The sequence below is a fragment of the Centroberyx gerrardi genome, chromosome 3 (assembly GCF_048128805.1).
Source record: "Centroberyx gerrardi isolate f3 chromosome 3, fCenGer3.hap1.cur.20231027, whole genome shotgun sequence".
NCBI lineage: Eukaryota > Metazoa > Chordata > Actinopteri > Beryciformes > Berycidae > Centroberyx > Centroberyx gerrardi.
The window spans coordinates 7653189-7723732 of NC_135999.1; the positions used below are offsets into that span (position 1 = coordinate 7653189).

The 70544-nt window shown below is 42.0% G+C and overlaps 7 protein-coding genes across 8 annotated transcripts in view; 4 read left to right on the top strand and 3 right to left on the bottom strand.

Moving 5' to 3' along the window:
• The first annotated feature begins 8405 nt into the window (after positions 1-8405).
• erp27 (endoplasmic reticulum protein 27) lies at positions 8406-12570 on the top strand. The gene is made up of 7 exons (XM_071901857.2): positions 8406-8463; positions 8703-8788; positions 10033-10170; positions 10267-10383; positions 10532-10657; positions 10912-11109; positions 12529-12570. Exons 1-7 carry the CDS (start codon positions 8406-8408, stop codon positions 12568-12570), a joined length of 765 nt encoding a protein of 254 aa, XP_071757958.1.
• Positions 12571-19409: 6839 nt separating this feature from the next.
• bglapl (bone gamma-carboxyglutamate (gla) protein, like) lies at positions 19410-21407 on the top strand. Its single transcript, XM_071901854.2, has 4 exons — positions 19410-19550; positions 19654-20043; positions 20191-20287; positions 20695-21407. Exons 1-4 carry the CDS (start codon positions 19490-19492, stop codon positions 20795-20797), a joined length of 651 nt encoding a protein of 216 aa, XP_071757955.1. The 5' UTR covers positions 19410-19489; the 3' UTR covers positions 20798-21407.
• A 6190-nt stretch (positions 21408-27597) lies between these two features.
• slc34a2a (solute carrier family 34 member 2a) lies at positions 27598-37616 on the bottom strand. Its single transcript, XM_071901824.2, has 11 exons — positions 37514-37616; positions 36270-36398; positions 35837-35980; positions 35447-35558; positions 34789-34981; positions 29755-29850; positions 29542-29662; positions 29254-29421; positions 29038-29154; positions 28267-28391; positions 27598-28167 (listed from the first exon to the last, which is right to left on the bottom strand). The coding sequence occupies exons 1-11, from the start codon at positions 37614-37616 to the stop codon at positions 27598-27600; spliced, it is 1878 nt and encodes a 625-aa protein (XP_071757925.2).
• A 9568-nt stretch (positions 37617-47184) lies between these two features.
• Positions 47185-49945, top strand: LOC139913726 (OCIA domain-containing protein 1). The gene is made up of 8 exons (XM_071901848.2): positions 47185-47353; positions 47619-47703; positions 47824-47877; positions 48016-48063; positions 48161-48290; positions 48469-48641; positions 48914-49081; positions 49200-49945. Exons 1-8 carry the CDS (start codon positions 47303-47305, stop codon positions 49235-49237), a joined length of 747 nt encoding a protein of 248 aa, XP_071757949.2. The 5' UTR covers positions 47185-47302; the 3' UTR covers positions 49238-49945.
• A 291-nt stretch (positions 49946-50236) lies between these two features.
• LOC139913727 (rhomboid domain-containing protein 2) lies at positions 50237-51892 on the bottom strand. The gene has a single exon (XM_071901849.2). It carries the CDS (start codon positions 51667-51669, stop codon positions 50596-50598), a length of 1074 nt encoding a protein of 357 aa, XP_071757950.2. The 5' UTR covers positions 51670-51892; the 3' UTR covers positions 50237-50595.
• Positions 51547-57732, top strand: chic2 (cysteine-rich hydrophobic domain 2). Of its 2 annotated transcripts, XM_071901852.2 has the most exons (7): positions 51547-51675; positions 52476-52678; positions 53352-53406; positions 54106-54261; positions 54429-54485; positions 54606-54665; positions 55131-57732. In XM_071901852.2, the coding sequence occupies exons 2-7, from the start codon at positions 52545-52547 to the stop codon at positions 55179-55181; spliced, it is 513 nt and encodes a 170-aa protein (XP_071757953.1). In that variant the 5' UTR covers positions 51547-51675; positions 52476-52544; the 3' UTR covers positions 55182-57732. The 2 variants fall into 2 exon arrangements, with proteins under 2 accessions (XP_071757953.1, XP_071757952.1); XM_071901851.2 differs by lacking the exon at positions 51547-51675 and having other exon boundaries at positions 52391-52678.
• Positions 57733-67846: 10114 nt separating this feature from the next.
• The window catches only part of fip1l1b (FIP1 like 1b (S. cerevisiae)), an 8878-nt gene continuing 6180 nt past the window's right edge, over positions 67847-70544 (bottom strand). The window contains exons 13-16 of the mRNA XM_071901791.2: positions 70373-70428; positions 69815-70004; positions 68653-68799; positions 67847-68548 (exon numbers count right to left, since the gene is read on the bottom strand). Of these exons, the coding sequence (XP_071757892.1) occupies positions 68407-68548; positions 68653-68799; positions 69815-70004; positions 70373-70428 (535 nt within the window). The 3' untranslated portion in view covers positions 67847-68406. The remainder of the gene's footprint in view (positions 68549-68652; positions 68800-69814; positions 70005-70372; positions 70429-70544) is intronic.

Consider the following 70544-nt stretch of genomic DNA (forward strand, 5'->3'; position numbering starts at 1 on the left):
ATGTACAGTATTTTAAGGCATAATTCTGAGAACCAAAATAAAAATGCCTGTTGTCTTTATTTATCAGAAGTGCATATGTAAAGCAGTGTAGTGTCATATTATTACCGACCATGAAACATGCTCAATATTACTCTACAACAGCATATAAATATGTGAATCACACAAAATTTCCATTGTATGTCTGTGTCTGTGGTTGCAAATACAGTCTCTAGGAGGAAAGACTGCCCAAGTGTTTTGAGTATGCAAGACTAGACTCTGAATATTTCTATGATTTTCTTTTTTTCTCCCACTCTCAAATCAATTATTAATGTTCTCACTTCACAAAAATAGAAGCATTCTCTCTCAAATTTCTGTAGGCCTGCATTAGAGAGAAACACAGATATGAAGGCCAAGAGGTCACAGAAACCTCACTGCAGAGCCTGGATGATGGATCATAGGTGATGGAGCATAATGACGAGGTGTTACTGGATATTGACCAGTCATCTCCTCGATATCAGTCTTCTCTTTGTTCTGACATGAAGGTAAGATCGCAGGACCACAGTCAGAGGCCGGAAGGTTTGGCAGATTAGTTGCTGTAATACGATTGGCTGTCAGAGATGGCACTCGGCCCTACAGGTCTGTGTAGGCTGCTACAGCGTGTGTGTGTGTTTAGTCATGTGTGGGTGTTTTGCCAGTGAAGGTTACCCTGGTAACCCTGATCTAAAGGTGGCCAGGATTACTATTTACAAGCTGTACAGGGAGACTTTTAAAGAGTGTTTTTTTTATAGTGGGTACTGACTAATTGTAGAAAATGTGCAATTGTGTCACATGAACTCAGATCCCCTAAAAGGATATTAAAGGACAGGGCAAACTTTCAAGTGCTGAAATCTATGACTAAGCATTTTGTTTTATATTGTATCTCAGCAGAGATTCATTTTAATTGAACACTTTTTGCACAAAACTGGAGGAATGACTTCACTTTTCTTTCCTCAACATTCCTCCCAGTCAAAACTACAAGTCTCTATTATAAAATCTATATATTTTGGAGGGAGGTGTCAGAGGGCTTCCCTATCCTCTGTGCACCCTGGCACCCTCAGACCGTTCCTAAGCACCTTCCAGCCCACCTAAGAAATCCATAATGCAAACACTCCCACTCAGCTGACACAGTGACCCTGACCCACATCATATTGGGCAAGCATGAGCAAAACAACAACACTCCAGACCAAAAACTGCGGTTTGCAGTAACTGTCATGGATGTTCCTCATTGAAAAGCGGACAGACCAAGGGCATAGATACACTCTCATGTCCATTTATAACAATTCATTCTAAAAAGAAGTAATATCTTGAATTTTTTAATATTGGTTTGGATTGACAAATTTGTTGCATGTCTGTTTATATGGTTTGTTTTCTGTCTTCAGTCTTTGTTGACTTGTTTATCATGCAGTCACTCGTGTGCAAATCAGTCTCTAAAGTCTTCCCCGGTCATCTCAGTCATTCCTGCAACAATCCTCTTTCATGGTTTTAATAATTTTTATCTCCATTACAACCTTGACATTTCTTGCTCAACATTGCATGCGGGGTGCACATTGCATAAGACAGCCATCGACGGTGTGAGATGAAGCTCAGGAGCGGCCTGCAGGGATTAATGCCACATGGTAAGAAGCAAGACGTTCAAACTCCAATGGTGCTCCGAGGCCTAACAGGGTTAAACGTTGTATAACTGCTGATTATTGAGAAAACAGTGACACGTTAACTCATACCCCGACCTGGCTGTAATCCAAATTCCAGTAATCCATCGGCCTGAGATTTACCTTCAAACCCACCCACACACACACACACACACACACACACACACACACACACACACATACACACACACACACACACACACACACACACCACCTCATCACCCCAACTGCTCTCACCACTAAAAACTCCACTCTGTCTGGCTGTAATCTTACAAGAAGCAATAACCCTAGCTGATCTATTGGGACTTCTCAGGCCCTGGAAACTGAATAGAATATGATTTCACATTGGAGTATTTGTTTTTACCCTACAAGATACAACAATAACCTCCTGAATGTTCATCAGTACTGAACAAAAAATTGTTTTTCTTTAGAATTGACAACAGAAAATTACCCAACCTCACAATGCCACACTGTAAATGCCACCCATCAGCTGTAAATGCTCATATTTTTATTTATATTATTATATTTTTGAATCTATGTGTCACCACTCAGTCAGAAAGCAAGCAAACTGAACAGAAATTAGACGGATCATGTAGTCCGTTACAGATTATGCTGATTTAGAGGATTTAGCTTCTGAATAACACCTACTGTACGTCATTAAGCTTCATTTTCCTCATATCATTACACATCACAGTCGTCAGGTGTCTCCTGTTACTCCTGATGGTCGAGCATTTGCCCACATTCACCTTTAAGACTTTTTGTTCCCTGCAGGCGTTTACTGGAACTTGGCCTCAGCTCTGAGGATCAGATAGCTGCCAGATATACTCTCACATGTCTCCCTCTTCATCACCTATTCATTCATCTACCTATCCATCCAGTCATCCGTCCATCCGTCCATCCGTCTATCCATCCTCTCGATCCGATTAGGCGGTGAGAGATATTTCTAGTTGAATCCGTTCCTCTGTGATTCTGAGGAATACTGAACACCGGAGTTGAAAGATGACAGAGCTAATCCTTTTCTTTTCTTTTTTTTTATTGCATTATTTCTCTTTTTCTCTGTCTCTCTTTCTCTTTCTTTCTTTCTTTCTTTTCTAAGCAGGGATGCTGCAGCTGAACTCACTTTACCCACTTTTTTATGTGAGGAATAGAGTTAACCTTCCATTTTAGGCTGACATAAATCTTTATATAGATTCCTAGTATATATATCATAGTATGTAGTATCAAACTGATGTAAATTATATGAGGATTGGGCCTTTTAAGGGGGCGAAAGTATAAATGAATGAATTTTTTCACCAACTGGAGGTCATAGTTTACCCACCTTTTAATTTACCACTAGTTACAAGAAACATTGGAGATGGAGTGAAGCTGAAAATTGAAACGCACACACTTCCAGGCTGCCATAATTACAGAAAACAGAATGAGGAATGTCCATAAGTATAGTCATTGTGTAGTAAGTGTTGGTGTTTCCTTATGCTGCTTTCTAGTGTCCTTCTAGGTAAATAGATACATATGCATACAGACCGATACAGACACATGCAAAAATATCAGATTTTAAAAGTTAAAAATCAGTTAAAAATCTGATATTTTTGCAAAACCAGCCAAAGTTTGCACTGCTGTTTTAATTTACTTTTATGTATTTAATATGAAATATTATTTGAGTGACCTGACTGTACTCAGACAGTAGTCATCAAGATGTGTGAAGGGTAGAAGCAGCTTCACAACCAATAATATCCGTGTTTAGCATGTTGTGAACAGGGTCACAGCACCGAACTCTAAACAATCCTTATATTGTTATTGTGTTATTTTTAGTGTGTGTGTGTGTGTGTGTGTGTGAGCAGAGTCCCACAGCGCTGATGTAAATGTATCTATGTGTGTCTGACGAGTATCTACGTCAGAAAAGTCGTCACTCCTCAATACATTGCTCTAGTTTGTGATGTTAGTATTGACCTGCAGGTTATTCCCATCATCATGACACCCACTTACCCTTTATAGCTTCAGGCAGCTTAGGACCAGACCAGTTTCATGCTGCCCAGAAGAGCCTTGTTGGTGTTTGTTGTGATCATAATCCAGTTTCTCTGAAAAGCTCCGCCCCTACTTAAAACCCACACTTTCAGAACAAAGTGTTTTCCACAGGAGTTAAGATGATTTACTGGGAAGACGAGAAACAACAGTATCAGTGATATAATTGTCCAAGCTTTAATAGTTTGTGAAATTAAAAACATGTTTTGGTAAAACAAAACAAACAAACAAAAACAACACTTACACAAAAGAGAAAATATAGGATATATATATATATTCCCTTTGCATATATAAATATATGCAAAGGGAAAGAGAAAATGGGGATGGGGATGGGTGGGGGGATAACTAATGATAACACTTTGAAATGACATAATCACATGGAAGTAATGTATGGATGTGGATAGTGTAAGATAGTGGGATCTTGTGTAGGTATTCATGTAAAACTAACAACCCCACTACTCCCATGTAATTCCTCAAAATAAATTTGTTAAAAAATTGCAGATGATTTGCACATCTGCTTGGCATGGATGAACTCTTGATTACCTGTAATATAAATGGGTCTTTTGGTGCTATATGTAAATATATTGATGAAATTATGAATTATACACTGGCTTATGGAATGTGCAGTATATATTATATTAGATATACTGTTATTGGAATGCTGATTTTAACCTTATCATTAGTTAACCCTTTTCTAATCAGTGGTACCTGTACTCATGAGCCCTGCACAACCCCTTTTTCCTGTTGTATTTGTATCTAATTTGCATCCATTTGCACCAAACTTATGTTTTTAATATGATGAACTTTTAAAGCTTGGAGAGTTTTTTTCACTGAGGGAGTGTTGCACCTTGTCTTCCCTCATTGATGTTTGCACTTCTCCCTGTAGTTGCTTGAGTATTAATTTTTCCACATCTTCACCTACTATAATTGAATCATTATGAAATATTTGAATTGTTGATCGAGTGTTTTTCCAGTGTGAAACTGCTATGATCGTTCAACACGGTCACAATAACACAGGCTTCAGTTTGGTGTGATATACAATATGTTTGGTCGTATCATCAGGTGATCAATCGACTTTGTCGTTTCATTAGCAGACCTCAAAGGACTGGTGACAGACTGAGGACAGCAGAACAAGCCAAGTGTCGTGAGAACGAAGGGTCTTTAAGCTGTTTATGAGTTTATCTACAGTAACTCTATTTAACCTGGTTGACACTGTGCTGAACAGTATTTGCAAACTCAGCTGCTGCTTCCATCATGACCTGCTCAGCAGTTCATCAATCAAAAGGTCAAAGGTCGCCGCATTCTACAGAGGCAGAAAAAATCAATAAGCCTGTGTTGCAAATCACATGTTTTCATTTCTGGCACTAGCATATTTTCGTATTTTGCTGTGTGAATTGTATTAATTAATTTCTTCACTTTGCTTCTTCATAGCACCAGTTACATTAGTGAATGAGACATATTGTGAATCTGAACTGACTCCACCCTCCTTTGTGAGTCTGAATTCTCAACACTTGTCCACAAGGAGTCAGAAATTGCCAGAACAGATCTTTTTCATTTCACAACTGTTATATTTTCCTTCTTTCTATATTTTCTGCCTTTCTTTCTCCATCTTTCTCTATTTTTTTCCGCTCTCTAACATTCTCTGGCGGGCTTTCGTATCAGGAATGTCACAAACACCCAGTTTGCAGCAAAGCATGAGCATGTGTTGGCACTCTTGTAACTTAAAGATGGCAAAATGCTGCTCCCTTTGAGAATGTGGCTGGAGTGTTAAAACAGCAGACTGTGAAATAACATCTCAAAGGAGACGTTTATATGGAGAGTGGCAAAATCAAGAAGTGTATAGTGCTGTAAGAAGCTTTTTTGATTGGATTCAACTGAGAGTGAAATAGCCTAGAGAGTTTTACTCTGACTTAATGAGAGAAACCCAGTGGAGACAGTGAATAGGCTGGAAAAATTAAAAGCTTCATGATTGCGCAGGAACCATCCCAGCTTGAAGTCATTAAATGTATTAATGCAATTTATAATTCATTAGATTTGAATTTATATATTAGTTTATATTAATTCCGCCTGACAAGTGAGTTTCTTTCAAGACTGTTAAATCTCCAAAGTTAAATCTTTACTTTATTTCATTGTGCTGTGCAGGGTTATAGCTGCAGGTATTTACATGAAGTCTCAAGAGTTGCTCATGCATCATTGTTGTGACGTCTATGAATTTCGTAGAAGTCATCAGTCTATGACGTTAAGCATCGCTCTAATTTGCAGCATTAGTGTTGCCCTTTAAAGCCCCGCACCACTGTGAACCAGGGGCGGGTCTCATCATCATGATACACAGCAAGTTCAGACAAGTTCACAGCTTGGGACCACGCTACTTTTACCCAGAAGAGTGTGTGTTGTTATCATAATCCAGTTATGATTCTCTGAGGAGTCTCTCACCACATGGAAACAGCTGAGAACAGAAAATGAACGCAACAATGTATTTCAATCAGAATTGCAAAATACAATGTATGATGTGTGAATAATTATATCTTAACTTAACTTAATTTAACTTAACTTAACTTAACTTAACTTAACTTAACTTAACTCATTTATTGAAATTGGTCGTTGCATTGAATGACAGTTCAGTTGATGTTTTTTCCTGTCCTCCACTGGCCAAACTTGTAACTTGCCTGTTGCAATCTCTACAAAATAACCACTGTGTCTAGATTCAGACTTCATGCAAAACATCCTCTTTATTTTGAGTGGAGCAGTGGTCATGGTGCAATTAACTAAAATCTGTCTGCAGCTTTAGGCTTTTGTTTTAACATCAACACACAAGACAGCATGTGTGTGGTGGTTATGGGAACTGTTGCTACTTTGGGCAGAGACATCTGTATTCTTTCTCCCTCCCTCTAAGCTAATTAGTTATCTAATTAAATGTTTTGTATCTTGTGTCTTGACTCATACTTTATAATTTGAATGATTGGTTGATAGATTTTTTTTATCAGTGTAATAAGCACATCTCTGGCATCATGGCAGTTTTCATTAATAAGCACACTTTAATAAACACTAACTTTAAAGATGTCATTTTTGCATGAATGCATTCATTAGTAGAGGGATTGTAATGTGACAAGAGCAATTTGTTGAGCTAAAGCTGAGGCAAAAAAAAAAAAAAAAAAAAAAGAATTATGAACTTACTGTACTCATAAAAAATCTAAGTAAACAGTACTCTGGCTGTATTACAGTAACTTAAATGGTGATCATATGACTTTGCTAATCAATTGATCACTGCACCACAAAGGACTGGTGGCCAGCTGAGGGCAGCAGAACCTGGCTGAGGGTCATTAAGTGTCATGAAGACAGTATAAGCTGTTTATGAGCTATCTCAGTCTCTGTACCTGTACATGTGACGCACCTTACTGTGCCAAACAAGCTATTTCAACATGGGAACTAGTGTCATGATAAGCTGCTGACAAGTGTATCTGTAAACAACAAGACAGAGACCCATTCAGGTCATAGAGGCTGGATCATCAGCTTTTCCATCTATCAATATCATTTCACATCAGATGCTCTCATTTCTGACATTGGGTTAACTCTACAGTGCTGTGTGAATTTTACAAATGTAGTATTAATGCATTATTGTAACTGTTCAGAGTTGCAGTCTTCATCAGTCTTTAATGAACACTAAATTGTAAGAGGTAATTTTGCACTCTGAACTTTAATTGTAATGAATTCAGTTGATTTAGTTAAATCTTGTTCTCATGAAATAGTTTGGTTTTACTTTATCAAGGGGAAGTTTACTAAGAATGCATCCGGTAATCCGGTTTACACTCATTCAGTTTAGCAAAGAAATACCTGTGATCTGGCCTGTAAAACAACCTTAATAGTTTTGCACAGAAAAAAAAGTGATTCCAATGATTCTCCTAATACACGGCAAACATTTTTCCTACTCTAATGCAAAATCTATTTAACTGAGCGTCTGCATGACACAGAACGGAGGGTTGGATTTGATGCGGAGTTGTGTCCCTCATGTGGTGAATTAGCAGAACTACATCCCAGTTAATCTCTGGTCCCATCACTTGCTCACACAAGTTTCCTCACCAGATATATCCAGCCTGCCTGGGGATCAAGGAGAGTCTTGACCAACCTGCTATTTCAGTAGGTTGCAGACACGCAAGCCTCCAACCCACAACACATTTATGTAACATATTGCATTACAAGACATTGAGTCCAAAATTGTTAAGAGGATTCTTTAAAATAACCATTGACGAGACGTGTCGATGTTGAAAGACACCATGAGTCACGAAGGTGTGGGATGTTGTGTGGACAGAGGAGGCACAGAAACAAAGGTCAAGGAAATTCATTGCATCATTTCTTGACTGTCTAGACCTCAGATCGCATTCAAAGGGTCCCATAGGGCAGGCACACACACACACACACACACACACACACACACACACATGCCTGTCCACTGTCACCCTGAGCGAACACAGTGACACGTAGCCCAACATCCCAGCACCCCGCCTTATCAAGAACACCTGGCTGGTTCCCATGAAGCCTCCAATCACAATCTAGAGAAGTTTCGGCGAACCGCTGCCATGTGCCGTGCGGCGGCCATTGAGGGGCCGAGACAGAACAGAGGGACACGACTCCTTGTACAGAGTCAAACAGCTACCAAGTCTTGTGGGCATTCCTCGGCTCGCCTTTGTTTACCTGTCTGCCTGTCAGTCGAATTCGCCAAACATGCTGATCTCTCTGTTCTTGTCCCTCCTGGTCTCTTCTGCCATCGCCAGTGAGAAAGGTGAGACCGCCTGCTGCATATGGTTTGTCTTCTGAGTTAAATACACGTTGACCTCTGGTAGTCTACATCTGCAGCCCTTCTCTATGCTCTATAGCTATGGTCAAACTTGTTCATACGATTTTTAATGTGCACCGTGTTTTAATGACTGTCTTGTGTGCCGTCTCCGTGAAAATATGACTGTGCCTGTAATGTCCAGAGCATGCAGAACTGTGCTGACTGTATCTCCATGTCTCTATCAGACGGTGCCCTCCCCAGGCTGACCGACACCAAAGCTGCCGAGGCCTTCATCGACTCTGCTGAAGTGGTGGTGATCGGGTTCTTCGAGGTCAGCCGGGAAAATGAACGCGATGACAAGGAATGAGCGAGGGAGAGAGAAAAAGTCAGAGCCACACTGCAAAAAAAACCTCCAGCTTAACAAGTCATTTGGTCTCATATTCAGCCTTCAAATCTTATTTTTCTTCAAACGAGAAAAATTCAGGTGAGATAACTCCACTTGCTTCCAATGCAGTTTTAGGAATTTTCTAGAAATGAGTGTCAGTATCTTGAAAGAAGTCAGATTAAGGCAAATCACTGCACTACTATCAAGAAAATGACACTTGATTCTACAAAACGCATTGATTTGCATTGGAAACAAGTGAAATTATCCAACCCCCATTCACTTGTTTTAAGAAAATTATGATTTTAGGTCTCAATAATAGACTAAATGACTTGTTAAGATAGTAAGATTTTTGCAGTGCATGTGCAATGGGTTCAAGTAAGCTTTGAGACAAGTTAAGAAGAAACCCACAGGGACTGTGTCAGGGGTTCAGTGTATTACGCTAACATGCCTATGTGGCAAACCAGACACGACCAGGGCAAATTAGGCAAGAGTGAAGCTGTAAAGGTCTCAAAAAAAAAAAAAAAATGCAGCATTCCTTTGCACCCTTTTCACTTGGCGAGACTAGACTTGGTGATGCTGTCACGAATAGATTTAGAGGGGGAAGGATATATTTCCTGTGGCCACACCTTTGGCATCGCGAGTGCCTTCCTGTCCTCTGGTGCTGTGTACACAGGGAGAGAGCGGGTGGATGGCTGTCCCACATCGCCGAGCCCTTTGGCCAAACTCCGTGTGCGGGGGAAGGCGGCGGGCCGTTGCGCAGGAAACTCAGACGCATCTGAGAGTTTGTGGGATTGGCTCGATTGACGCTCTTGTAAACAAGTGTAAACACAGGGAGAGGTTCATGAGAGGAGAGAGAGAGAGGAGAGAGAGAAGGAGATGAGAGCAGAGAGAGCATATGAGGATAACAAATAGCTGAACCGTGATGCTGAGGGCAATAAGCGACCAAAATATTGTTCCAGTGAGTCACTGGGAACGAACGCATATTATAGGCTGTAAGATGATAAAGCGGATTTCCAGAGCACATGCTGCAGTGTGTTTTCATCTAAACCTCAAAAATAGACCGTATGATTCACCCTCCTTTGAGTCATTCTCTTCTCCTTTCCTTGTTCCCTTATTTCTCCATCTCTCTCTCTCTCTCCTTCTCCCCCTCTCTCTCTCTCTCTCCCTCTCTCTCCCTCTCTGTGTCTCAGGGAGAGGAGAGTCATGGCTATAAGGAACTTGTGGCTGCTGCTAAGCGGGTAGAGACTGTGCCTGCAGCTATGTGCGCTGAGAAGGAAGTGTGGGCTGACCTCAGCATCACCTCAGACACCATCGCCATTTTCAGAAAGGTATTCCACATCACCACGCAATCTGCTGCAGGCCATTTCTATAAATCAGGCAGGTTTTGCAAAGAGTTTTATGATGATGATGATGTGTGTGTCCAGGCAGATAACCACCAGGAGAACCTTCTCCTCTCTGAGGCCAAGAAGGTGGAAGCCGAAGGTCTTGTAAACTTCATCACCATCAACGAGCTCCGCTACATCACAGAATACAACCAAGTGGTACGTCTTCATCACCGGCACAAACTCCTCACCTCCGTCTGTCTGTCTCTCTCTCACACTCTATTTCTTTCCGTCTCTCATTCAAGCCACAACGCCTCACTTCTCCCATCTTTTACCCTCTGTCTTTCCTCTCTCTCTCCCTCCGCAGACAGCAGTGGGCCTGTTCAATTCAGAAGTGAAGTCACACCTCCTGCTGTTTGCCAACAGGGGGAGTAAGGACTACGCCGAGCTCACGGCCCGACTGGGAGCTCTGGCTCCAGAGTTCACAGGCAAGGTGAGAATAGTGAAGAACCTGATTCACCTACAAGGCAACTGCTTTAATTTGGTTTGTTTGGTTTGTGTCACACAGTTCTGGTTGGGTAAATCAACTAAATGAGGGGTCATGAAGTCCTACATTCCCATTCTTGATTTTTTTTTTTATTTCACAGAGGTTAAATATTCTATTTGCTGCGGTTAGTTCATTGAATCCTTTGTAGGCCGAATGGAGTCATGAAGTCAGATGAACTGAGTGTTGAGTCTCTGTTCCAGTTCCTGTTTGTACTGGTAAACGGGGCGCTGAAGTCCAACTCCCGCTCACTGGAGTACTTCGGCCTCAAGTCGCGGGACCTCCCACGGGTCGGCCTCTACGACGGAGCCTCCGACATGAAGTGGCTCCTGCCCGAGGGGGAGATCTCTACTGAGCGTGTGCGGGAATTCTGCCAGTCCTTCTTACGAGGGGATCTGAAGGTGAGCAGGCAGTAGGCAGACACTGCTGGTTGGATGTTTTTCTATCAATGTGATTAGTCCAGGTAAAACTTCTGTGTGCTGAAAGTGGTCTGAAACTCATTGTTGTAGATTTGAATCTTGTTTACTCTCTCATAGCAGGTACATTCACTATCAAATGAATCCAGCAGTCTGTTGGCAGCTCAGGTGTTGTTACAAGGAGTTTTACGGATTGAAAAACAATAGAGCGAAAAAGGAATGAAAAGAAAAGAACAATCTGCTCCGCTGGTCCTGCTTGGTGGGAGAGAGGCTGAAGGACAGACAGAAATGCCAGTTAGAGATTAACTCACCACTACAACCCTTCACTGCAAAGTACATGTGCCACACAAAGACAGGAAACCTCACTCCACTTGCCTTACCACATCAAGCAAAGCACCCACTGGGTGTCATAGGGAGAGGACCTACAAGGAGACAGAGGGACCAGCGGTAGTGTCAGGAGTAACACTAAAACAGTATCACTGAAAGACTGAGATCAAATTATATGGAAACAATTAGATCGGCAAATTCCTTGATGTCCCTCGGAAAAGGATTTCATAACAACAGGATAGATATTTCCATACTTCTTTAAAATGCATCCTTTATTCCAGGCTCACCGTCAGCTGCTCTCTCCAGTTATACAATGTTTTTTTTGTTTTTTTTTCATATCACAGCTTCCCTACAATAACCAACAGTCAAGATGACCAATGCACTGTTACCAAAACCATTTTATAAGCTTGAAAGTTTACCTGGGGCTGTTTTCTCTCCCTCTATGGACGTACGCCTCAGGTTACTGTGTGAGCACAGTTTCCCACATATTTTGTGCAAGCTTTCAAGAGGAGCAGTGCCTGAAAATGAATGGCTCTGCCTGTAATTAACTGTTTTATATTCTCTGGATAGCATGTGCCAGGTGCATATGTGGGTATCAATCCTGTGTATTTTTTCCTGTGTCTCTCCTTTGTAGACTATTGAAAAAAGCAAAATGCCATGAAAATGATTCTAAAATGAAATAATACCAAACTTCTGTAGACAGTAGTCTGACATGAAGCAAGAATAAATCCAGCAAATAAATACGAAAAGAAATAAAACAACTTCATGTTAGGAGATTGTTCTAGACATGGATAAATCCAAATCTGAAACGAAGACTTTTCTTTCTTCAGGTTTTCCACTGAAAGAGGTTTCAGTCTTGCACTAGGCTTAATCCACGTCTGTGAAAATGGAAAATGAACAAACAAACAAACAAACCCTTAAACTATAACCATTGTGACCAGCCTGCAGGTAGATGAATGTACACAGCTCCAGGACAGATTCTGATACAAAAACAAAAGCAGAAATTAAGGCATTGTTCATTCGAACCTCTACCATATCTGCTTTACTTCACATATCACTTCCTTTTTCTTTTTTCAGGGGGTGAAGGAGGCAGGAGCAGAAGCCAAAACAGAGCTCTAATTGTTCGAATGTGAATGAATTAATATATATTGACTAAATAAATGGAAAAGACTTTTTGGCTTTTTGTGTGAATTATTTCTGAGAAAGAGAATAGCTTTGTGTTGGACTGTCTGTGTTTGTCTTACATTTTTTCCAACACAAAGGAAATGCAATTTCTTTGCTATGCAAAGTGCATGTTTGCATATGTGCGTGTGTGTGACTGTGCCCTCACTTATGTCCCTGTGTATGTTGTGTTTTGTCTGTTTGTGAGTGTGAGCCTGTCTGCGGTCCGGACGGCCGACCGCAGGTCACTGGCCACGAGTCGCTGTGATCCTGGCGGAGTTTGTTAGTCTGTGCACTGATGCTATCATCAGACCCACAACAGACCAACCGCAGAGCAGAGAGAGTGACAGAGAGCAGAGAGGGGAGAGACGGGCACGGACTGAGCCGGGCTGAGGGCACAAGATGCAGCAGTTGGTAATAGATTTTCACCTACATTTGGATAGAAAAGTGTGTAAATAAGTAAAAGATTACAATCATTATAGGAAAAACTAACCCTAAGCAACCCCTATGCAGTATGTAAGTTAACTACAGAGGTAGCAATCACACACATTTGAAAGTTGTAGGCCAATAACTCCAAAACAAAGTTAATGAGATTTGACTTTAAGACATATAGCGCTCTAAACGAGGGCTACAAGAGAGGAAATGGAGCAATAAGGGCCATAAAAGCGCTATATAAGGACAACAGATGGGCTGCAGACATCAAGAGTGAAAAATATCGGGCTTATCCCAAAAAAAAATTCCTTCAGAAGAGAAGGGAATTTCAAGGCCCAGACTGGGATCGGTGTAATTAGTGGTGTTGCGTTGCCAAGCGGATACAACCGCCGGAACAGGGAAAGCACTGGCTGGCAGGTGGGAGTTTCTCAGAGGCTGGATGGAAATATACAGTATGTGTAGCTCGCCATGTAAAGCGCTCCATGTGAGCATGTATGTTTGTGGCTGTGGAATGCATGTAAACATGTATGGGTGATGAGGTGATGTAGCATAGACAAACTGTAAGATAATACACATTTATAAAATGGATAGTTCCAGTTCTCATTGTTGACGGGTTGAGTAAGTAAATAAGTAAACTTTATTTATATAACTTTATATGCCCAAATAACAGTTAAATTTAAATATTACTGTGTCACTCATACCAGTTCTAGAACTATATTGTTTGGTGGAAGAATTACATTTAGTTATTCATTATTTATTATTGATTAAAAATAAAAGATTTGCTGAACATTTGTGTTATTTATTATCACAATGGTATGTTATTGTCATTTTATGAAAGTAATAAGCCCCGTCAGGCTTCACATCACACCTAACAATAATCTCTTAGCTCTAAAATCACTGAAAAGCCTCCCATGGCTTACAGCTTAAATCTGAATACAAATACAATAAAAGTGGATTCTACACTATTTTCAGTCTACTGAATTTGAAAATTACTAGGCTAGTATTGTGAACAAGTTACTTTCTCCATATTTGAATGAGCAGACATCATAAAAACACTTTCTATAAAGAGTAAAAAGCTAAGTGATAATAAAACATTTTTTAACAAGTGATGCTAACTTCCTGTCTTTGGGCTTAGTCAGACGTGTGTGGTTTGAAATCACCATTTATGTTTTTAAGACAGTATGGATGTTTCAAGCTAAATATACTGATGCTCAAAGAAAAACAGAGCAAAAATCCCCATGAAAGTTCCTGTAGAACTGGTGCTGAACTGGAGAAACTCTGAACAAAGAGAAAAAGAAACGTCTGCACACAGTGTATTACTGTCCCGTGCTTTACAGTCATTTCACCCACTCCAACTAGAACGTTTCGCCCAAACGAGGCTTCATCAGGTTACAGGATTTGACATTTGCAACACTTATACAGACCCATCCATCAGAGTGTCAAGTAGGAGCCATGATCACTTTATTCACTTATCCAAAACACACAACAATATGCAAAAAAATTTTTTTTTAAATGCATACAAAATACAGGCATACATATTGATGCAAAAATAAATACAAAAGCTAATTCCTTAAAGCCCGTGATCTTTTTAACTAGCCTTTATTCTCAGTAGTTTTGCCCAACTCTCAGCTAGTGCCTCTTACACATTTAAAGCTGAAACGTGCAGATTCAACAACCCAGAGTAGTTTAGTACTGCATGCACCAGTTACACATGCTGCAGCAGAGTGTGTTTTATCAGAAACTTCCTAAAATGCTAAAAGGGCGTTTTGGTGTGTTGTCCCAGTTTACACAAGACAATGAACCAGATGCGAAAGCTCTAATTTATTGTTCTTTTATTGTTGATGCTGGTGCACAGGACAGCAGCGCTGTAGATTGACAGTGGCTTTGCTAGTTCAGGATGGGAACTGTGGTCGTTCTGGGGTAAAACTTTTGACAATGGCTGCGCTGGCTCCCAGGACAGCGGCTACGGCAGCTCTGAATACACTGAGCATGGCATTTCCTAGGCTGGGTTTGAGGTTAGAGGCTGCGATGGTTCTCAGGATAGTGAATATGAGGAGCGTGACACGAGTGCGCTAGCTGACAGCTATAATAGCAGCTACGATGGCTCAAATCCTTAGCTGTGATGTGTTAGAGTTCAGGATGGTGACAGTGGGTGCACTAATGAAGAAAGCTCTGAAGTCTCCAGCTCAGCCGCTGGTATTATGTAACTGCAGGTGCTAGTGAGGTTGGAGGATACACTAGTGAGGCTGATGGTGACCTCAAATGGCCTGAAAATAAAACGACTAACTAAAATTCTAAATGTCAATTATCCTTAAAGAACAAGGTAAAACTGGAAGATTTTGTTCTGTATTGCACATCAGCAAAATTATTACCACATCTAATGTGAAATGAGTGGAACACTTGTAGGTCCAATGACCTTCAACACCTCTGCCCTGTGCCTGTGTCTAAAACATTATGGCTGCTGTATGTCTCCCATTCAAATATTAGCCAATTTTGAATTTTGCTGACCTTTGCATACCAGAGTACAAAATCATGCATTTCACCTGTTTTTTGGAACAACAAGTAACTAAGAATCATTTGGGCAAATAGGGATTCAGCTAATGTATTACAGCAGTTTGCCCATGAATGCCTCGCACCTTGCTGTGATTGCATTTCAACACAAATATTTTAAACTTCAGGTTCCATTTAACAGATTAACCCTAATGGGAATCTGACTCAAAAAGAAAAGAATGTCGGCAACACAGTTGCTCCCAAAGACAGTGATTTATTTTGAGAACAAAAGGTCACACAGATCTTCATCAGGCTCTACAGCCCATGGAGACACACCTCCTTCACTCCCTTATTTTCTGATCTCAGTGGAGATTAACAAATGGGTATGTGAATAATCATCGAGGTGGACATGATGTAGATTAGAAGCATCAACAATTAAGTGTAGGCTGTATAGAAATAAACCCATTATAAGGAAAAGTAACAAAAATGAAAAATTTGCAAAAATACAACAACAAGGGTGACAAAGACAATCATAGTCAATTAAATTAAATCAAAATTAAATCAAGTTTAATATCATTACACATTAAATATACAGTACATCAGTCATTATACACAAAAAGTAATCCTCAGTCCTCAGTAGACATTATTACAAATATTTAAGTTCTCAATTTAAAGTCAGAATTCTGAGAATAAAGATCTGAGACTTTAATCTCAGAACTCAAATACATTTTTCACATGTGGCTCTAATCCTAAAAATATATGAAATATATATGAAATATATGAAAAAATCTTAATGTTCATTTTAACCTCTGTTTAAATAAAAGATTACCCTCTCTTTCTGAATGTAAAGGATCCATTTGTGGATAAAATATTGGAACCGCATCGTGAAAAACAGGAAATGTAGGTCATGAACTTCCACAAGGACCCAGACGAGGTAATGGCTTACCGTGCAAATCCTGAATGCATTTCTGTAACTGGTCATTTAGCAGTTGTTTGTTCCCATAAAGATGCATGTGATTCATGGAGGTGGAGGGAAGCTGCGGGGGGAAAGGAGGGAAATTTGCATTTAAGAACTGTTTATACCATTACAATAAAAAACATCTTCAGTTATACACCATACAGACTCTGTATATGTTACATAGCACCTTGAGTGTTAACAGCACTATTAACACTCCCTGAACCTATAGATAGCCTGCTGCCTCTGTTAATGTGGGGCTTCAGTGCTTGATGGTGGGTTTTGTTTGGGGCGTTTTAAAGCTTGAGGCCAGATGTAGCTGAGCTCTGCTCTGTTCCTGCTTTAGGTCTCCTTGTCTGAAGCCCAGTTTAGTCTCCAGATGTGTCAACTCAAGGTCATTTCATAAACAGGTCTGTTTCTATCATGTAGTAATCCTGTAGTAATCTCCACAAAGATGCTGTTGTCAGGTGGTAAAGATGCTGCAGAGGGACGGGGGGAAGAGAAGAAATCTGTGATTAAAAATGAAAAGCCTCTGAAATTCCTCTGCTGACGCTATATAAAGTGGGGAAAAGAATTAGTTAAGCAATGATTAAGCAGTGCATGTAGATTTAACCAGTTTTCAACAACTGAAATATACAGAATCATATTAATACATAATTGCATTAACACATGAATGATACATGTTGGGATGCTCTATAGAGTGATTATTAACAGCAGGTACGCACAATAGTGAATGCATTTACATAAATGTCTAATGCCCCCCCCCCCCCCCCCCCCCCCCCCACACACACACACACACACACACACACATGCACACACACACACACACACACACACACACACACACCAGTGATTCAGCTGAACATCACCGCTGCTTTTATATTAGATGCCATGCTCTGTAACCATCACAGGTCAAATATGGTACAAAGTTCATCTACTGTAGTAAAAAAGATGTTAGAAAAATGTTCAGTATGTCCTGTGGATTTGTGCATCAAGTGTGTGATTTCAATTTTTAAGATCAATTTTGTGCTTATTAGCTCTTTTGACATTATCACTTTGTTTGACAGTAAAGAGGACAGAGTGATAGTAATATTAGCGACGGTGTGTGTGTGTGTGTGTGTGTGTGTGTGTGTGTGCATGTGTGCGTGTGTGCGTGAGTTTACCCATGTATGCTTGACAGACAGAGAACGTGTAAAACCTTGGAACGCTAAACCAGGAGCATCCGTAAAAAACAGTAAGCACTCCTCATTTGTCTAGATTACCGTGCGGTTTGCACTGCCATTGATCTCAGTGCCAAGATGCAACAACAAAACAGGAACGGATCCAAAGCAGAAAGGGCCTAGACACTGTACTTCCTGCCCAACTGGGGACTTTGTGGCAAGTGTTTTCTCCAACTGTGTCCCCCCGCATTGAAACGCATCCACAAAAATGGACACTGGACGAGACATTGAAATTACATGCCACACGGTCCAAGACAAATCCCTGACACCAGGAATAAAACCAGACTATGAAGCAAGACAGGCAGCAAGGTCAATCTGCAGCAGCCTGGGCCCACTTGCATTTCTCATTGTGTGACAGAAGTGGCTATCGGGGGCCCTCTGAGATATATATGTTATATGATAAATGTGTGCAGATGTATTGGGTATTTAGACAGTATTTAACTTGCAATATGGTTTAGGTCCGTATCCACATCTCCACAAACCATTTTCAATCTTAGACCGCAGCTTCAATCCACACTTGGACTGCATAGCACAAACAGATTGCTGCATCCAAACCCGCATGCATATCGCTGTGTATTCAACATACAAGCGTTGCCTATTTATAGCTGTGCATACGCTGAAATACATCGAGCAAGGCTATGTGTTTGGCCGCTGGATGCTGCAGAGTTAGTAAACGGTGGATCTGGCCAAGACCTGGACCGGGCTGGAGCTGAATATAGTGACTGACTGCGGTTCTGGTGGGACACTGCAACACTCTAATTAAGCTCTGTCGCATAATGAGACTCAGTGCTGTTCCGCGTCACTCGATTAGTAGCGTGTGGTCGACCCAGGCTGTAGTTTGGGGTTTGTGGGGGTGGGAGATCAGATTTGGGGCAAGGAGTAGAGTAACATAACAGCAACAGCTGAACTGGCAACCCTGATGTTGAAGAGGCAACCCTGCCGTGGGTCTCCCTGATTAAAATCCAATCACATAGAAAGAGCAATAATGACTCCGACCCCCTCCGGCTGTTAGGGGTACACATGTTATTTATAGTCCAGTGATGGAGGGTGAGGACAGGATGGAATTTCAGGATTGGTAAACAAGAGTGGTATGAAAAAGATTGGTTTGACCTCAGAAAATGATTGACATGGAAATGATGGCATTTTTGTTGGATTCAGAATATATGACAGAAATAGTGCTCCGTATGCCCAAAGCTCACAGAGAGAAACTATTTTAAAATTCAGTCATTTAGTTTTACAATTATGGAAGGTTCATCTGAATTATTCAAATGATTAGGTTGATTATTTCTAATCAGTCATTTCTGTGTGGATGTGTGTGTGAGTGCATGTGCATTGTGGGGACGGTGGTGTACCATTTCCGAATGTGGGATCACTTTCCTTCCTTCCTTCCTGATACCTTTACATACCAACTTGTTTGTCTTCCACTGCCTATAAGGTCTAGACAGGCTGCATACAGCTGGATGCCAAGTATGTTTGTGGCTGTGTAAGTTTGTGTGTGGGTGAGCAAGACTTTTGGGATTCTGTGCCAGGGGTTGCGTGGGTGTTTGTGCGAGCGTTCATGACAAGTGGATCCGGAACCGTTGACATTCGATTCCCCGACCAATCAGAGGGTCACCTCGCTGTGTGGCTCTGGGTGGGAAAGGGAGGTGGACTACAGTATATATTGACCCTGAATGGAGGGAAAGAAGCAGAAGCAGCCTTCGAGAGAAAGCGAAGAGAAACCCTCGAGAAACCAAACGGTCAAGCAAAGTCCACAGCGAGGCACCGACTCCAAAGCATCATGAAGACTCTGACTCTCCTCTCCGTCTGCGCTGTTCTGTCAGTGTGCTGGTCCATGGGAGGTGAGGAAGGGAGCCATTCATTGCTTATTGCATTCAAATATATCACCATACTCACTGTTATTCTCAGTGTTGAACGTAAAGTAACTGTTTCTCTGATTTTTAGTTGTGGAACCAGAGGTTGTCGTGGACACCGACGCTGATGCAGCTGCAGCTGCTGAGGTTGCACCCGTTGACGCTGCACCTGCTGCCGCTGACACCGCTGACACCTCATCTGACTCTTCCTCATCCTCGGCCTCGGACTCTGACTCCTCCTCCTCGTCCGATTCCTCTTCGTCATCCGAGTCCAACTCCGACTCAAGCTCCGACTCCTCGGCGTCCGACTCCTCTTCATCCTCTTCCTCCGAATCCTCTTCCTCCTCCTCCTCCTCTGAGTCCTCTTCCTCTGAGTCAGACTCCTCAGCCTCCGACTCCTCCGCATCAGACTCTTCTGCGTCCGATTCTTCCTCTTCCTCCTCTTCTTCCTCCTCTTCATCAGAGTCAGCCAGCACTGAAGGTATGTCCGTGTTTGTTTTCGGACAGTATCCTCGCGTGATTTCAGAAAAACTTTTTAAAGTTTTAGAATAAGTAAAATAGGAGAATAGGAGAATTTGTCTGAGTTTCTGATCTGTCTGTACTGATGAGTTGATGTTCATCCCCTCAGCTGCTGCAGTGGTTGTGAAGAGAGACCTGGCCGCTGTTATCCTGAGGAGAAGAAGAGCCGCCCCAGCAGGAGACCTCAGCCCTCTCCAGCTGGAAAGGTACTGTTTCTTTACTGTCTAACTCCTACTTCTCCATGGCCAAACACTGAGCGATACTGTTACTTCGGAGCCACTGTTAATCAACCCAGACTCACTAAGCTTCTAACATACTTTATGTTGCACACACCATCTGCAAGTGTGTGGCTTGTAATAAATTTGGGCACTTGGCTTTTGCTGGATTTTATATGCTGATTAGTTGTGCCGATTTAGCTCAATACACATTTCCTGCCGGAAAGCGTGGAATTACAGTAATACTAAGCGGTTGAGGAAGTTGAAATTACTACCTGAGGTCAAATAATCATTTTACATGGCATTTTTTCGGGTGTGAAAAACACACCACAGGACTAGGATGCTGAAAACTCTGTGTGAGTAGACCTTCTAACCTGTTCTTCCCTTCTGCCCTCCAGCCTGAGAGAGGTGTGTGAGCTGAACGTCGCCTGTGACGAGATGGCCGAAACTGCAGGCATCGTCGCAGCATACATCGCTTACTACGGACCCGTGCCCTTCTAAACTAAAGACTCTTCTTTCGTTCGAACTGTTTTTAAAAGAAAATCCTGTCATATTGTCATAGTGAGGCTACAAATTGAAGAACGGCGCAACCACTCCCCCCCGAGTCCAGACAAGGAGCAGAAAAACTAAACGTGGGTTTGACCCGTGTTGTGATGCTAGATGGAGGTTTTGAAGCACAAGTGTAACTTGCCCTCCAAGTGCTGGTTAATACTAGCTATCGGGCCCTGTATGAAAAGGCCATTCCTGTTCCAGGCTTTTGACTCACTCAAGAGAGAGGCACATGGATACGAGAGCCTGTGAAGTACGCAGTAGCCCACTCAAGTTTAAATTATTCTGCACACTTGTACTACAATGAATGGTGCTAAAAATGCAGATGTTTTGTATAATAATGTATCATTGTTTTTTATACAGTGGTTTAGTGTTACTACTAGTAGTGGTTGTAGTAACTAGCGGACATAGTAAGTAGTTAGTAAAGGTAGTTTTAGTGGTAGTGGTAATGATAGTGGTAGTATTGAGTATTGAAGTGTATGTGATACGCACATCAATTATCTGTAATGACTGTAACCACAAATTCCCTTTGGATTTGAAAAAAATAAATTATTTTGTGTTGGTGAAACTGTCTTTATTATTGAAGAGTACACACATAATGTGTTTTCTGTGGTAACCCATGCTATATTGAAGATATTCAATATAATTGACTGAACAAATATAACATTGCACCTTTAATGCTGGCTGAGCCATATTCCTCACTGGATCAATAACATAATTTCTGAGCAATATTCATACATGCACCAAGCTTCCCGATATAAAAGGGTGAGCTGCTACAAAATATCATCATCATCATCATCATCATCATCATCATCATCATCATCATCATCATGAGTCTCTTCTTCTTCTTCCTCCTCCTCTTCCTCTCCCTCATTGAGCATTGAGCTGTCATGTAGTTTTTCCTACAGTGAGACACACCATAAAGTCCATATAAATGTGTCTTGACACATAAAGTAGTCAAGATAGAGAGCCAGTAGCCGACAATTCTCCTCACATGGCTCTGATTGACTGTGTGCTGTTGTCATGTTTGCCACCAGATGGCAGTGTTGCTCAATCAGACATATTTGTTCAGAACAGTTCTAATTTTTTCAGTCCGGGCCTCATTTATAAAACATTGCGTGCGCACAAAACCGGCCTGAAAATTGCGTGCGCCACTTTTCACGCAGATTTCAGATTTATTAAAACAAACTTGGCGTGAAAATATGCGCACCGCCACGGAAACTTTGACCCATGCGTGCGCACATTTTGGAGACAGTGGGAAACGGCGACTGACATGGCAAAGCAGTAAAATAAAGCAAAAAGTGGCATTTTACACTCAGGTAACTTCCAGGCCGACTCCACATCAACTTCGAAACCCATCTAATAATAATATTGCTTCTCGGAAGAACGTCTAGGCTACAACTAAATAGCGTCTTTGCTGCTTTAGTTTCAAAGCCGATCATTTGTCCAAAAAGCATCTACATGTCATTATAGGCTGACATGGTGTGAATTAGTCTCAAGTGCATCACAGTCTTTTAGCAGAGACCCAGTTTGTCACAATTAAATATGACAAATTCAAGGTGTTAGGTAATTGGACTGGATGTCTCAAGGTAATAAATAATGATGCGTTATGACGCACGGGGCGCATTGGAGACGCCGGTGCCAGGCGCAGCGTCCTCTACAGCCAGCTGTTCACCCCGGCCGCACACTGTCTGATCCCCTGAGTCAGAAAACGAGAATACAGAACTTGTCTATGCGTTTTTTATTCATATCAAATGAATGTGAAATGTTGAGGGCGTGGTTATGTTCACTCTTTCCAAAAACAAAAGGCACATTTACGATACCTGGGTCAGTCGCAGCTCTCTCATCTTCCTCTCTAACGTTATGTCAGTGTCACGCTGTGTTTCTGGCACAGTGCCACTAAAAAAGGTTTCCCTCGTCATCGAGGTGTAACGTTCATCAAGAGGAGAGAGCTCCGGTGTCTCCTCGCCCCGCCGGTGGCGCTGACACACTGTCACTGCGCAGCAATGCGCTTCTTGGCGTCAACCTTTATATCGGACAATTTCTTTTTTATTTTTATTTTTATAAAGGGTTCGGCTCTCTGAGCTACAGCATTAAATACTGCTGTGACATGTTGCCACTCAACAAACTGTTTCTGGTTGGTGACGCCCGAACTGAGGCCACCGGGGACATTTCTGTTTTCCGTCTGGTCCGGCTTTGCCAATTTCTCACACAGAGAATGGAATGACAAGTACATTTACATACACATCAGTATTCATTCAGGGCGTTTCATTGACCATATAGCCTATGGTTAATTGTGGGAGTGAAGGGGCGGAGTATGAGGCTCGTGCACGTGCGCAACATTTCAAGTTGGATTGTGATTTATAAAGGGGAAATTGCGTGCAGGTGTGCGTACGCACAGTTTTATAAATCCGATTATTTTTGTACGTAAGTACTTTTCCTCTTTTGTGCGCACGTAACCTTTTAGTGTGGAATCCACGCACAGTTTTATAAATGAGGCCCAGGAAAAAAGTCTAAATTCAGTCTTGCACTGGGGCCCAGGCTAATGAAAACATATTAGCACTCTTGTCATATGGAAACCCATCTGATACAGGCGCCTGGCTCCTTTTAGACTGCAGCCCATAATTTAACATGTAAGGTCAGACGAGGCAGATGTGTGGATGAACGTAATTGTAGGCTAAATACCATAATTTACCTAATTTACCTAACTTTTGTATTATGAATATGTTCAGGACTTTCAAGATTAAACTATATTTAATTTTACAGTGTTTTTTGTTTGTTTGTTTGTTTTTTAAAAATTCCTCATCTCCATGATATTTTTCTAAATATGCTAAAATAATATAAAGGAAAATGAAATACCAATGTACTTTTCAAGTTTAATCAATGATTTACTTTTATTTTGACTTTTTATCTAATATGCTGTGATAAGACCTCTAATTGCTGATTATAATTTGGAGTGTCAGCGTTGAATAGCTAATAGAGATACTGGGAGGTTGTGACATGAGGGCAACCTTCCCCCTCTGTGTTGGATAAAATTCATTCTATGAAACAAATAAAATGAATAATAGAACAGCAGAATAACACTGAACACCCTAAAATGACATAGCATTACCTAAATATTGGCTCATATCCCTCAACTGATATTTGCATAATTTTATAGGCTCAGCTATATACAGTATATTAACCAGCAGCGCCCAAATGCCCAGCCCTTTCTGTATCATTAGAACAAAGGACAATTGCCACAGACCAATAACTGACTGTGATCCACACCCTGCTGAACCCTGTTCAACCCTATCAGTGTGACATCCATTTTTTTCAGTGATTACTCAGCATTCAGCGCTACAGTCAGACCCCCCTTTGACCCCCTACTTACTACATCCTTGATACACCCCTTTTGATTTGTGGAATACAGTTTAGCTGACATAAATCTCAGTGATGTAAATTGATAGTGTATATTAAAGAAAGTAATATCAAACTGATGAAAGTTACATGAATATATAGGGTATTTAAAACCCCAAAATTAGAATTGATTTTTTTTTTTTCATATTGGTGGTCATTTGATGATCAAAGAGGAAGCCATAGTTTTTACACATTTTTATTTCACTGGCTACACTTTACTGAAATGTGAGGGAAGGTAGTTTAGTTTAGTTTAGTTTAGTTTAGTTTAGTTCAAGAACTGAATGAGGGGCACATACAGCATGTCAGGTATAATTAACTATAACATTCTACTAGTCTTGATTCCAGTGCACATGAGATTTTATTTATCTTATTTTGTTTTGATTAGTCAGAATGAATCAAAAGCAGTTTTGAAATTTCACTGTTCATGTTCATGTCTTTACGCAGCTAAAGCTTATTTTTAGGGCCCTAAAAAGCTTAAATTTATAAAAGCGACAATTTTGCGTCTTTAACAGCTAGATTCTTCCAGGTTTTTTGAATCTGGAAACACCATGTGTTCCATATGAGATGTTTTCTTTACAGGTGTAGTAAACTAGATGTTAATCCAAAAAATGTGTAATCCTTAAGGGGTTCAAGTGTGAGCACGGCACATAGAAATCAGTCTTTCCCTTTCAGATTTCAGCAGGTGCGGTTTTCAGCCCTCTTAGTCATGTTCTTCCCGTCCTAAACGACAGATAAGATAAAAATGTGCATTAGACAGCCATATAGAGTAAGCAGAAAAGCCCATGCGCTGACTGATAGCACCCTGTCCCATCTCCCTCTCCTCTGTGCAAACCCAGAGAGTCTGGATAGTGGGAGGGAGATAAGGCCGGTCGTAAAGATACCGATGGCAGTGTTAATGTACGGGTTCTGTCTTCTGTTTTCCTGTGTGTGAATGAGTGTGGAAAACCTTCTCTCCCACTCTATTAGAGATGAGCGAGTGTCACCAGTAGACCGTGTGGGTGGCGAATCGTGGTCGTGACACCAGCGTTGGGAGAGCTATGTGTCCTTGATGTTGACATATTGATCATCGGTCTCATGTTCTTTGCACATGGCTTGCTGCTACGTCATGTGACTGTATGGCGGTCAGAGCGACAGTGGAAGTTTACTGGACACTGGCTGCACTGTCACAGACACTTAAATTGAGGAATGTGTGTGTGTGTGGTGGTGGGAGTGGTGGTTTTGGGGGGGGGGGGGGGGGGGGGGGGGGGGGGGGCTGCAATGTACGTGCGTGTTTTGTGGACAGTCTCAGGCTTGTTTTGTTCCAAAGATGATGAGGATGATTATATACTTCTGACTTGAAATGGACAACAAATCTGTTTGTTACTCTTTTGCTTTGTCTCTCTGTCTGTTTCCCAGCTGTTCACTGTTCACATATAGCGCTTAACTATATGGCAAGAGAAAATGAGAGAGAGAGAGAGAGAGAGAGAGAGAGAGAGAGAGACAGAAAGCAAGTAAGAAATGTTGGCAAATGAGGGATAAATGTAAATGATTAACAAGAGATGAATCTAGTGATCTCTGAAGGGTGAGAGGAAAACAAGTGAAGGTGGACAATGTTGACATTTGTGTTCAATTAAGTTTAATGTTTATGTACAAAACCTCTTTTTTCCATATATTATAGAAACACAATGTCTATAAATGTCACAACTCAGCAATCGTTCAACAACTTAAAATCATAGAATAAATTAAGTTAGATGCACATTCATCTGTAATTTCAAACTACATATTCCTTGAATACAATTATCCTTTTCAAGTACAAAATAATCTTCTCCAAAGTTACACCTTAAAACGATGTGTTGAGGATGTCAATGTGTCTTTGATACACAGTAATAAACTTTTTGGTATCATTACAAAAGGTGAAAGATGTTACGAAATGTTGCAACATGACGAGCATTTCACTGACTGAGTCTGTGCATTGTTACAAAGGCAACCTGTGACCCTGCGTGGTTGGCTTTGTGCAGATCTGATATTTATAAATGAGTTATTGACTCTGTGTTCATCATAAGAGGCATCTTACTGTATTCACACCGGTGCCATACAGTAGGGCCGTGGCATCTTAAGGGACTACAGGCCCTTTTCACAAATATGGCTGCCGTACTTCCGCAGGGTACAGATCGGTTCTCGTGAACTTTCTGTCGCTCATAACTCTGTCTGTGATAACTTATTTTGTGTTTCAACATAATGTAAAACACAATGCAGGTGTTGTCACTGACATATCTTTCTGTTTCTGTTGTCAGGCGACTGCACAACTATAAAAAAAGTGATTTGCTCGAGGGTCACAAAATGCTAACAGCACAGAAATAACCGATAGCCTTGGTTAGCCAGTTAGCATTTTGCTACCCTCAGTCACAGTTACTTGCGCAGTCGTCTAACAACAGAAACAGAAAGACATGTCAGTGACAACACCTGTTTTGTGTTAGACACTATGTTGAAACACAAAATAACTGCTCACAGACAGAATGGGTGACAGAAAGTTCGCTTCTTCACATTACTGGCAATGAGAACCAAGCTACACCCTGCGAAGTATGGCAGCCATGTTTGTGAAAAGGGCCTGTTACATTTTACCAGCTTATAAGACACACAAGCTAACAGCACATGCAACATGACCACTTCGCTTTGTGTCGCTTCACTGTATCAAGTCATGGCTTGTGGGTGTTTTATTGGGTGTGTCCGTGGGTAAAACATTGGGTTTGTTTAACATTATTTTTTTATGTAGACCTAGTTTGAATTTTATTCAGTTCATTAGGCCCAAACAAAATAAAAACCATACGTCTGGAAGATGTAATTTTGTAATTCTGATTTACACTAGCAAGCTAGCTCTTCGGATGTGATCTGGTGGGCAGGCTAGCCAGCTCCCATACTTGTTTAGCCTACTAGAGCTATAGTTAGCAGACAGAATATTTGAAGCTACTTCAGGTAACATTACACACCAGGAATCTGTCACTTTCCTCCATACATTATTTTGTTTGTCAGGAGCTTTATAAACTGACAGAGACGGGTCATATAATCTGGGAAATCTCGACACAGCTGTAGTAATTCTGTCTTCCATCTTCCATTCAAAAATTAAGTGGAACTAGGAAAAAAAATGTAATGAGTGGAGAATTTGAGAGCCGGATATTTGTCCAAATGTGTTTGGTTCTTGCACCACGACTGTTCATTTGCATAATATTAGTTTTTCCCAACTTTTCTTGTCGCATCATGGGCCCGGTTCGCATTGCAGCCTATCCCATCATGCCGTGCGCACACATTTACTTTCTCATAGACTGAATGAATGTTCGCCTCATGAAATCGCATCTGGTGTGCAACTACTGTGAATCTCAAAGCTGGGTGGATTTCAAAATCATGAGGTCTATCTTTTTCTCATTTTCCACCTCTTGCTCTGCGTTCATCGCGGGGTTATCGTACATCTCCACCACATGCTCTCTCTCCTTCTTCCCCACAGAATCTTTGTCTGTGTGCTCTTGTGCGTCGGTGGCAACCTGGCAGCATTTGCAGCAGCAGCAGCACTTGGCGGTAATCACAGCGACCACTCCGTCCCAGGGAGCCAGGGAGTGGGCCCAGAGAGGGAGGAAGTCCCAGGAGCGCAGACAGGAGGGCAGACACCCGGGCCGCCGCCTCTGCAACAAGTTGATCGCCACGATGACGATCAGCACGACGAGCAGAGGCACGCCCACGCCCACCAGCACCTGCCAGCCGGCCAGCGACAGGCTGAAGACAAAGAGAGGGAAGACGAAGAAGCAGCAGACGATGTAGACGGCGGCGAACCAGCGGTAGGAGGCGGTGATGTTGCCCAGGCCTTTAGCCAGCCGGATGGGGATGCGGGTGAAGGGGATCGGATACCACAGAATGATGCCAGAGATGTTGAACAGAAAGTGCACCAGGGCGATCTGGAATGAGAGTAGGGCGGGATGTAATATATGTCACATGTGTGTATGGTAAGCGTGTGTGTGTGTGTGTGTGTGTGTGTGTTTGTGTGGATAACTGACCTGTAAAGCGTTAGCCAGTGTGTCTCCAGGACTAGCCATGGCTGCCAGTATGGCGGTGGTGGTTGTGCCAATATTTGCACCCAGTGACAATGGGTACGCTCTCTCTATGCTGATCACACCAATTCCTATACAGAGAAATGGAACGGTCATTAAAATACACACACACACACACACACACTCACACACACACACTCACACACATTCTCTCTCTCCTACTCCTATCATTTCCTATTTCCTTCCTATTTTCTATGTCTTATTTTTAGCATATACTGTATATTCTATAGACTTTGGTTACACAGAAAATACATTATTTATATTCACTTCAAGTCATGAGATCTCAAATACAGATTGCACTCAACAAGAAAAATACTGAACCACTAAAGACACACAGAGAGAGAGGTGGAGGGGATGGTAATGTTAATGATAAATGGTAGATGGATGGATGGATGGATGGAGGAATGGATGGATAGATGATTGAGGGCTGGATGGAGGGATGGATGGATGGATGGATGATATAAGGATTGAGGGATGGATGGATGATGGACAGAGGGATGGTTGGATGGATGGAGGGATGGATGATGGATGGATGGATGGATAAAGGGATGGATGGATGGAGGGATGGATGGATAGATGATTGAGGGATACATGGAGGGAGGGATGGATGGACGGATGGATGGATAGAGTTATGGAGGGATGGATGTAGGGATGGACGGATGGAATGGATGGATGGATGGATGGATGATGGATGGATGGATGGATGGATGGCCTCACCAACAAGTGGAGTGATAGCGGAAGTGAACACCGAACTGCTCTGGACAATGAAGGTCATTCCAGCTCCGACTACGATGGCGATGTAACCAGTGACCCAACCGAATGGAAATGGGAAATCTGCAAGTACACACACACACACACACACACACATCTCACACAAATACCTCCACTTCATTGCATTTCAAAACATAAATAGGTACAACCAGCGCTGCTCACCAGTGTTAAGGATCTTCTTGATGACCACGGCCACCTGTCCCTTCAGCATGGAGTTGAGCAGCTTGACGATGAGGACCAGGCAGGAGCAGAGCACCAACAGGGAGAGAGCCAGCAGGATCAGACCCACCGCTAGGTCAGGCAGAGTCACATTCACAAACAGGTGCTTACCTGAGGACACACAGACGCAGACAGCACCGCATGAACGTTCTGCGTTAAAACAGAAGTGATCAAATATGGATACATGCAGGAGGCGACTTGTATCTACATCTCTAAATGTGTTGGTCGTACATTTCTGGATGTAGTACGTCTCCGAAACGTTCTTCAGTGTGATGGTGTGGTTGCCTTCGACCCAGCAGAGAGACGGAGAGGTGCAGTTCTCAGGTCCAGGAACTGTCACGTTCATTAAGGTCTGAAACAGAGTGGCAGTTTGTAAAGATTTTCATGTTCATGCTCTTCATGATATTGAATATTTGTTATATAGTGAGGATGTTCTGGGCTTACAGCGTTGGTGAAGGTTTGGCACCATTTCTTGATGAGGCTCTTATTCCTGGCTGCCGGGTCTCCAGTGGCAATCCCACTAATGACAGATTCATCCAACTGAACGAGAGAGAGAGATATGACAAAGTTAGTAATGTCATATAATGGTATCTTATCTCTGTGATGGGTTAATGGGAGTCAAACAAATTGTTTGTACAGTGCTGCTGCTCATTATTATTATCTAGTCCAAGAAAGACAAAAAGAAAGCATGCAAAAAGAATGCTAGACACATTTTTAATGGTTGCAGGGTCGAGGTCAAGGCAAACATCCGGAGGAGCAGCAAAAACAGCAAACACTTTTTGATTCAGCCTGCCGTTATTGTGACGAGAGAGGACATTGGAGAAATGAATGTCCTAAAATACAGAACCGTGGGAGTTACCAGGAGGAACCTAAACAAGCCTATTGCCCAACACAGCATCCCACTCAAGGCTGTGTCCCAGCTATGACTATAAGGCACAAGCTGCAAAGAAACATTATTATGGGTGACCCTGAGGGAGACACTAATCTGTGTGTTTTCTGCCTCCACTTATAATAAGGACTGTAGTCTGTATTGTTTAGAGACAGTGGAAGAGCAGAATACTCCTGTTGATTTCCTTATCGATACCCAGCGCTCTGTCCTAACTCAAGATACTGCTGAACAATGTTCCTTCCCTCTCTCTAATCCAGCTTGTTTATGCAAAAGAAATTCCATCCCATGCTGCTCCTTTTACTGTTTCCAAACCAGTGAGGCACTGGTGAGATTTTGACCTATTGGACCTGTTGTTCCCATTAACCTGTTAGCTAAAGACGTTTTAGCTGCGATGAATGCCACCATCACAGGAACCCCTGATAGATTGTATTTCTCTATTCCAAAGGCAGGTCTAGGGCTAATCTTAGGGTTTGGGTTAATGTTAGAATTAGGATTGTTAGGGTTTAGGTTTAAAATTGGAGGGAAGATGCATATTTGCACTCTGTTCTGTCGATTTAAACAATCACTCATTGGCCTGATGGGGGAGCTGTAATTATAGGTCAAAACTTTGAACTCAAACGGGATATCTTAGACACCGCTGGTCCAATTTTGATGAAAAGTGGAGGGAGGATACATCTTTGCAGTCTGTTCTGTCAACAATCACAATTATCCATAACATCTTGTACTTTTTGAGCAGTAAATCCTGTAATATGGGAGGCCATGATGAATAGTTTAGGCACACTCACAGTTACAAGATTCCATAAAATGCTGTCAAAGTTTTTTTGTTTTCCTTCTCCAAGTGTTTTTGGTTCTTTACTTAATTATAGACCAAACCATCCTGAGGTGGAATATCTATTATCTGTTTCCCCTAGGCGATGTTTGGCTTTCAGACATTGGCTGCTATTGACTGCAGGTAATAATCTGCATTAAACAGGAAGCATTGTCTTAAAATAAAAGAATACATATAAGTTTACACATGCTGATATACAGTCCAATCAATATTTAACCAGACAGTGGTCACTGAAGATACACCATGAGTTGATGAGAGTGTTTTGATATATGATGCATGCTATGAATGTTCCCTCCACTATAGATAGAACTGCTTTTAACAAAAAACAGTATCACATACAGTAAGTCTGCAGCTTATTATTAATTACAAATCTGAAGAAGGTTAGACAGGAGGTTCCTTCATTTCATTATCAACTCTACATTTACAATATGGAATGACTACAAAAAATGCTGTAACAGAGTTGTCATTCAAAACAAGAATGTTTATTGAGGACAGAAGAGATCCTCTGGTGTTTAGAGATGCTCTTCTCCTCCATCAGTCCTGTTCAGAACATATAGTTCCTTTTCATCTGCGGCTCATAGTCCAGATCCTCCATGTATCTCTTCCTGGCAGGTTTGCGGAAGGTAACAGTGTCCTGGCAGCAGACAGAGTCTGGTGTGAAGCTCGGACGCCTGGTCCCTCTTCTGTTTCTTCTGGAGCTGGAGCTGGAGCTGAGGTCCGGCTGAGCCTCAGAGGTCGGTGTCACCGGTGGCAGGGTGCAGCGTTGGCGCTGTGGCTCCAGCTTCATGTCCGCTGCAGCGTCTCTGGAGCTCGGAGCGTCGAAGTACAGGTTGAGGGTGAGCATGCCCTTTCTCAATTCTTCCATAACGGCATTATGTCTCTTCTTCTTCTTCTTGTTTTTGTTCTTGTTGTTCTTTCTCCTCAGCACAGAGCTGGAGCCGGAGCACCGCTGAGCCCCAGATTTGAAGCCGGGGGTGAAACGCTGTTTCCTCCAAGTCCAGCCTTTGAAGAAGTAGTTCCTCCTTCTCACCGCACCACGGTGATTCCAAGAAGTAGTCTCAGTCTCCATCAGCTCATATGCTCGCTTGTTTTACAACAGGAATTATTGTAAGTGTTGGAAAGTTCAGCAGATATTGTCTTGTCTTGTTGTCTTTTCTCAGGTTCATCAGAAGTTCAAATGACAGTCAAATTCACATGACACAGAGTTCTGGAGTTCTGAAGTGGGACCTCATAATGACCTGATCATGCTTCAGGCATGGTAGGCATGGTGTGTCCTATAAGGACATATCAGTGTGATATGTGATATCAGTGTGAGTCACAAAGAACTTACTTACAGGTGGGTAAGGGTTAGACATTGGTGATACAGTTTAAAAGCATATGTCCACATAAACAAATGAAATTTTGGCCACTGACTTATACATATAAACCTTAACCTTCTGTTTTTATTTTATTTTATGTTATATAGTCAACCAGAGACACAAAGTAGGATATATATATTTAATGTTAGTGTGATTCAGCGAGTAGAAGTTCAAATTTAAGTCCTGATCTCGGTCTGTGTATTTTTTCAGAAACAGAAATTAAAAAATGAAAAAGAATGGTGATTTGATTTTAATTTCAAAATCCACAAATGAAAAACAGAAATAGAAGGCATTTTCGTTTTCCTGGTCAGAAACGGCAGATATGGAAATTCTTTATTAGGAATAACCCCTTGAGATGTACCATCTCGTTTTCAAGGGGGTCCAAATACCAGTCCAGATACAACATTTATAAAGGACTTGGCTGTGTGTCGGCTCCAACACACACACATGTCTACATGCTGCTTCAAAACCGCACCTGGTGGACATTGGCCAGCCAATTGCTGGTGTATCAAACCTCTGCTTTACCAACCGAGCTAAACTCAAATTGATGCAACACGCAGACTCAGCCGTGTCCCATGCCACATGCGCAGTACAGTTTTTAGAAATTTTGTGGACCGACTGAGAGACTCATACTAGCTGCTTTATGTTTATGTTTCTGACTTGAAATTTGAGGAGCGGGCCAATCATGTTTCTTCCAGCTCAGAAATATTGCTAAGATCAAACCGCTCTTATCTTACTGTGACCTAGAAAAGGTTATTCATGCTTTCATCTCCACCATTGGACTGGAGCTAAAAGACATGATCACATTACTACTATTTTATCTTCTTTATATTGGCATATGTATTTTAGAATAAATTTTAAGATTTTATTGATCACTTTTAAGGCATGCCATGGCCTGGCTACTAGTTGCATATCAGTTGAGATACGAAGCGGTTAGAGATCCTCAGGCAACAACCTCCTGGCTGTTCCAAAGTCTACACTAAGGACAAAGGTGGACCGGGCTTCTGCTATCAACGCACCCAGACTTTGGAGCGTCCTGCTCATGGAGTTCAGGAGAGCAAGCTCGGTTTCATCCTTCAAAGAATCTAGGCTACCAAACCACTGCCAGAAAGCCCCAATATCCCCTATACCCTGAAGTAATAAAAGGGATAAAACCACTAATTGAATCATTACTGGCCCAAGGAATCATTCTCTAATAGTCCCTGTAATACACCAGTCTGGTCTGTAAGAAAACCTGGGGAAGACATTTGATGTTTTACACAAGGCTTAAGTGCTATAAATGATGTGCTGCCCTCTTTAAATGCCGTTTCTTAACCCTCCTACTCCTCTGGCTTCTATTCCACCACATTGTGTGTTTTCTGTCCTAGATCTGTGCTCTGCCTTCTTCTCCATACCCATTCATCCTGACTCTCAGTATATCTTTACTTTTGCTTATGAGGGGCACCAATATACTTGGACATGCCTCCCACAGGGATTTACAAAATCCCCTTCCTTCCTATCTTTACACATATGTGGGTGGCTGAGTGGGTGAAGGGAAAGAAAGGAATTGCATTGGAAGAGATGGAGCAAGCTTTGACCCCAAAACTAGCTTTACATCAAGAACTAGGAAGAACATTGGGTGAATTGAGTGATAAGGATGGTTTGGAAGTGCTAACTCCTTGACTAACTCCACCACACTAGGGCAGAGTTGCAGCTATGTCAGTCTACAATCTCACCTGAGTCTCCCCTGCAGTTTTCCAATAGTACTCACTATATCAACCAATAGCACCGTCATGACAGCCTGACTGCTTTTTGCTGTCCTATTACCACTGACCACATTCATCCTGTAGATAATATGTACAATACCGCTTCTTGGCTTTACAAACCACATTTCTCCACTTTATGGCATTGGAAATGTGTGGAAATTCATTATCCCACCATCTGGATAATGCCTCTGACACCTGTTGACTCCAGTACAAACTGACTACTGTGTCACCCCCTCTACTGTTATGTTCACCATCTCCTGGACTTTGATACCTTAAACCTTATCTTAAACCTTACGTGCCTGGTTTCAGAAACAGCACTATTTTCCTTTCTCTCTTTGATGACATTCAGGTCCTAGTTAAACTGGCTAAGGCTCAGGGAAGATCTGAAGACTCTGCGTCTAAGTCATACAGCTGGTTGACCTGGTTTGAGAGAGAGAGAGACTGCCGATCCTGGCAAAAGTCGGGGTGTATCCATCAACTCAACAATTTCTAAAATGGAATGGCAATGACATCCTACCTCAGAGATAAAGTCTTTGAGGGATTTGTAACGTCAATGACACTTGATGACAGTGATGCCATAGTAACGACAGCTTACCTCCAACATGAACCGTAGGAATGGTTTGCAACAACAACAATGTTATGAGAATGACATCCTACCTGTATGATGGACTCGGTGAGGACATCGGTGATGACATTCAACAGGTCCGGGGCCTCTCCGCTCTGGATGTTGAAGGAGTCGATGATGAGCTTGGTGACCGTGTACAAGTAGCCAGTAGCAACCTCCAGTGGCAGCAACACCAGCACAGACAGCCAGTTGAAGAAGTCGTGCACCGTGGCTCCTGCAAAAGCCCTGGGCACAGTGGAAAAGAGTGTAGATGAGTGTGAGGTAGTGTGACTGATCTTCATAACAGGAACTACATATGTACTTTTACTTAAGTACTGGACTTATGTACACTTCTGTGCTGTTGGAGTATGTTACCAGAGTACAGTTCTATTAGGGCATTTCTAGTTTTACTTGAGAAAAGGATTTGTGTGCTTCTTTTGTGACTGGTGTTCGTATTTCACTGGACTGCCACAACCATGAAAGCGTGAAATACGATTCTTCAGTGCCTGTTGCAGGATGAGCAGTTTTTGCCCAATTTATTTCTGCAAGAAATGCACCTTCTTTTCATGCACAGCAGAACACAGTGTTCTGATTTATTATTTCTCCACTGAGCTGTCTGATCAGAAGAGAAAGCGAGTGAGCCAGCAATATAAAGGAGACTGCCATCTTGCATTAAATGATAGTAACATTCACTGATCTAAAAATGATTACCTGCGAAAGGTATTGCGGTCCCCAGCTTGTGTCATGGCTACTAGCGTGTTGGTGACGGAGGTTCCGATGTTGGTGCCCATGATGATAGGAACAGCCAGCTGCACCGTTAGCACTGCCAAACACACAGGTCAATCTCCCACCAACAACATCATCATCATCATGCATGTATATGTATGCGTGTGTACATCCAGTGGTGTAAAGAGTACTAGAATGTCCTACTCAAGTAGAAGTATTGTTACTTTGCTGATATTTTACTAAAGCAAAAGTAAACAAAAGCAAAAGTACCGGTGTACAAATCTACTTAAGTAAAAGTAAAAAGTTGCTCATATAAAATGGACTCAGAGTTAAAGTTACTGAGTGTGTGTGTGTGGTGTGTAGCCTTGCACTCACGTCCGGAGGAGACCATGCTGACAACTATGGAGGAGGAGGTGGAGGAGCTCTGGACCAGCAGGGTGACCAGAACTCCGATGACCAGACCAGCCAGAGGGTTGGACAGCACAGAGTTGTCCTGAAAGATGTCGCCCGCTGCTTTACCTGGGCAGGGGGGACAAAGGAAGGCTTTACTACACAGTATGCTGTGGAGGGTGAGAGGAAAAATGTGAGGGATCTGATGTGAGAGACCCCTGAGTGTTTGTAAGTGCACTTCATGATAGAACATGTGAGTTTATGGCTGTGATTTTACTCGATTCTATGGGGCGTACAACTTGAGAGAGAGCGTGTGTGTGTGTGTGTGTGTGTGTGTGCACAAAATACGTGCACTGGCTCTGAAGTCCCTGCTGCACATCACTGCACATGCTGTACAGACAAGTGCGAGTGTGTTTACCTCCGACCAGCTGGAAGGCCGAGCTGAGGATGTCGAGGGAGCAGATGAACATGTAGAGGAACCCCAGCAGCAGGATCGCCTTCCCCACCGACAGCGACACCCGCAGCACCTTCCCTCTGGTGTCCAGAGCTGAGAGAGGGAGAGAGAGGGAGAGGGAGGGAGAGAGAGAGAGAGAGAGAGAGAGAGGGAGAGGGAGAGAGAAAGAGAGGGGGGGGGAGAGAGGGAGGGAGAGAGCGAGAGAGAGAGGGAGAGAGGGAGGGAGAGAGAGAGAGAGAGAGGGAGAGGGAGAGAGAGAGGGAGGGAGAGAGAGAGAGGGAGGGAGAGAGAAAGAGAGGGGGGGAGAGAGGGAGGGAGAGAGAGAGGGAGGGAGAGAGAGGGAGAGAGAAAGAGAGAGGGAGAGAGAGAGGGAGGGAGAGAGAGAGAGGGAGGGAGAGAGAAAGAGAGAGAGGGAGAGAGGGAGGGAGAGAGAGAGAGAGAGGGAGAGAGGGAGAGAGAGAGAGGGAGAGAGAGAGAGAGAGAGGGAGAGAGGGAGAGAGAGAGAGGGAGAGAGAGAGGGAGACAGACAGACAGACAGACAGACAGAGAGAGAGAGGCAGGCAGACAGACAGAGAGAGAGAATGAGACAGAGAGAGGGATAGGAGGGCAGAAAAAAGGTCATATGGGTTTAATCAATGAATAGAATAGAATACAAAAACATATGATGATAATATTAATTTTTCAGATTTGACTCTAACCATTCTTACAGTAAGTTGCACTGACAGTATATAACCTTTACAGATGACTCACCTCGCTATAACTTTGACAGACCGTCTGTGCTGTGCCACAGTTTTGCTGGCACCGTCTCTGCTGTCTGTCTGGCTACTGTCTGGATCACAGCCTGATTATTGTTTATGACTGTCTAATCTCTGTCTGCTTTCTAAATAATCGGTTCAATACCACTGATTTGATTTATTGTCCTTCAAATGAGGCAATAACGCTTTGGAAGGCTTGTCAACTAACAACGAGTTCCTCCTGGTGCTGAGTGACATTCAGGAAAATAAAGACTTATTATCCTGTGTGAATATGTAACAATGTTAGAGTGGGATACTTTGTCATATCTATCTATATTTAATTCATCGATTGGGATGAAAATGTATTACTTATTGCCGATGTGCATCTCCTTGAGGCGCTCACACACGTCTTCCTTTACAAATACAGGGGTCAGACCAAACTTAATGTTACATAGTGACGCTACAAGTCTTCACCTGACCATGGCACCGCCGTGTCCTTCAGCTCCGGTAAGTCCCATGGGTCGGCATCCTCCGGCTCGCCCTCGATCAGAGCCACAGTGGAATGTGCTGCCGCCATAGAAACAGGCCTCTCTTTGACCTCTGAGAGGAAACACAAGTCTGAGTGTATTTTCTGTTCTGTTTTCTACAGCTACACACACATGATTGCCCTCTCTACATGAACACACACACACACATACACACACAGACACATGCGCACACTGAATTCATGAATCCCCTCCTGCACTTCATACAGTGTAAAAAGTACCATTGCACTCGTCTCCACATCTCTCGTTACAGTCTTCTTCTAGATTGGGTTTAGGAGCCATTGTCTGAGGGAAAAAAAACAACAGTTAGATATAGAGATTGCAATAAATCAAATATTCCAACCTAGCAAGTGTCTATTTCACACCTAATCCTGGTTAAACAGACCGAATGTCAGTGTAATCAACCTTAATCATACCATGCCAATCACCATTATCCTTTTATAGATCTGATGTAAATTTAACAGGAAACCTCAGATAGAGTTGGGTGTTGGCCACAGACATGAACAGTTCTACAAACCATTATTATGTGGTGTGAGGGCATTAGGTTCAGAAGTTTCAGACACACACACAAACACACACACACACTCTTTCACTCACATGCTGGGATATTGATCTTCCTCCAGAGCCACATGGCCTAGCTGTGGTAAATTTCCACACTCACACCAGCAGCTTTGACACAGGAGGAAAAACTACTTGGTGTCTCAATATGAAGCTACAGTTACACTTTGCACTGAGGCATGCTTCAGTAATCTGATAAGGTATTCATGGACTACTGAGAAATTGCATTTAAATAAAGGTCATGAAATATAATTAATTAATGGATTATGATTACTTATGTTTTGGTTTCATCATAACAATTATCAAAGCACATTTTCTGTAATTACTTTATCTAATGTAATCTTAAATGGTATCAATAAATTTCATTGAACTTGAATTCCATCTTTCATTTGCTGAGTTTGAATGGTCCCGACGCAGTTGTTTCCAAGCCAAAGCTAAATGTGTTCTGTCATTATAATTTTGCATTAATATTAAGAAATAGTCTCTAGCAGTCTTTCATTGGCCAAGGTTCTCAGATTGATAAGAAAAACCATGTTGTCACTTGAGTTTAGAGTTCAGACACACACACACACACACACACACAATGTGGGAGTCATAAATCTTATCTGTAAAAAAAAAATTTACAAACTCATCTATGCCATTTATCAAAATATATTTAAAAGAAATCTTACATTCAAAATATGAGACTTTGTAAATCAAATCAATCTTACATTACCATAATACACCATAATACTGACGCCACAGATAATGACAATCACTTATTAACATCATGTCACTGCAGTGGAGTGAAAATATAAAACAAAACTACATCTCCGAGGAGTACATTTTTCAAGAATTAAGAAAAACAACCTCCACTTGAGAACCACACATTTTAAAATTAACACAATGATATTTTGAATTGGTTTCATGTACCTTAGACCGATCTAAACTTTCAATTCAGTTAAAATAAAACACCCAAATTGGCATTACAGGGATTTCAGCTGACAGCAGTACAGCATTCTTGCAAATGAAAAGAAGCCGTGTTTGCTCTCACCTGCGGCAGGCGCAGTGTGTCCATGGTCCAAGTCGCCCACCTGTGTTTCAGGTGTAGAAATGCTGGAAGGCTGAGGGGCCTGAGGAGGGCGGTGCAGGCCGGGGGTGCGCAGCCGTCCAATCAGCAGGACGGTCTCGGTGTCATGTGGTGAACAGAGCACACCTTTCAAATGTTCATTACCTGTCTTACCTGACACTGCTGTAAGCTCTCCGCAAGGCTGTGTCGCAGTCAGATTGAGATTCTACCTGATTCTACCTCTGCCTTCACCTGCACCTCTACTGTAGTCTGCTATACTGGAGTTAAGTATTTCTTACTCTGTCCAGAAGTCACAGTGTGCTGCACGCCTTCACCTGAGCTGCTCAGATTCCTGTCATTACACCTGTAAGCGTCCCGTAACACATCTGCTAACCCGTCCATCCATTAGTGATAGAAACTCCTGTCGACCGCCCTATATAAACCCTAATGCCTCCACCTGTTAACCCGTATTCTGCTGCCTCAGCCTTCAGACTGATGTCACCTCTGATAGCCTTGTCTCCATGGTGCGGCCCTGTGATTTATAGTGGGAGAGGAGTGGCAGGGAGAGTTCCTCCTCTGATAATGGTTTACACCGCACTAATAGATGGACACACCACAGGGGGGAGGGGGGAGGGGGGGGTGACAGGATGTACAGTGCGTGTGTCGATCAGTACCAACCTGAGTTGGCATGTGATGGGGGGTGATGTCACTGAGTTTGTGTTTGTGTGTGTGTGCGTCTGCGTGGGCATGTCCTATTTCTGGAACGGAAAGTGATCTTGTGTTGAAATCAATTGACACGGCTAGCCATTTCTCAATAATTGAAAATACCACTGACCGCACTGTAAGCCTGTAAAACAGCGGATGACAGCTGAGAAAATGTAGGAAAGAAGAGTCAGCCTAGGGCCACAACAATGCGTTGAGTTTCATGGAAATTGCTTCAATTGACCAGACAATGTTAGGTGAGGACGCCCGGGAATCCAACATCCGCTTCAACAACCCTGCTATTCCTCTCTGTCTCTCTCTCTCTGTCTCTCTCTCTCTCTCTCACAAACACACAGGCACAGACACAAACTAATTTCGGTGCCAGAAGTGACCTGGCCTGCCCCCCTCCTGCTGGCTCAGAAGTCATGTGGCGGGTAAAAGTGAATGGATGATAAATGGAGCAACAAAGGAAACAGTACACTTCTATTTTCAAACCATCAATTAATGTAAGCCTATTGATTGTGATCTCGCTCTCCCTCTCTCTCTCTCCCTCCCTTCTCTCTTTCTCTCTTATACACAGACACATACACACACATTACTCTCTTGAATCCCCAGCGTTTATTTCTCTCGAATTTGTCCAAAAGTTCACCAAGGTTTGAAACACTGTTTTTTTCATAGTAGGATTTGGAGACATTAAAAGTTATGACTTTAAACGGCAGCCATGGTCCTCATAGCCGAACAGTGTGCCAGTGCAACAGCATCACCTACTCTCCATGCAGTGCTATTACAACATCGCACCATTGAATTCTAAACTTTGAGAGGGGGATATGTGAAATGTGGGGAATTCAAATTGCCCTCATTTCCATTCTAAATCTCCAACACAAGGCACCAAAATAGGACAGTAGCCTATTATTGGAAAAGCCTTTGATGTTTTGATGCAAATAGATTATTGTTGTTATAGTCAGATGCCTATGCTGCTGCTATTGCTCAGAAGAGTGAGGCAGAAGAATGAGGCAAAATTGTGCCGTTTTAAAAGTTAGGAGAATCGAAAAGTCACGGATTAAGCCAAGTCTTAAACTAACAGAATCTATCCTACAAACTGGCCAAATATTTCATACAATGAAAGAAAGGACTTGACGTGTAAAAACAGATGTAAGGATTATAGGCTACAAAAGATTAAAAAGAGTGGAAGGATTATGGCTGAATTTAATGCTTTTTAAGACCTTTTTAACACCACTTTTAAGACATTTTAATGCCACTCCGAGCCGTAACTGGCCACACCATGAAGGGTACACAAAAGCAGCATGTGAAAGCAAAACCAAGCACAGTGTTGATGGGCGAGAAGAAGTCCACCACTTTAGTGTTTTAACAATGGCAGGGCCACTGTAGCGATGAAAAAGAATGGAGTGGGAACAAATCACTAGCATGATGCCCATAGTGCAGCTTAAATGATTTCTGACAGACTGCACAGGAGGCTTCTCGGTTATTTATGTCAACAGCACGCAACCATGCCTGGAAATCTTTCTCTTACAGCTATTGTTGTGAAAATTTCCATTTTCCTGTCTCTGGATTAGCTGGCTACAGTATCTCCTGTGTGTCTGTATGTCTCCACACACTTTCCCACTCGTTTCTCACACTCATTTCACTCTAAAGTTCCCAAGCATCCAGTAACGATGCATCGGCCTGAATCAGCCTGTCAGAATTATAAGGTTCCTACGGTATGCCAACACAGACACACGCTAATTACTGGCTATAATAAATCACAATTAATATACAGATGTTTTTTAGAAATTCAAACAAGTAACTAGGTTAAGGGATCAGTAATGGGCACTTTAGTAATATCTAACGGCAGCCACAGGAACTACAACAACATCGGCAAACGTGTGTCCCAAGGAGGTTCTCCTCCAGCAGGCACACAGCCCAGCTCCACCCAACCTCTCTCACCCTCCGTCCCGCTGAGCTACGGTGGTCTGAAACTGACAGAAAGTATGAACTGGTGTTTTCACAACACACACCACCTTGCCAAGTAGTGTTACAGTTCAGCATGTCAAGTGAAGAGGAAACATATTCCATTGCAAAGTGTTATAAATGTTTAAAACATCCCACAGAGTTACAGAACTATCATGAAGTCGAGTAACAGATGGAATATGCTCCGTTATCAGCTAACAGGTCTAGCAGCTCAAGCTGTAGCTAACGCTAACCAACTATTCCTTTAGCCGCTTACCAGCTACATCATAAGTTGCTTACCTGTCCAATAAATGTAAGGCCAAGTCCGCATCGCGCTTGTTTTCAGAGTCCTAAGCTCCTCCACCTTTGCAGCAATATTCACTCTGGTTTTGGAGCAGCTTTGGCTTTTTAAGCATGTTGCAGTTCGATATGCCATGGTTGCACAAATGAAACTGAAAGAAGTCCCGAACTCAAGGGGGGTGTGGATCATCTCCACCAAAACAGAGAGCACGGGCCAGACTTCTTGTTTTAAGGAACATGAGGTAACTGTGGAGTGCCGGCCTGCCGCTGATCAACAACACTTGCAAGCCCCCGCTGATTATGGTTATTTTGTGCAACAAGCCAGTAAACTATTACTGATTATTGCTAAAATGATAAAGAAAACATTTAAGACCTCTGGGTAGGGCTGGGCGATAATTCAATATTATCGTTTATCGTCTTTCAGTGGAATCATATCGTGATGATATGAAGATATTTTGATATCGTGACACACATTTCTGCTGTCTGAATTGATGATTACAAGCAAATTTTACTTAAAAACTCTCATAAAATGAGGTAGGCTATGGTAGGAATATTATTTGAATATATCTGTTTTGTTTGACATCACACCTAACATTACCATTCGGTTCAATGAGATGAACATTAATTTGATTATTTAACGTGATTTTGCATACATGAACCATATCGTGATATATTGATATCGAGAAAAATCCTTATGATTATCATGATATTGATTTCAACCATATCGCCCAGCCCTACCTCTGGGAATCTAATTTCAGACTTTTTAATGCCATTTAAGGCCTTCATTTTCACTAAATTGATTTAATGCTTTTTCATACTTTTTAATGATACCCATAGTATATGTGACTGATTCTAGAATTGCGGGTACATTTCAAGTACAGAAAGAAAACAAAAAATAGGAATGTTTTTTCCATTCAACATGTTGTATTATCATAGAACACGCTGATCTTAAACCTGTAAGATTTTTAATATTTTTTCGGAAAATCAATGTACTAACAGAAAAATTGGTCAACCTTCCCTAAGAGAACTTCTGTCTCTACATCCATTCATTCAACTTTAAATCTAATAAGATAAAGACTTTTTGTGTTGGAGTAAAAAAAAAAAAAAAAAATTAACTGACAAGTTGCCAAGATAGTGTGCATTTTCTGAAAACATAGTTTTAAAAATGAATGAAATGCTTTGAAATTTCATGTGGTAAGAATGTTAGTTATGAGACAGCTTCTGATCATTTTGTTAACAATAAAACATATTTAATGATCATTTTAAAGACAAAACAGAGTTACAAAAACAGAGTTGACATTGATGATAACAGAGTTGATCTGAATAAAAGACCAAAAACAACAACATTTAGTACCTGACTGAACCTTTTTAAACGATTTTTAAATATAAAAACAATTATTTAATCCTAGCAAGTATCTCTGAATTACAGATCTTTCATGAACTTGTATAATAACTGCATGTGTCTCGTTCATTATTGATCTAGAAAATAAAGCATTTTATTTTTCAAGAAATTGGTATTTATCATTAAAGGTACACTATGAACTTTTTTACACACCTACAAACAAAGAGACAGAGCTCTTGATACAAGGAATAGCAGTTTGCAAGAGCTAACATGAGTTTTAGATGTACTTTAATGTCATAAAAGGTTTGTTTACATTTGTATTGTTTGTAAACATTAGAGCAACACAAGCTTGTATTTTGAGTTATGGTGGGGTGAGAACAAAAAGAGAACAATGTCCATCTAGAAGTCATATAGTTAAGGAATATAAGACTATATAAACAAAAATATTACTCAAAAAGTTACATGGTGCACCTTTAATGTGTTAAATGTGTAAACAAACTATAAAGAAATTAAGGAGTAGGCTATACCTTTAAGACAAAACACCTTACAAACATTCAGTTTATATACTATCATTTTGACAATACTAACAATCAAATAACTACACTTTTCTCAATCTACCTATAACTTAGTGTACAGTTACTCTAATTTAATTATAGACTCATGGACCTATGCACTCATCTAACCTGGATGTCTGTGGTTCAAGGTCAGAGGCCTGTCTCACGAAGCGAGTTCAACAGTCAGTCTTTGCCTTAGCCGGCTTCACTAAACTTAACATTGGTGTTCCCAGATAACCGGTCTCACATAGCTGGTTATCAACTGGCTCTGTCAACCCAGGATTTACCTTTAGCTGGATAGCTATGACATGAAACATGAAAGTTAGTAACAAATAGCCAATCGCATGCAACATGGACAGATCCAGATCAGACAATTTGGATAAGATGAAACCATTGATCCCCGTGGGGAAATTAGATTGTTGCAACAGCAAAATTAATATGATTCAGAAAAGGATATAGAATATAAGCACAAAGCTATAAAAAGAAGTAATAGAAATAGATGAAAATAATAAAATAATCTAACAATAAAAGCCATAGACAATAAATAGACCTAATTATAGGATTATATAGGCCTAAACCCTAATATATACTGCTGACATTTTCAACACATTGGTATCGGAAAACATAACCGTGAAAAAGTAAAGTTGTTTCTGCTACCAAGGCTAGAGAGGATTACTGGAGGAACTGCCCCGTCATTACGACACAGTGGGCATTTTTTCCATTGATAAAATATTTTGGGGACACATTGAGGCTGTAAAAAATTTTTCTATTCATAAAGTTGGCCATAAAATTATAAAAATTAAATTAAATTAAAATCATAAAATTATTCAAATTTCCTTAACCTGGAATGGTGTACCTAAAATGTACCCTTTACATTAGAATGACCCATCCATATTAAATGTTGTAAAATAATGTAAAATGCTTAAATGTGGTTGGGAACATTTGACTCTGTTACTCATCGTCAACTCTGTTATCGTTAAACTGAGTAAAACATTAACAGAGTTGACGGTAACAGAGTTGACATTTTTCACCATTTTGTGCCTTAACCCTCATCCTACCAACATATTTAACATACAAGGACTACCGACTGGGGTCCCGGGGGACCCCAAGAATAAACTACTGTAAGAAACAACCATCATAGCAAAATGTTAACTTATTTCTTCTCAAAACATTATTAGTTATGTAATTAATGTCATCTGAAAAAAAAAGAAAAGATTATTATTATTTTAGGAAAGTTACAGTTAATTAAATTATGTATTGTATTTCTGACTTTGAACATCATCTCACCTTAGGAAGAGCAGTATTTAGGGTCGTCGACAGAGCACATGAGGAAATCTGTGTCTGCCGCATCTGTGTCTGTCTCCTTCAAAATGTGCCCCTATCCCCCCTGATAGTGTGTGATACTTTCCATCTATTAAAACTGCATAGGCAGAATTGGGTGCTTTTGACTGGCGTCCCCCAGGACCCCAATACATTGGTATTTTTAAAAAGCACTAATTAAAACAGAAACAGAAAACAATGATATGAAGTCATTAGGAACAAATTGATTGACAAAGTCATGAAAAATTGTAATGATAGAATAAAGCACCTGTGAGATATGACAAAAAGTATACCTCTGGGGTCTGCGGGTACCCCAGTCTAGGATGAGGGTTAACTCCATGTGCTAACCTCAAACCAGATAGCAGATGGCATGCCTAAAAACAGAATTGTATGGATTTTCATCATATTATTGTTCTTCAAAAATGTAACGAGATATTCACTGCAATATCACAGTAACAGATTTGACAAATAATAAATCATGAGAGAAGAAGCATGACAAACCTCACTCTCCTCCAGATGTTTCCCGCCAGAGGAAGTGACATCACTGAGTGCACGTCACATGCTTTATATATGAAGGCTTTGGAGATTTTTTTGCGGTTTTATAACAGAGGTAACAGAGTTGACCAGAACATAGAGACAGGCTCAAAATAATTTTTTTTATTACTGAAATTACATATAATACAGAAAATAGATATTCTCAGCAATTGATTTTATAACTGTTAATAGACTAAGCACAAAAAACTGAAAGTTACACTTAATTCTTCTATGTTATTTCAAGTTGAATGTATGAATCAGGAGCCGAAGACAGTCAATAATAGGTGGGGTGGAAGTGATTTGGTTAATATTTGATGTATAAATTATGCTTAAAATATACATCAAGCATTATTATTAGTGAGTGTTTAATATAATTACTATTATTATTTAAAATTGATTCACAAAAGAACATTTTGGGGAAAATAACAAAAGGTTAACCTGGCAGACGCGAAATGTACCCCCAATTCTATAACCACCCATATAGTAGCCCCACAGTACTGATTTTTAAAATCGTGTTGCCTACAGAGCTTATCTGTAAAATGGACATCAGTTTCTTTTTATTAATCTCGTACTATAAACCTTTTAAATTGGCCCTGGAGAGCCCTTGGCCCTGCGGTGGAGAATTGACTGATGTGTCACCTCAGATTAAACCAGTCTGCTCAACCAGTTTGTTGGCATATTACTGTCAATATAATTTAATAGCGCAGCAATTGAAATGTATTTTTCCCATACAGAGAAAGCTGATTCATATGACGCCTGGCCAAACTGTCTTCATAAGTCAGATACAGATACTGTATCTGCCTATGGGGAAATGACTGTGGATTGTTTTAGATTTGAACGCAACCAGCAGGTGGCGGGAGTTCCCGCTTTTCCTCCACACTGTTCCCTTTCTGTCAAATACTGTAGAGAAATGCTATGGTGTATGGATACCCTTTCTTATGGTAGGAAATCTGTCACAGTTACAAAATATGTATTCTAACAAAAAGGCGCCTCCCTCTGCTAAAAGCGCGCCCGGTCCTGTCTGATAAAGCTGTTACAATTACCTCCGGGCTAGATCCCACATTTCAAAATAAAAGATCTAGTTTGACTGTCCAGCATAAAAGCCCAATGTCGCCAATGACCAATGTACTCTTTCATAACTATGTAGACTGTCTTAAAAATAATGTGCATGCGGTATATGTACTCTCACAACTCTTTCCAAGTGGTTTCTATCAAGTAAAAGTACTAAAAAAAATAGCCTACTTTCTCGCTTCATCTAACCTACAAGTGCCACTTTTACTTCCGGGTTATGCCAATGTTAGTTGAAGCAATGACATTGTACCAAACATTAATGAACTCAGTCCGGTGAGCGGCATACACTTGGTCATTTTACATGCTTTGAAATCCTAAACTAGCACTGACATTGCCTTCAACATGTCACCTATTTCCACCGGTTTTACGGAGGATCGGCAACGCGGAGCACAGGTAAACAGCTAAACTCATACTACTTTAGCTAGCTGCTGTTAGCTAACCATCAGTCAAGTAGGGTGAAAACGTCTCACCCACACCCATGCCACTTTGCCTGCTGCTTGTTAATCTCCTTAGCGACAAACTAGACCAGCACGTAGGCAGTATATTTTGTCAGTAAGGTGTAGTTGCCTGCATGGCTTGCCAACTTAGCTTATACACCACTTAGGATACATTTCTAGCTAGCTAAAGTTAACGTGTGTGTGTGTGTGTTTTTATGCAGGGGCCAGTGGGTATGGACTATATTCCCACAGAAGACGAGAGGAGAATCTTCAGGGAGTGCAACCAGGAGAGCTTTTGGTACAGGTGTAAGTTTCTCTCTTGCACAGATGCATGTCAAACCGATTTCTGTGTTAAACCGAGGCTGTAATGTGGAGAGCACACAGAGCATGTTCAAGTCTGATCATCATCCTCTTCCTCCCTCACAGCGGTGCCCTTCTCAGTGGTCAGCATGGCTATCACTCAAGCACTGGTTGCTAGAGGTAAGACCGTACTACATTTAATGCTTGTGTATCATGAGAGGAATCCCTAACTGAAATAGGAAGGAAGCTTTTTGAGATGCCAAGTACTGTAAAATAAAAATGAATCAAAATCTACCCTGTATTCTGTTATGTATGTAGGAGTTCTGACTTCGTCTCCAAGGTTTGGATCTCTTCCCAAAGTGGCCTGTAAGTTCACTTTTTGTGTCTCTTTATAGTGCAGATTTGTGTAGCATTTGCGTGGGTGTTATTTCTTTGAGTTACGTGTACGTGCTTGTCTTTCCAGTTGCCGGCTTCTGTGGCTACCTGGCGGGGAAGATGTCGTACATGAAGACGTGCCAGGAGAAGTTTAAGAGGCTGGAGAACTCGCCGCTGGGAGAGGCCCTCCGACAGAGGACAAGACTGCCTCCTCCACAGTCAGTACCACACACACCACATTCACAAAATCAGTACTTTTAATGTTAACAGGTACATTGTTGTATGTTTTTGACATCCATTCTCATTGCTCTTCCCATTGCTCTCTCCTCTCATTTACTCTCACTCATTTCATCCACCAGCTAACCTTTTAACTGCTATTCGGTTCTCCCCCTCTAGTTCCCAAGGTCCCCAGTCAGAGCTGAGTGACCCAAACACCCAATCATTTGACCCCATGTTCCAGCCAGCAGAATCCACAAGCCAGATGCCCAACAACGCCAGAGACTTTGAGTATGGGTACAGTGCAGAGTCGCCCCAGCAGACAGGCAGAGGAGACGACTTCAACCCTCCAGGTACTCCAAATTTCAGTAAACAACAGAAACAGAAAGCAGAGTAAAATCATATTAGCCAGATCTACTTTTTTTCATTAAATGAAAAGATGAGTGGGGCTTACTACGGGTGCCAGAAAGGGCTAATTTTGATGCTTGACCATTCACTGAGTCCGACAAAGAAATCTACTTCACACTACTCATCTACCAGCTAACATCGTCAACAAGCTGCTTTTAGTGTAGATGAGTGACAGATCTGTAACTTGTCTCTCTCTCCTTCTCCCCATCCCCTTCAGTCCAGTCGTATGTGGAAGAGGATGAGCCCAGGAGGAAGGCCATCCTCTATGAGGACCTGAGGCTCAAAAACCGGGAGAACTACGAGGTCACGCTCACCCAGAAGGCCGAGACGCTGCTCAAAACTCCACCGGAGAGGGAGCCAGAAAGACCCGCGGCGAAGAAAGACGGTAAGCTGCCACTGCAGAGATCCGTAAAACACTAACATTCAAATGCAGCCTCTGTCTTTGAGCCAGTCTGTGGAAGATGGTCATCACTCTTTCTCCTGTCTTCTCTCTCTTGTTACAGCCAAGAAGAACATCTATGGAGACACCTGGGAGGAATGAGCCTGTATTTGAGCTATAGATGTATTGCTTACTCTGGGGTCACTGATACTGCAGGACATAGACGGCTCAGTGGCCGTTCGACTCCAGTGTTACTTAGCCTCAAGTAACATAAAAATGTATGTGTTTATGATGAAGATATCTTTGTCAGTGAGTCAATTAAACCAAATTGCTTCAGGACTAAAACTGTCTTTCTCTGTGCATTAAGATTGATTTGGACATTTTCTTGTCATCTTCACTGGTAAAAAGTCCTGTGGAGTGTGTGAATGGACAAAGGGAACTTTATAATGGGGCCATAGTTCTGTACTGCTAGAGCGCAAATTGCATGCGCACAAGATACAGTTTGTTCACAAGCAGTGCAGACTTGAAGATATGGCTGCTCATTCCTGTTCACTTGTAACTACCATGAACAGCGTCATGATGTGAGGAAACACAAATTAATAGCAGTGATATCTTGACGCCTTTCGAGCTTGACAGACTTTGGAGAAGGGAAAGAGTTACTTTTGGGTGGAGAGGGAGCAGTTGCAGGCCAGAACATGTTAAAAGTAAGAATGTTTTATATTGTTTGAATTAGTTTAATTTGAGCATGCAGCTTGTTCACAAAATTAACCAAAATTAGGTAACAAATGTAAATCAGTAGCCAATTTTATGCACACAGAAGTAATGAGCTCATTGTTGCCACAATTTAAAAAATAAAAAAAGTCATCTGGGCTTGCTTGCTCACTTTTTGTTCAATTCTCAGTAAAAACATTGATTTTTTTTGGGGGGGGGCTGCTAACCCTAACCAGCTGATGGTGAGCTTGTTGGTTAACTTTTTTTTAGAGAACTATGGTAATTTATTTCACAGCAAGAAAGCTGTAAAGTAAAATTGAATATAACATGAGGAGAATGTGTGGGTGAGGCCAGGATTGTCCGTAGCCTTTATTTCTTAAATAGACCTTGTTTTCAGGGAAATAATTGTCCAGTTTGTTATACATATCACTTTATTTGTAGAAACACAAAATACAAATGATAAAAACGGAAGATATTTGAAACTGTATAAAATTTGTATTAAAAAAATCGCCCATAACTTTTCAACATTCAGAGCCTGTCCTATAAAGTTAAATAAACAATAAAGGCAGAGAAGGAATCCACAAATAACGGCATAAAATCAAATTAACAATGTGTCCAAGCATTTCAGGCCACACAATCCTATGGCAGTGGTGCTGACAGTGACCACAGGTGGACCATCAGAGTCTGGATGGTTTAACAGTGAAAGACAGACACATGGATGAGGAGCATTAACAATGCCTGGCTTGTCTGAGGCGAGAATATACCGAACCACCACATGAGACCCATTGTAAACAAACAAAAGACCATAACTATAGCTGATCATGACTATGACCATGACCATCATGACCATGACTATGACCATCATGACTATGACCATGACCATCATGACTATGACCATGACCATCATGACTATGACCATGACCATCATGACTATGACCATGACCATGGCTGCAGCTGTGCCCAAAGCTGTGCTCTGGACTGTGTCCGTGACCCGGCCCAAAGCTGTGTGCGGAGCCGTGTCCATGAGGGGCGAGAGGCGGGACGGGACTAGACAGGGCATTGACTGAGTTCGGCCAGCCTTCGTACATCTTGGGCGTGTGCTCAGTAGTGCTGATGCTGGACACTGGAGCGTAGGCTTGGACCGGGTAGGACCCGGGGGTGGGATTGATCTGCGGAAGGAGGGTCTTCCTTCGCTCATCGGTGGAAGCGGGGACATACACAACGCCCCTGATGCTCTTCAGCAACCTGAAGGGTGTCATCTTGTCCAGAACACAAGCCCTGGCCTCTGACATGTCCAGAAAAGAGAACCAGCCCTTGCCGTACATCCATCCCACCAGGATGGCGATGATATTACAGGGGAGCACGCTGTGCGGGATGAGGACAGTTGCGATGATGAGAAACACCCAGGGGAGAGCCATGGTGGGAACGCTGACTCCGAAGAGGAAACCTTTGGCCATGCGTGTGTGCATAGTGGTGACGGCCACGAAGGCGAGGGCTATAGGGACCAAGCCCTGGACGTGGCTTTGTGTGGTGTCACTCTGCAGGAGATCCAGGAAGGCATAGCACAGCCCCGTGGAGGTGGAGAGCAGCAGGAACAGAAACAGAAAGCGGACAGTGCCCACACCTTTCTCCAAACTGCCACAGAGCAGCACCAGGACTGCGATGTTCAGAAGCAGCTGGGCAAACGTCTTGTGGTAGAAAGGAAATGTGAAGAGCTTGTGCACGTGTCCGTTTTCAAAAACACTGGCACCAACACTGAAGACGGCCTGGGTTAAACTGAAATAGGTTGTGATAACAAACAAAGTACATGATAAAAAGACTACTGCTAGAATCCCACTGGTGAGCTCGGGAGCCACGTCTTTTAAGACAGTTTGTAAGATCATTTTCAGGTACTAAGTGCGTAGCTTGGCAGATACTTTGGACGTCCGCGATAATGAAACTGATACAAAAGTTGTATTACCTAGGTGATAGTCGTCAGTGAAATCTCGCCACACTTCCGCATTGTCCTAATACATACTACGCTTTGGATACGCAAATTTCTATGTGTGAGTACGATTGCGCATGACCAGGCGTTGTTGACTAAAAAAAGTTTCCAAACATTGTTGAAATATTTTGACAGCGAAACTAAAACGACTAGTTCAATCGTAGCTCGTAGCGCCAGTGTCAGGCTAGCCAGAATATCAAAAAGGGCTTTTGGTCAAAAATTTCAAAATAAATCATTTATTGACGAACAGCGACGCCTTTAGTGGAATACAGACTACCAAGGTAAAAATAAAGGATTTATTTAAGGAGGAAAATCATTTATAATATATGCATAGCCACTAATGCCTATGCGGGCTGCCATATATAGGGCTGCACAATTCACAGAGACTCAGACACAAAGCTTATACCAGATAGTTTGGAAGGATACCTACTGTTTTAAAAGTTCTTACGCTTTTATTTTGAAGGCAAAGTCGCTCAACTTCCGGTCTTATTCTGGAATTTTGACGCAGCGGCTCGCAGCCTTGATTTGTTGCACATGAGTTCATGACGCAAGCACGTCGGTCCCCCTTCCGGTGTCGTCTGGGTACTGCGGCGGATGTTGATGTTTTGTTTTGGAGCCTACAGAAGAACGATGTGAACTATCGTCGCTGGGACGGATATTTTGTGGTTGTCTTTACAGTTCTTTTTGTTTTCGTTTCTCGGTAAGGTTTCACTGTTCGTCGGCATCGTGTCTCTCCCGGCGTCTCTCCCGGGAAGCGCGAGGCCGAGTCGTGCCATGATGGAGGACTTTGATGAGATCTACGAAGAGGAGGAGGAGGAAGAAGAGGACGAGGACAGGGCCGCGGAGGAGCAGCTCCTAAAGTACGCTCCGGACCCGGTCGTGGTGCGAGGATCCGGCCACGTCACTGTGTAAGCAACCGGCGAGGTTCACGGGCACCGAGAACGACGTTTACCGTTGCCGTGAAACGATTACTACCCCGCGGTCTCAGTGGATAACTTGCGGATAGCTAGGCTAGCTGCTTCTGGTGACCTAGCTACCAGATAATGTTACTACTTAGCAGCGAGCTAAGTGGCTAACCTCGATTCTGCCTTACATTAGCTAACGATAGCTTTCGTTTTTAGCTAGCTAACGCACAAGGCCGAGGTAATGTGTGCCTATGCTGTATCCAGGTTGTAATGTGAAATGAGGTAACGTTATGTCAACATCAAGTCAAGACAGTTTGTCAACGTTGTTCTGTTATACGTCCCCCTAATTCAAGACATGACATATGATCAGACTCGTTATGATACTTACTAGCGTTAAGATAAAGTATAAATTACCCCAGTGCATAACAACATGTAATTTTACATTCCTCGTGTGTGGTATTTATGTATTACTTTATTTGATAGGGACAATGCAAATTAACATAGTGCCACTTCAACTTCAACATGATACTTGCTGGCAAACTTATTAAAGCAGCCCCGATTCGGTTCGTTTTCTCCTGAAGAGAGGAAGAGAGAATTGTACGAATCGGGCTGTTATTCAAATACAGATTATGTTTGCAAATTTCTAACGTTATCACTTTGTCTCCCACCCCCACAGGTTTGGACTTAGTAACAAATTTGAGTCGGAATTTCCTTCGGCACTTACAGGAAAGGTGAGTGTCTTGTTTCAACCTATCAATACCATCTGTTCAAGTTCCATGGCATCACCACAAGATTACGTTCTAGTTAGCATAGATTTAGTGTTTATAGGCCCGATACTGTTAATAAGTTGGAGGCCTTAATTAGAATTTGATTGACTGAGGTGTTGAAAAAATAGAAACAAAATCCACTCGACTTAAAATGAAGAGTTGATGACGTTTCACCACTTATCTCAGATGCTTCTTCACTTTTAATTAGTGCTGGGAAATTCCCTGGCATTTAATCTCTGTGGGTGATTCACATTATGAATCTACACAGACAGATTGATTGACTGACTGAGGTTAGTTAGGGAGGGGTTGGAGATAAAGCTTCACATTGGACCAGGGAAGTGCCTGCAAGGTTACTCACCACTGGCGTCAGAAACACTTAAGAACAGACAGGCTTGTCTATCTTTTCAAATAGATTGCGATTGCAGTGTCAGCTCTGTATGATGTGATTTCTTGATTGTTCTCCAAACACAGACCAGAATGATGCATTCATCCCTCCGATGACTCATATAAAACGCATTGAGATAAAATCTGTGTGGCAGCATAAAGAATGCAGAAAAAAAACCCAACACAAAGCATTCATACATGCCATCTTAGAATGCCAAATACTACTGAATTTACAAGATTAACACAAATGAATTTACCACCATCCATGCGCTTCCTTAGGTGGCGCCAGAGGAGTTCAAAGCCAGTATCAACCGTGTAAATGGCTGCCTGAGAAAGACGCTACCAGTGAATGTGCGCTGGCTGCTGTGTGGCTGCCTCTGCTGCTGTTGCACGCTGGGCTTCAGCCTGTGGCCCGTCATCTGCCTCAGCAAGAGGGTGAGATACACACACACACTGTCACTCCATATCTCTTCATATGCATCCCAATGCTCAAACACCAAGAAACATCTCAACAGTTCAAGAGTTGAGGAAAATGTTAACGTGCTGTTTTTTAGTAAAGGGAATATCATCTGACGCCATTGTTACTCTATTTGACCTTACAGACAAGAAGGTCTATAGAGAAGCTACTAGAGTGGGAGAACAGCAGACTCTACCACAAAGTGAGTAGGCGAGTCATGCACGAGTGTGTGTGTGTGTGTGTGTGTGTGTGTGTGTTAAGAGTGTGCCACGCAGCATATGTTCGAATGGTTTGCTGACCACTCTTACTCTCTGTTTCTCAGTTGTGTTTGCATTGGAGACTAAGCAAAAGGAAGTGTGAAACCAACAACATGATGGAATATGTAAGTATCTGTTGTGCATCGTGTTTGGACTCTGTCAGGCATGTATGGGGGTAGGATTCCATCAATAATAAATAAATATAAAAATGTCATCCACAAATGTGTGTACCATGATCTGTAAGTAAAAAAGACAAACCACAAATATGTTTTACTATCCAAAAAAAACACACCTCTCAATCGTCCTTTGAAAAATGATATTCACAAATGCATACATATTTGGGAATACACAGACTTGCACACTTTTTGGCATGTGGCCTTTGTCACGGTTTGACAAATCTTTGTTCTCAGGACGTTCTCTGCAAGCATTGCTGGAATTTCCTCATTCCCGGTGTTACCTGTCCACCTGCTTCGCCTTGTTCGGGGGTGAAAATGTGCCAGAATACCTTTTCACCATCAAGACAAGCGCACCTGCACATCCTCTCTCACCGGTTTTTCGCCACTAATCGCCCTCTCTCTTCTCACCTCCAGGTAATCCTAATAGAGTTCCTACCCAAGATCCCCATCTTCAGACCGGACTAGCCACACTGCAGCTGAGCTAAGACCTCCGCTGCTGCCCAGCTCCATCACAGAACCACAGTGGCTGTAATGCTCCTCAGTAACTGCCCTTCCCAAAAAGCACCAACATTTTATGTTTACAGGGTAGCATCGATCCCCCCCCCCCACCTTCCTTTTTGACCCATTGCCTGACCCACACATTCCCTACACTTGTTTACAAGCCCAGCATCCCCACACCTTTGTTTTTTTGGAGCGAATTGAACCATTGAACCATGAACTCCTGGAGTAGCAGGGACCCTCTCACACTGTCAAGCCATGTTGACCGACACCGGCCTGTGGGACGTCGAGGGAGACCCAGCCTTGGGCAGCATGATGGACCTCGGACCTGGAGAACGGACTCTCGAATTGGGTTCTGTGTGCTACAACTGGAATTTTTTTTGTCACCCCTCCTTTCCCTTACCTAAGTACATGGCACAATCTGAACATGATACATCTCTTGAAACACTTTCATGTATTATTTGCTATCACGCCGCCAACTCCACCTGCAAAAAAAATACACCCCAGTGCTTTTGGAACAGTTGGTTTGGTGTTGTGGATCCTCTGTAGAGGCTGCGGAGGCAACGTTACATGGAACTCAAAAGGAACCGCGTGCGTACGAACATCTGAGGAACCTTCATCCAAGTCAACCTTGTAGCAAACAGACTAGTCTTGTAGGAACATCTTAGGCAAACGGCCAGAACAGCTGAACTCCATCATGTCACACTTCTTATCAGCTGCCAGAACTCCTTATCCTCCCCCTCCGTTCATATCTCTGCACAATTTTGACTGTGCATCACCCTTAACCCAGTGACAATCACACTGTCTGACTGTACTCTCCATAATATGAATGGATCTGTATGCTACACTTGTACCTGGAACAATGTATTTTCAGCGTTGTGTGTGTCCAGGTGATGGGCTGTTGTCTCTGGCTGCCTAGCAACTGCTTCAAAGCAGCAGTGGAACACTTAAGCAGAAAACAAGCCCACTGGTGATGCAGAGCGGAAAACTTCTTTACTTTTTTTTTTTTTAGTATCTTTAGTTTTGTTTACCTGTTTTGGTGAAACTGGGGCAGTCAATGCTTGCAAAAACTGTTCACTGTGTTCGTGTGTTGTGAGTGTGTGTGTGTGTGTGTGTGTGTGTTTGAGAGACACATTAGCAAAACAGACAAATCAGACCTAGAGAGATGCTCTTTACTCTGTAAAGCAGGGTTCTGTCTTTGAAAAATTTCTTCGCCATAACAAGTCTTGTTACTTGAGTTATAATCATTAATAAGTGTTTGAATGCACATGTAATGTGTGTGTTCATGAAATAGGCCTTGATTATTTTGGCTAAAGGTATGCTATGGTTTTCTTTGGGCTCTGCACTGTGGTCCTGTGTCAACACTAAAGCACACAATGGCTTTGTCCTTACACTTTCTCATGGCCTCCTTTCCTTATCCGCTGACCTCGGCTTATGTGTGTGTGTGTGTGTGAGCTGGGATGTGTCCCGTTTGAGAAAGCACTTCAGTTTTAGATGTGTCCTGACTCATTACCTTCAGATGTCAGAGGTGACAAGCATGTCAGATCCCCTTTTTGTTTTTATCAGACAAATCCAGTCATAAGTGCACACAGAGGGACACATCTTAGTTTAACGAAACACAGAAGAACAATTTTGCCTTCATGTAGGACAGGAAGTAGGGGATCAGGGAAAGAAGGCCATCTTGAAATGATGTGGATTCAGCTTTTCCCAACTCAACACACTTTTTGATTTGAATACGTACAAACACATCCAGGTATGTTAGATTGGTCATAACTACACGCGAGATTATGTATTGTAAGAATATGAACAAAGCCACTGAGGTTCAGGTCACTCAGCTCTGGTGATTGTATGGGTCACACTCAGGGGATTATAACAGAAAAACTAAACAAATGTAGCATTGGGAAATCTCGCTTTCAGGTATGTTCCAAAGTTACACTATGGGAGTCAAACATACACATAGATCACACGTTACTTGAATAGTTGTGAAACGGATTCTTTGAAAGAGTTGTTCGCAGCATGTTTTGAATTTGACACCTGCCCCTAAGAGAAAGAGACCTAACCTTCTTTTAAGGGTGCAAAGCGTGCCCAGGGTTCTTCTTGTTTGGGTAGTGAAGGAAAAACCTGTTCCATGGACCCACCGAGCCCAGACATCGCCTTGGTTTATATGTCAAACGCCCTAATTCACTTGATTACCACTGGGTTGCCTATTGGTTCATATGTCACTTTTCTATATTTCTGATTGGTGGTCTGTTCTATGTAAATCAAGGTGTAAGGCCATATGCAGATATTTCTGTGTGTGTGTGTGTGTGTGTGTGCACGGTGTATGCAGATGCAAATGTTCTCAGTAGATCTCAGTCCGTGATTGAACCCTGCCCAGCAAATGAGTCCTTTTTATATAATCTCTAGAGTATTCTGAAAGTGTGTGTGTGTGTGTGAAAGAGAGGGAGAGCGATATAATATATGTACGTATGACTCATGAGCAGGTGTATGTACAGTAATAAACTACCCATAAACAAGATATGGGCTCCGTAATTGAGAGTTAAATTTACAAACCCACTCTGTATAAGGCTAGCCTGGACAAGCCAGTTCAATTTGCGAGTTTGTATTATGCAAAATGAAACAAGCTTACAAACCCAGATGGCTTGCTAGATTAGTACAAGTTATTGTCTGTGTATATATGAACAGAAAACATGGCTGCTTATGCATCTCTTGCAGCTACAACTGGGTGATTCTCCGGTGGATGCCCATGCTTTTTTTTTTGACGATTTGAGTCAAGATCATGAAAACTTCAGCTGTCAATTACAGTCAAAAACAAAAATTAGAGATGCAAGGCTTTTGCTGGACTGACAAAAGACTAGCATGGCAAAGGAGCTACAAGGGAGGGAGAGATAACTGAAGGTATCTCTTATATATCACTACAAATACAACAGCAGCACTTACTGCTGAAAACAAAATCTTACAACATAAACTCATACGTCCCAATTTGTACCAGGCGTATTCATTTAGTATAGTGCTTTATTGGCAGAATTAATCACTTGAGACAGACACGGCCTCTTTACTGAGCATGTTGTGACATTTCTGACACTTTCTTTTCCTTTAACTTCGCTATATCGGAGCGTATCATTTTGAGTAACGTTGATATTCCCCCTTCAGTATTGACAAGCTCGTCCACAAGCCTGATGGTCTCTGGATCCACATGGCCAAGGTGGGACATATCTATGACTTCGTCACCTTGGGAGGCAGACTGCGGGTCGGGGCAGACACCTGTGCAAGAGAGATGCAAGCGTGAATCCCTTTATTCCAGGGAAGAGAGCATATTTCGAGTGCACATCCCTAGAGAATTACAGCCAACAAAGGGAAAGGCAAATAGAAAAAAATTCACTGTTTAGAGGTTAATGACCTTTTCACCCGCTTGTCTGCTATGGCTCAGACAGAGGCAACATCTTCTGTCCCGAGTCTTTCCTGCCCCGTCTCCATCTCATACTGTCTCCATAATTAAGAATGTTTCAGGAAGTGGATTGCCAGCTCTACTGATACCTTTAGACAATGTCTTTGGATGTCTGAACAACCTGTTTGAGGGCCAATCTGGGGAGTAATATTCATCGTAACTCCATAGCCAAAGCCAGCAACCAGTAACACAAACACAAACACTTTGGATTACTGTTCTCTTTTGCTGCCATTGCAGTATAATTAGACAATAATAAGACCTTTCATTCACCTGACCTTGACTGAAAGTTTTCTGGTCAGATTGTTTGATTTAGTTGGACAACTAGATGATCAACGTGGCCAGTTTGTTTACCCCTTTTTTTTTTTTGGTTTAGCAGGTTCTGTGTAACAAAACACTATTTATCATAGGCTATACTGTATTTTGTTCCTGTTTATTTACACCATAATTATGGAAATACTGCAGCCCTAATTTAAAGGCACAATCAGGAATTAATTTGAGCATCTAACACTAGGTATATTCTTGAAGTGTTTTATTTGTAGGTGTAAAATTGGCTTTTTGGAACTGAATCAGCTGATGATAACTCAAAATTCAGGTCTATTTTACTCCAGTGTTTACAGACATTACAAATGTAAACCACGGCCTCAAAGGATGTGAAAAAAGAAACGCTGTCTTTCAACAGGGGGCGCCATGCTGCAATTCATATCTGGATTTTAAAGGTTTAGCAACTAGACAACGAGGGTCAAAGTTCATACCTTTCTGTGGGTCCAGGATAAAAGGTGATGGTAAATTGAGACATTCAACCTGCTTCTTAAACTCTTCCAGCTCAGCAGTGGTCACACTCCTTCTCTTACCTGAGAGAGAAAGTAAATACAGAAGAAATGTACTTTGCTGCAGGATATCCAGGGAAGAGAATTCCCTGGATATGGGATTATATGAGGCCATACAAATACCTTTCAGAGATATAAGTACAGAACTGATGTAATGATGGACTGATGTTGATGATTTTATATCAAATGTTGGGGATGCATTAGTTCATGACAGGATGACCTAAAGGAATACCACACACCCTTGTCTGGACAGTTCACTTTGTCGTAGTGAACATAACATAAACTAATACGTCTTACAGCCAGATGTAAGAGGGCAGAATCTGTCCCGCGCCCAAAACTGAGATGTCAGACTGATGTACAGGGTCACTAAGAACTAGCTAGTAAAAATAAAATTTTAAAAAAACTTTAAAAAAAACTAACTCTGACACTACCCAGGAGGAAGAATAGGCAAACTGAAACACTGCTGGGGTCGTTTTTGTAGGATTTATATCTGCTGGTGCTCTTTGGAAAAGTCAATCATCCCAAGTGTAAGAGGACCATTTTCTCTTAGGGCCTTTACATTTATAATATGTTTTTATGTTTTTTCCATAAAGAGGAGCTGTGTGAATATCCTGATATTTAACACAATCGGGAAAAAGTCAAACTTAACCGGGTCAGTGTTGGGGCCCAGTGCAAATCCATTTCCTAACCACTAGCATCCTATTACCTCAAATGTAAAACTGATACTAAAGCAGCGCTCGTTCTTGCAGTAAATTCCAGTTCTGCTTTTCCCAGACTTGACTGAGCCCATCATGATGTTATTTGATCTAATATATTTCTATAGTCTTACTCAGGATCTGAAGAGCACTGAATGTAGTTCCTCCCATGATGACTTTTTGGTTGATCAGGAGACAGTCGGGACAGCTGGTAGTTAGAAGGACCCCAGAGGCATGGATAGGGTGTACTGTTGTGCACACACACACACACACACACACACACACACACACACACAACGTGCTGTTGTAACGCTGGAGACCAAAGTCCAAATCTGTAGGTGCATCGTGTCAATAAGCATATTTGCACAACATTATTAGCCTACATTATTAGCCTACTCACCGGCATGGAAGATGTTGTTTTCAAAGGTCATGTTAAATTTGTTCATAAGGCAATGGCCAACCCTTTCACAAGTAGAAACAAAAGTAGAGTTAGACGCTAAAACACCTGGATATTTGGCAAACAAATACCACTCGACACATGAAGAGTTTGATTCCAAAATGAGCTTCCAACCAGATATTTGTTTACAAAATAGTAACATTTTAAATGACATGATCAGTTGTATTTTTGGAATATCAAACACTGAACATCAGGTAACTTCCCCCCCCCAAAATGAGTCATTGTGTTTTGGCATAAAGTGTAAATTCTTAATCTTATTCAAGTAGGCTTCAAGTTACACTTTCTGAGCCTGGAGGACATTGAGGGTGTTATTCTGGGAGCCAGCAGTGGTGTTCACCCAGCCGCTCTCTAGAAAGGCTTTCCCCAGCTCTTCGGCCCCTGGAAACTCAGAGGCCTCGGCTATGTACATCCACATGCCCACCATCTGAAACAAACAAGTAGACTCCCTCCACTATACAAGATGACAAATGGACACAGACAGATAAATCAGCTTTGTCAAAGAGCTACAAAATCAGATGGCTTGAAGCTCACTGACAAAGGATAACAGTGACGGTAACAGGTAGGAAGACAGAGTGAGAGAGAGACGGTCAGGAGGTGAGATGACAGAGAGTCTTACCTTGTCTATTCCTGGGTTTTCCAGAGGTTTGATCAGACTCTCACAGCTGGTCAGAGGAGCCGACTGTCCGACTGAGAGAAGGCCGAGCGCAGCAGCAGCAACGTAAACAACCTCCATCGTGGCTCGTCACTTCTACTTCTATTAAAGAAATCCTCTTTTTCTGAGGTGTGTTTCGATTGCGTCTGCTTTAAGCTGCAACTGGTGCTGCAAACTTCAGGGGCTCATCCCAGATTGCGTGGGTTCTGGCTTCTTTCTGAGTTTGGTTGTTTACAGATGTGACAGCATTCTGGGTTGTTTACAGATGTGATGTAATCAGGTTAAGAGAGGGAGGGAGAGTTTTATTGATCCTGTTCAGACAGTATAATTAGCCCTCCAAAAGCTGAACTCATGATGAATGCCATTTCCCATGGGCCCCAAATAACTTTTGATTGGTATTATTAGTGTTAGTGTTTGTATTGCATACTTACTTACTCACTCACTTACTTGCTTGTTTTGTTACGGCCACAAAACTTTGAGCCGCGAGAGAGAGAGAGAGAGAGAGACAGAGAGAGAGAGAGAGAGAGAGAGAGAGAGAGAGAGAGGCCCCAACAAAGGCCCGTGAAGCTGAGGCATCAAAATGCGCAGAACTTACTGACCTTTTCAGTAGTGCAAGCACCAGCAGCATTTCTATTGCCGGTGATGAACGGCGTCAAGAGGCTCAGTGCCTCTCTCTACACCTTCCCCCGTCCTGAAGGGAGGTAAAGGACTCTGGCCTCAGTGCCTCTCTCTACACCTTCCCCCGTCCTGAAGAGGGAGGTAAAGGACTCTGGCCTCAGTGCCTCTCTCTACACCTTCCCCCGTCCTTAAGGGAGGTAAAGGACTCTGGCCTCAGTGCCTCTCTCTACACCTTCCCCCGTCCTGAAGAGGGAGGTAAAGGACTCTGGCCTCAGTGCCTCTCTCTACACCTTCCCCCGTCCTTAAGGGAGGTAAAGGACTCTGGCCTCAGTGCCTCTCTCTACACCTTCCCCCGTCCTTAAGGGAGGTAAAGGACTCTGGCCTCAGTGCCTCTCTCTACACCTTCCCCCGTCCTGAAGAGGGAGGTAAAGGACTCTGGCCTCAGTGCCTCTCTCTACACCTTCCCCCGTCCTTAAGGGAGGTAAAGGACTCTGGCCTCAGTGCCTCTCTCTACATGCCCACCCCTTTACTCCACCTTTTAATTGTTTGTAGTTTATTGTTATTAGACAAGTTATAGTTTATTATAATTTATTGTTACCTGGTGTTGGTTAATTTAAATATTTATTGATGAAAGTTACCAAATTAAAGTGATAAAAATGACAATGGCAATCCCTGACTGATTTCATCTGTATTGATATAGATGATATTGTAGAAGAGAAGTGGCCGGTTAGTTGAGACGGACAACTTCTCTGGTTGACTACACCAACTTGTGTGTCATTTATTTTAACCAAGACAAGACAAGACAATTTACTTCGCGCTCAAAAACACAACATACGTCGAGCAGACGTCAGACTCAGAAAACCAGACTTTCTTAAAGGGACCGTGTCTCCTTAACCCTGAGAAGCACACTATTGTGTGCTTCTCAGGGTTAAGGAGACACCATGATCTGTGGTTTGGGTATGTTTAACACACACACAGTTATATTTAACTGTGTGTGTTAAACATACCCAAACCACAGATTATGGTGAATAATGTCTGTAGAGTCCGCCACAATATCGCCTTTTAAAATGTATCATGATGCACTAAACTTACAACATGACTGATGGCACAGAAGTAAAAACAAATGAGAAATCAGTTCACAAACATATCAAAGAAAGCATCCAGCAGTCTTGCCACTCGATGCCCCATCTTGGCCTCTAATAAGGAGTTGAGGCCGTCGAGCCCCGCTGTGGGTGAAGTGCTGTCCGGGCAGATTTCTGTGCACAAAGGACAGAGTCAGCAACACAACAAACCGCTCAGTATGAATTTCTGGAACTGCAGTATGTTCATTGAGATTCTCACCATAGTTTATGTCTATCATTATCGGCGACGGCATATTGAGACACTCGGCCTGTCTCTTAAACATCTCCAGAACAGCAGGAGAGGCGCTCTTTCTCCTACCTGGAAATCAAAATGGACAATCTAAGGAATTTCATTCCAAAATGAGATATTTGAAAAAGTGACACATGCTCTTACAAAATGAAAACAAATTGTGCCGCTGTTCAAAAGATACTGATAGAATAAAGATACTGAAGGATAGTCAGGTAAGGATTTTTTTCCATACTAAATGGCTATATACTGTAGCTTTTTGTGTTCAGACTCCACACTATCACACTTTTCTTACTAAAAAGCAGAAGACTGGTAAAGGTATCTTTGTCGGAGATAATGTGTTCATAGACCACCAGACAGTCGGGGCAGTCAGTTCCCAGGTAAATCTCTTTCAGATAGAATGGTTGTTCTGTGAAACACACACACACACACACACACACAGAGGAAATCACAGCAAATTATGTGAATGCTTTAATGCAGATATTCCATTTGAAGTCATCTCACTGTCAAGTCATGGCTCTTCTATACTCACCAATCAACATGGTGCTGTTTTCAAAAGTCACATTGTAAGTTAAGCTGGAACACTGGCCATACCTGTAAAGGGAGGAATAAAGGCAAAAGCTGCATCAGAATATAATATCAGGATGTGTATGTAATACTGCCGAAGAGAAAACACTACAGGTGGGGCTTAAGGTATGGAAAACCATCTCTAATAATTAAGATAGGCGCTTTAATTGATCAGACAGCAAAATCAAGCAGTCACACACACACACACACACACACACACACACACACTATTCACACACAGCTCTCTCTGTAAAATTTTTACATTGTGGCTAAGGCCACTCAATATTTATTTTAAACTTACACCTTTAAACATTATGTTGGGGGTTCTGGATGAAAACTGTCCCCAGATAATAAATACAATTATTCTGTTAGGTAAAATATTTATATTTAAAGCTCAATCAAGAACTAATTTGATTAATTTGTTTCTTAAAGAATACAGTGCGAAGCCAATTTCTTTTGGAAAAAATAATTGCTACAAACCATTACAAAGTAGCACAACACAATGTGAAATGGGAAAAAATTTGCTCTAGTGAAGAGTGGGAATATAAAACTCTAAATACGCTCTACCTGTCATATGAATATTTCAGTTTCTAAATGTATTGGTACTGTCAATCTAATTATTTGAATTACTGAAGGGATCCTATTATTTTTATTTTGTCTTTTTTATTTTTATTAACTTTTTTTACTACTTGTTTTGTTTTGTTGTTTTTTTTGTGAGGAATATTGTCATGTCATCATATTGTCGTGTGTGTTATGTGTATTATTTGCCTGTAATACAAAAAAAAAAAGATATATATATATATATTTTACATTATATATTTAAAACAAATATATTTTGTTCTATATTTTGCACAGTGTGTCTTTCAGAACTGCTTTTTTACAGAAGGCCCAGAATGGAAAACAAGTATATTAAAAGCATATTGACATCAACTGGACCATTAGAAATCTTTTTTAAATTCCTCTGGAGGTACTTGATTTTTATCTGACAGCAACAACATTGCAGTCTTTAAATTTGAGCTCCCAGTATGGTGAGCTGCCTTACATTCTCTGAGTCTGGACGAGGTTGAGGATGCTGCTGTGTGTGGTTGCAGTGACGTCCAGCCAGGCGCTGGTCAGCAGGCGGCCCAGAGAGCGGCTGCCTGGCAGGTCAGAGCTGCCCCCGATGTACAGCCACCTGCCCAGCATCTGGACCACACACACACACACACACACACAACATGCACTGTATGATGGGACTATCCTACTTCCTCATGTGGTAAAACAGATACAACTACCTGTAGTGATACAGTTAAATACATCAGTCTTGGATGGCTCTTTACTTTTCCTACTTTTTCAGTGATTCGCATTTACAGGATTCATTTTTGGAATATCCATAGAGTGATGTTGAAATGAACAATATAACTATAATGAACAAACTAACTTTCAAAAGACTGATGGTTCCGCATCTCATTTTGTAAATACTTTAAGTTGCAGTGTTGTGTACATTTATAGTTAAAAACAGTAAAGTTTGTGTATTTTTGGATTACGAATATGTAACATTCACATTTCCAGTGATTTGGATTGGCAATACAACTGCAAGACTTTGAACCTAAAGCTTCATCTTAAGGTTTCAATTACTCATTATGAAATGACAAACTATAAGAATTTGGATACATGTACCATTATACGGTATATGATGACTGGAGATCTGGTAGAAATGTCACTTTTATTGCTGACGAAGCTGATTCTGACTGGTATTTACTCTTCTCGTCTTTCAGAACTTCAGTTTAAGTTTCCTAAGTTCAGTAAGCCTCGCTGAAACATTATACAAGAGGACAAGAGGACATACTGGTGGTGGTGCCTTCACTTACAGTCATGCACTGCACTTAGAAGCACTTTTATTTTGTGTCTTTGTGCAGTGTTCAAAATTTTTACAAAAAACGGAAGGAGGATGGCTGGCTGACTCTTCTTTAAATAAAAGAGGACACAGTGTCTTCATCCCAGGTGGATTGGGATGGATTCAACTTCATTGCAGATGCAAAATCAAGGCGTCATGCACTTACCTCTTCACTGCTTATTTGGATTGGTTTCACCAGACTCTCACAGCTGGTCAGAGGAGCAGAGTGTCCCAGTGAGAAAAGACCCAGCAACACAACAACAGCAACACACTTCATCCTCTTCATGGCTCTTGTTTCTCAGGCTTTCTTCGGTTTATCTTCCAGAAATCCCACAAGATGCTTTCCTTTTTCTCTTCAGGTGTATCTCCACTGCCTCTGACACAAGCTTAATGTCTCGCTTCTATCCCCCTTGAATGCATTTGACCTCCGCAGCAGATATTCCCCGTTTGCAGTGCTGATGTAACAAAACAAACACCCCAGGGCCAACTGAGAGGGGCAGACTTTGTCCAGCTGTAGGAATGGGTGGAATCTTAATCCTATCACCTACTCAGGGAACTCTGTTCGAAGCTACTGTTATATACTGTATAGTATGTATAGCTGTTAACTATGTTTCCTTAACCTCAGCCACATCCTGTCTGATCTGTCATTGGGACTTGCTGATGTTTACAGAGGCACCGTAACCAGAGCAAATCAAGCACGATCACGTGGCATAGTTTTTGTTCCTCAAAACATTCATTTCATTAACACATTGTAACATGTTGCACTGTTTTGAATATGAAACAGCAGCTTTTTGTATTCATCTAAGCCATTCATTCATCATCACTGTATCCTAGACTCATTTTCTCCTCTCAGGTACAATTTATGGTCTCTGTTGCAGACCAAGTCAAACTTAGGTCTGGCCACCTGCTGGATTGTGTGGCTGGTATGATCTAGGAATTAGAAATTAGTAGTAGTTAGTACTGAATGGGGTTGTTGATTGCATTCATCAATTATTTATAGCTAGGGCCCTGACAAAAGCTAAAATCCAAAGTGTTTTTACCCAATCCTTACTGTTCTCTAAATCATCTGAAACATCATTGAGAATGATCTGCTGCATGCATCCGTTTCTCCACAGTCTGGCAAAAAGACCAAATCCAGAGGGACTCAGAGCTCCAAAGGGCCCATCGGCCTTCCAAGGAATCTGCGGTGGGCCTCCAGATCCTGCAGATGGGCCTCCGACTGCTAGGAACAGTCACTGAGACTTTTATAGCACACTACCAATCACCCACACTAACCACCCAGGCTCTACATATTCAGTATATCCTTTGTTCTCCATATGTGTATTGTACGCGTGTGCATGTGAGGAAGAGACCAGTAAAATATTTGCACTGGGGCCCATCATGTTCCACTGCTGGTTAAAAGGTTAAAAGAAAGATAAGTAATGAGTAAACAGACAAACTAAACTGAAAAAAAAAGCTAGGTCAAACAAATTTGCAGTGTGACAGAAAGACAAAGAAAGGTATTTAAGAGCAGTGATATTTGCATTTGATAGTAAGGAGAGAAAAAGTGTTAGACTATCCATCAAAGATATTACTACTGTTAAGGGGGAAGGTTTTTTATTGTCATTACATTTTTGTAGGTATCAAATAGTTCTTTCCCTGGGCTTTAACATATTTGACAGTCGCTTATGTCTATTGCTCCCCTCACTGTACTTTATTGTATCTTTTGTTTACCTCTCACTGACCAATAAGCTGTGATTTCCTCTCCCTCCCAGTCAGTCAATATGTGCTGAACAAGAACCATTATAGGAATTTCTGTCACTGTACTTGAGCAGGCTAATACCAATAACCTTCACCATCACACAAAGTATAGACATAACTGCTGTGTTTGACCCCACTAATACAGGAACTAATACAAGAACTTTGGGTCTCATCAGAATTGGGGAACAATTTTATAGTTCTACATAAAACAAATCACTTTCGCAGAAGGTTCTTAACATAAAACTTCAGTATGTCCCTTTCTAGACCAAACCGCACTGAACTGCTTATTCCAAAACTGCCCTAAAACATCACAGTGTATATCCGGCAGTGTCTACGTGAAAGGACGTGAACACAAATATACTCAAATCCAAACAAAAGACATGACAAATCTTATCAAAAGTGTTGTTTTTAATCCAATTTAACAAACTGACAACTTTCTACAGATGTCTTCGTACAGGACAAGAATAAAGGGACAACAAAATAAATGACAGAAAAAGACCAATTTCTGGTGATCGTCCTGACTGCAAGGTGAAACGACACAAAATCTCTGAGCATGATCTAATGTTACAGCAGTGCTCTGAGAAGTGGGGGGGGGGGGGGGGCACTGAGGAGAAGGGGTGGGGGGGGGCCGAGGTGGGGGGGTGGAGGACAGATCAAAATGCCCTGCCTGACATAAGTTGGGGATGTAAGGATGGAGAGAGGGAGAGGAATGCAGCCATCTCCTTCCTTGCATCCGTTCTGCTTTTGAAGTGATGGAGAGGATGAACGACAGCGAGAATGGAGATTGATGGAGAGGAGATGACAGGACGCATCGATCGCTTCGTGACTCCCCTGGTTTTCTTGGTCTACGCTCATCTCCCTCCCCGTCCTTCTCGCTGGTCTCGGAGGGGAGACGTGAGAGGGATAAGAGGGGAACGGAGACAGATGACGGATGGCGGCGGCGATCACTCCATGGCCTCCTGGTTCTCTTGGTCTCCGCTGATCTCCTCGCTGGCCTCCTTGCCCTCCTTGCTCCTCTTGCTCTTCTTGTGTTTGTGCCTCCGGTGGCTGTCGCCCTCCTCGCTGTCGTGCCTCCTCCTGCTACTGCTGCTGACGGAGGAGAGCAGGTGGTCAGGAAAGGGGAGAGAGACAGAAAAAGACAGACAACTCTGTGTGTGTGTGTGTGTGTGTGTGTGTGTGTGTGTGTGTACCTGCGTGAGGACTTGTGGCGTCCCTCCTCTTTCTCCCGGTGCCGCCTCTCTCTGTGTCTGTCCTCTTTCTCTCGGCTCGCCCTTTCGCGATGCCGCTCTCCGTAGCCGCGCTCTGGGTAGTCACGGTAACGGTAGCGCTCCTCATCACTATAGCGATTAGAAGGACAAAAGCTTTCATTGGTTACATTTACATGCATGGAGCAATCTGGCCGTACTGTGGCTAAAGCTGCAATATGCAACATTTTGTCACAATAAAACAACAAATAAAAAGATGATATTAGACATAATAAGCCTGTGTGTATCTTTGACTCCGTGTACATGAATAAATCCCCGTTTGCATGAAACCGGCTTTCAGGGATGTTCGGGAAGTGTGGGGACATATGCCATTTGCTATGGGTGTGGCCAGTGGTGAGCTGGTTGTGGCTATCAAGGAGAGGCTAGTGGCCACAGAGCAGGGAAGTCACAGCAACAACAACAATCGTGGAAAGCAGTAAGAGGTGAAACAACAGCAAAGATAAACGCAATGAACATCGGCATTGCTTTATTTTATTACTGATTGGCTGCATTCACTGTCTACTTCTTCATCACCTTTGGTGGCTTTACAGACGCCGGTTACCTCTGCCTCAGGCTAGATGCCATTTCAAGGTAGACAAGTGACAAGTGACAAGTGACAAGTGTCTGGGTGGGAACTTGACCAACTGAGGAGGAGGAGGAGGAGGAGGAGGAGGAGGAGGAGGGCCGGACTAACAATACACTTCAGCCAAAAGTTGCATGTTGTAGCTTCTAAGCATACTGCAACTGACACGAGTAAGTAAAAATATAGGAATGAACAAAATATGAAAAAATATGAATTTACAGCACATATGCAGGGTGTGCAAAATGACTGCACAACATAGAGACAAAGAAAATGAATATATGAAACTATTATCCAGTATGAAGATCTGAAAAGAAAAGAAAATCTGAGAATATATGCAATATAATATATTCAGTATGAAAACAACATACAACAAAATATGAATATATGTAGATATTATCAATGTATAACAAATTAACTTGTTCAAGAATAATCAGACATGTTAGTGCACTCTATGGTATTTTTAAATGCGTCTCCTAAAGATTAAGAGTGTGTGTGTGTGTGTGTGTGTGTGTGTGTCCCTCTCACCTGGTGTAGCTCATAGCTGAGGGGCTGTGCTCCCTCTCTCTCTCCCGTTCATGCGGCCTCTCGCGGGGCCTCTCTCTGTCCTTGTCCCTCTTCTCTTCACGGCGGGAGTAGTAGTCCCAGGACTTGGAGTTGTCCATCATGGGGGGCCAAGGGGGGGGCACACCTCCGGCCATGGGAGGAGGGTACGCACCTGGGGAGGCAAAGAGGAGGGGAGCGGAATACTTGGTTGTTAGGTTGCGGTAAAATGTGTGTTAAAATGTGTGCACACACTTCTCCCAGCCATACACCTGATAATGTGAATCACTAGCAATGCACACTCCATTAAATCTGTCAATAAAGACACTTTATCTTCACCTCTATTTATTTGCTGTATTATTTTCAACACATTTGGTTGTTGTAATTATTTTTTGACAATATACTTATTTATTTAATTTTTGTACAACCTGTTTCTCTGTTACTGCGATGACCCAACTTCCCCACAGGGATCTTAGCGTACGTTAATGAACTGAAAACAAGTTGTAGCATTGGAATACCACATCATGTGGTAGTGCTCCCTACCTTGAGGGAAGGGGTATGGTGGGACAGAGCGTCCATCATAACCTCCAGGGTGACCGCTGTGGAAACACAAAGACTAATCAGCAACTACATGCTATAGCTTAATGGTACTGTGCATATGTGTGTGTGCTTTCCCAATGTGTGAACCTGTGTAAAATGGCTGAAAAAGTGTACC

Excerpts from the sequence above, each read along its gene's own strand:
- erp27 (XM_071901857.2), top strand. The coding sequence starts at position 8,406 with ATGCTGATCTCTCTGTTCTTGTCCCTCCTGGTCTCTTCTGCCATCGCC. Across the intron at positions 8,789-10,032 it reads TGGTGATCGGGTTCTTCGAG|GGAGAGGAGAGTCATGGCTA; the intron begins GTCAGCCGGGAA and ends TCTGTGTCTCAG. Across the intron at positions 10,384-10,531 it reads TCACAGAATACAACCAAGTG|ACAGCAGTGGGCCTGTTCAA; the intron begins GTACGTCTTCAT and ends CTCCCTCCGCAG.
- chic2 (XM_071901852.2), top strand. The coding sequence starts at position 52,545 with ATGATGGAGGACTTTGATGAGATCTACGAAGAGGAGGAGGAGGAAGAA. Across the intron at positions 53,407-54,105 it reads CTTCGGCACTTACAGGAAAG|GTGGCGCCAGAGGAGTTCAA; the intron begins GTGAGTGTCTTG and ends GCGCTTCCTTAG. Across the intron at positions 54,262-54,428 it reads TCATCTGCCTCAGCAAGAGG|ACAAGAAGGTCTATAGAGAA; the intron begins GTGAGATACACA and ends TTGACCTTACAG.
- LOC139913727 (XM_071901849.2), bottom strand. The coding sequence starts at position 51,669 with ATGATCTTACAAACTGTCTTAAAAGACGTGGCTCCCGAGCTCACCAGT.
- slc34a2a (XM_071901824.2), bottom strand. The coding sequence starts at position 37,616 with ATGGCGGCAGCACATTCCACTGTGGCTCTGATCGAGGGCGAGCCGGAG. Across the intron at positions 35,559-35,836 it reads CAGCATGGTCTCCTCCGGAC|TGCTAACGGTGCAGCTGGCT; the intron begins GTGAGTGCAAGG and ends TGTGTTTGGCAG. Across the intron at positions 28,392-29,037 it reads CGCTATCACTCCACTTGTTG|GAATTGGTGTGATCAGCATA; the intron begins GTGAGGCCATCC and ends TTCTCTGTATAG.
- LOC139913726 (XM_071901848.2), top strand. The coding sequence starts at position 47,303 with ATGTCACCTATTTCCACCGGTTTTACGGAGGATCGGCAACGCGGAGCA. Across the intron at positions 47,354-47,618 it reads ATCGGCAACGCGGAGCACAG|GGGCCAGTGGGTATGGACTA; the intron begins GTAAACAGCTAA and ends GTTTTTATGCAG. Across the intron at positions 47,704-47,823 it reads GGAGAGCTTTTGGTACAGGT|CGGTGCCCTTCTCAGTGGTC; the intron begins GTAAGTTTCTCT and ends CCTCCCTCACAG.
- bglapl (XM_071901854.2), top strand. The coding sequence starts at position 19,490 with ATGAAGACTCTGACTCTCCTCTCCGTCTGCGCTGTTCTGTCAGTGTGC. Across the intron at positions 19,551-19,653 it reads AGTGTGCTGGTCCATGGGAG|TTGTGGAACCAGAGGTTGTC; the intron begins GTGAGGAAGGGA and ends TCTGATTTTTAG. Across the intron at positions 20,288-20,694 it reads AGCCCTCTCCAGCTGGAAAG|CCTGAGAGAGGTGTGTGAGC; the intron begins GTACTGTTTCTT and ends TCTGCCCTCCAG.